The 72,089-nt window shown below is 33.8% G+C and overlaps 1 protein-coding gene across 1 annotated transcript; it reads left to right on the top strand.

Moving 5' to 3' along the window:
• Nucleotides 1-24,674: 24,674 nt before the first annotated feature.
• On the top strand, nt 24,675-51,651 carry LOC129225249 (formylglycine-generating enzyme-like). Its single transcript, XM_054859825.1, has 8 exons — nt 24,675-25,133; nt 27,724-27,798; nt 33,673-33,755; nt 36,921-37,043; nt 42,280-42,394; nt 43,884-43,997; nt 48,869-48,928; nt 50,969-51,651. Exons 1-8 carry the CDS (start codon nt 24,687-24,689, stop codon nt 51,065-51,067), a joined length of 1,116 nt encoding a protein of 371 aa, XP_054715800.1. The 5' UTR covers nt 24,675-24,686; the 3' UTR covers nt 51,068-51,651.
• The last annotated feature ends 20,438 nt before the right edge of the window (nt 51,652-72,089 follow it).

Below are 72,089 nucleotides of genomic sequence, written 5' to 3'. Positions count from 1 at the left end.
ACAAAATGTTTGAAATAACTTAAAATTTTGAGAGAGAAAAAAGAGAAAAATTCCCAATTTTTTTTTTTTTTTTTTTTTTAAATAATGTATGGGGAAAAGTTTCAGTTCTTCCGCATGCCAGCTTGAAACAATTTTAATAGCCACGAGCAAATATGTACTGTATTTCTTTTTAATGTATTTTCTAATCTCATATATCTTAAATATCGAGGAGTTGCTCCCCCCCCCCCCCCCCCCCACTGTCAATAGGGAAGTTGCAACCTATTAAATGTTCATATTTTGGCTATTGGATATTGTTAATTGACCCTCAAAACTAAAAAATTCACCATCGCCGAATTTTAAAACACCGTGGTTGATTTTTAATGAATTTTTAAAAATCCACGCGCAAAAGTGCGTGTTTCTGAAACATCACGAGCCTACGTCACAGGGCGCGAATGGGCAGCCTTCCGCCGAAGATCCCTTGTTATCGCTAGGAACATTTTGAGCGCGCTGATATTTTTATTTTTTAGAAATTCAATAATCTTTTTTGGAACACACTATGGAGACCGGATTCGTTAAAGCATAATCTAAATAATCTTCCTCATGTAACATCAATGAGGATATTCGAATATTTCCGAGAGGATGAGAGGTTTAGGCTTTTCTCCTGTGCCTAGGGGCTAGGGGTTGATGTTGTCTGCGTCTGCCCTTACTTCAAATTTATCCCGCATTCACTACCCAGTCCCCCACATGCTGACTCGCTGTGCTGACTTCTCGCTGGAAGCTGGCACATCAAATCTTGGGACAGTATCGTTGGTAGCTGTCCCTAGAGTTTTGTAAGCGGAATTCTAATTATCGAAGACAAAAAAATCGCAACTTTGTAATGTGTTTTTCATAACTTTTTTCCAAAATATTATTGATGTTTTTTTTTTCTTTTCAAAAAAAAATGATCGACCAATAATTTTTCTTTTTTAACTTAAGAAATGAATTAATTGATTTAAATCGACAATTTTAGTCATGCTAAGTAGCTAAGACACTTCTAAATTTCACTACTTCAGCCTTTTTAAAGTCTGTACTGCCTTCATCCTTATTTTTGATTCTGTTAATATAGGGTTTGTCTCCAGGCCCGTAATTTCAAATTTTATAGGGCGGGGGGGGGGGGCAGAAGGTATGTGCTTAGTGTAAATTATCCCAAAAACAGCAAAAACCACGCCGACTTACAAAAAACAGGGAAGTAAATTTATTTTTGTATTACTCAACCTGAAACTTCAAATGGTTAGTAGCCAGTGGCCAGCAGACACTTTTTCTATCACTAGAAGCCACATTTTTCAGAACCTAACTTTTTTAACTGAAAAAAAAAACAGGCAATCTTCAAGTGTTGCGCTTAAAGGTGGATCTGAAAAAAAAATGTATTGGGAAAGTATCCTTGTCGCTACATTATATGCATATTTGTAAAAGTGGAGAAAAGGAAACGTAAAAATTAATCTTGCTTCAATCATTATTTCCAGTTGAAAATTTAAACAGTGTATGAATAAAAATGCAAGAGTTATTTTGAAAACATTTATTATAGATGAAAAAGAAGTTTTAAAATGGAAACTTCAAGTGCAAGTATAAACAATAAATAAATATTTATATACTTTTGCCAGAAATGGGGGAAAATAAAAATGGACTGACGTCTAAAAGATACCAGCTCTCGACATAAAGAGTACTTATTATTATTATTTTTTTATTAATACAAATTTTTAATCTGGCACGAAAAAGTCGAATTAAAATGCAATATACATGGGTCGTTCCATGTCAAGTGACCTAGGGGTTCCCAATCGACCCTCTCCAATTGTTATGAAAATTTTAACGGATGTTCATAGAAGACGAATATGAAGCTATGCCAAATATCCATAAATCGTATGGATCTGCCGATATCCATAGTTTGGCCTTTTTTTCCGCGTTAAGATTAAAACGACAAAATCATCAAGTTTGTGCTTTCCTTGCTCACGGCCTGAGATGGTTACAATACTGGTATTGGTGATCCTGAACAACTTTTGCGGTAGAAGAGCCTAGTTATATAGCAAAAGATCGATGCACGATAGATTTTTCACAATTTGCTGCGAAAGCAGGATAAAAATCGCATTTTTACAAATTCCAACCCTACACATCGGCTTGTACCTGCTGAGAGATTAGTTTTCTGAAGCTAATTATTTTCTCGGTTGTAGCTTGTTTTTATGCAAGTGGCATCTTGATAGCCCAAATAATTGCTGAATTTTTTTCCAGTTCAGTCAAAAAAGTTTTCGTCAATATTGTCTCAATTAAAAAGAGCAATCTCAAAATGGTCCTCTTTAATTTGATTTTTCTTTATATCATTAAAAGGAGCACACTTTTAATTATGTAACATTAATTACTTACTTACAACATAAATTACTTTTTCAATTACTTACAAATTCCTGTCAAGCAATTCTAATAAAAATTACAGGATCTACTGCACCTGTGTTTTGAAAGGAAAAAAAAAATCAGATATTTTAGGCCGTTTGTTTTTGTGGGAGAGCGCTCCCCCAGGAAAACTCGAAAAATGTAAAAAGTTTCGGTGCTTTTTTCTCAGCTCCTATGAGGGCGAGAGTGTCCGACTAGGTTTTTTTTTTAAAGCTCTCGGGAGAGGGGGGGGGGGAATATGATTTAAAATTATATGTCACTTCGCAAGATTATGCGACACTAATATTTCAAAGTCATAAAAAACATTGCTTGATATTTTCAAAAAAAGAGAAAAAAAGAATTTGAATTCTGAAATTTTTAATTCAAATTATGTTTTTCGCAATCACGAGTTGTGACAGGACCCTATTCATTGGAGTTATTGTTTCTAGAAACGGCTCCTGTCCCCTAAGCCTGTCCCTCCTCCTGGGTGGTTACGTGTGTATAGTTGTGTGTGTGTGCGTAGGCGCGCGTGCGTGCATGTGTAGACTAGTGTGTGTGCGTTGACCTGTGTGTATGCACGTAGGCGTGTGTGTATGTGCGTAAGGGCGTGTATGTGTGTGTATGAGCGTACGTGTGTAGGACATGGACGCCACCGCCCAAGAGAAGCGGATTCCGGAAAACTGCTCAGGACCAGAGGAGCCGTGCCTGCAGAGGACGGTGGGGCGGCATAGGCCCCTGGTCCAAGCTGAAAAATCAAAGGATCTCAACAGCGGTTAAATAAGGACAATAAGGAACTCGGATTGCTCAATAAATGTGGTGCATAAGTGGTAAAAAATTTCAGAATGATACTGTAAAGGGTTCTTTCCAAAAAGTAATAATGAAACTGTGAGAAAGAGATTTACAAATGTTTTTAGATGTTGCAATTTCTTCGCCATGTAATTGTTAATTGAAAATATGAAAAGCGGTAACTGAAAATCATGTGTTTTGGTGTTTTGACTGCCGTAGTTGTGAATAAAAATTCTGACTGGGATTGTAATGGGAAAAAAAAAATGGCTTTTCAACCGTTGCACCATTTAATTTACTGAAGTGAAGTAGTGAGCCATAGACATTGGTGATTTATGAAGATATTTACAAAAAAAAAAAAAAAAGGGCCGTGGTAGCCTGATCGGTAGGGCATTGGACTCGGGGCCGGAAGGCCTCGGGTTCGATCCCCGCTGGTCGAAGACCCACCGTCGTCATTAAAGGGGACTGGGCGACGTTAAATATGCTCGTGGTCTCAATGTCCTCCAAGTGAAACGATACCTCTGGGGGTGCTAGCACCAGGTAGCTATTAGCTCTTGGACTAGTTCTAAATTCTCATTAACTGTTCGATCCGGTGATGGTGCTGCCATCTATCGGTATATAAAATAATGGAGGCAAGGCACTTAGTATGCAGTCCTCGACATAAATACAGTTGTAGTCAGTTGTGACTCTTGAATAGAATAGAATAGAATTTACAAAAAAAACTTCTACCCTCCCCCTCCTCCTTCCTCAATGAGGTCTGAACTTACACTACATAAAAATGAAGTTTCCGAGATTTTTAGTACTGCAATAATTTTTCGAATTTAAATGGGCCTATAAATCTGTAAACTATATATGTAGTAACGTATTAATGGAGATGAGGGGGAGGGGGTAGAAGACTGTAATTCCTGTTCCAACCTTGGCAAAATTTAATAGCAGATCAAATTGTGATCTGCAATGGTATGGAAAGGCTTGGAAGAAATAGTTTTGTTCTGCAATCGGGGTTTTTATTCTGAAAATTTATTACTTTCCTATTAAACCAGTTATATGTATTTAACTCATTTCTAAGATGAGAGGGCTGTGGCCATGCTCCCAGGGCCGATCCTAGGGTGTCGGCCGCCCATGTGCAAAGACCTAATGTGCCGCCCCTCAAGAGTAATTTGCATATTTTGACTAATCTTTGACGTCCATATAATATTTCTTCAAATTTCTATATCATGTTCTAATTTAAAAAAGAAAAAAAAAAGAGTGGTGAACTTATAAAAAGGAAGAAAAGTTTCATAGTAAGAAATTCCTTAGGTACAATTTATACTTTGAAGAAAGTAATAGTTACCAAAATTCACTAGTCGTAAAAACGCATTTTATAGTCTGTCTTCGGTGACATCAGAGAAAGGACGGAGGAGGGGGGAATCAGGGGAGGGGGGATAGCTCCCAGAAAATTATCGAAATTAGCGTACGAAAAATAGTTTTAGTAATCTTTGGATGTGTTTGGTTGCAAGGAGAAAGGAGAGTCGGGTATATTCAAGGTGCATGGAGAAATTTTCGAAACTGACGTCAAATATCGCTATTTTAGGAACTTTTTCGAGACTTCAGGGGAAATGTAATGTTGGAGTTCTCTCCTAAAATTCTTTCAAAATTGAAATCAAGTCGAAGCTATTTGTTGTGACCGTAGCATAGGAAAGATCGGCGCTCTTCCCGAAAATTTTTCGAAACTGAAGTTTTAAACAAACAGTTTTGGGTTATCTTTGTTGACATTGCTAGAGGGAGGGAGATTCAATTATCTCCCATTGAAAGTTTTCAAAATTGAAGTTTAAAACGAAAATTTAGGCTGTCTTTGGTGAGGGTAGGGGTCCTGGCGGCTTTCCTCCGGTAATTTCTCGGCACTATTATTTCAAAAACCCATTTTTGGCTATATTTGAAAACGATAGGGGAAACGTGAAAATATTCCGAACCGAAATATTTTTCGGAACTAAAATTCATTTTAGGCTATTTTTGGGAAGGAAGGATTTTGGGGCTCCCATGCGGATATTTCTAAAAGCGCAATTTCATGCCATCTTTGGTGACGTTAACAAAACTGGGAGACTTCGGCGGATCTTTCGGATATTTTGAGGGATATTTTTCGATACCTCACTTCGACGATTCATGGGTATATGCCCTAGCGCCGTAAAAAGTTATGTAAGACAGGCAGTTCTCCTCCAGAGTTTTTTAGAAATTGAAGTCCCAAAATCGTATTTTAGGCTTTGTTTGATAATGATGGGACAAAGAGCGGACGGAGGTTCAGTGTGTCCTCACGAACATTTTTTTGAAACTGAAGTCAATTTTAAACTGAAGGTGTGAGATTAGGGGCCTCTCTAAAGACGCTAATTGAGACTATCTTCTGTAGTAATGTCTGGGAATGGATTTCGGGGTCCTCCATCGCAAAAATTTCGAAAAATAAATATGAACAAGAAGTTCCGTCTAGAACTAGACGAGCCTACTTTCCCGTATACCCATACTACTTTCTAGTACCTGATCAATATTCTCAAAAATAGCTAAAATCGCAAATTTTTTCAAACATATTTTTTTAAATATTTTAAGCTGATTTCTAGGAATAAAATATTCCTTACTTTTCTTCAAAAAAAACGAACAAATAAAATAGCAGCACCTTTTAAACAAAGCAGCTAATACACTTCTTTCCATTAAAAAATTTTTTTAACAGCTTTCAAAACGAAAAAATAATAATAAGTTCATTAAAATAAATACATCATATAAAAAAAAATCGTTTCTTTTTCCCCTGTTGCCGAAAATAATTTTTTAAACGAATTAATGCACTTACCAAAATAAAAAAAAAACAATAAAATGTCAACTTAAAGAAATAATTTTCATTGTCAAAAAAAAAAAAAAATCGTCTGCGCATATTTTTCGAGTTTGTTCACCGAAAACTAAATACCTAAATTAAAACTTTAGCGTGAAAATAAAAACAAATCATATCAACAATAATTATTTCACAGTTAAAACCACAGCAGCGGAGTCAGAGTCGGAGTCAATCTCATTTTGGGATAAAAGAGTCGGAGTCGAATATCCACGAATCGGAGTCAGTCATTTGTCCTCCGTGTATAAATGTTTGCCAAAGCTACGAAGTCAGAGTCGAAGTCGGGGAGTCGGAGTCCGATTAATTGTCGGGAACAGGAGTCAGAGTCGGTGTCAGGTCCCCCTAAATTCTCGGAGTCGGAGTCGGGAGTAGGTCGTTAAGAGCTATTTCCAACAAAGTTTGTTTGAAGTAAATCCGCCTTCAAGTACGGAATCTACATTGACTTTCAGTTTCCCCGTAGGCGCTAATGTTAAGGGATTTGAACTGTTCAAAATTGAACGGAAAATTGTTCAAATCAAAAAGATATCTTACATACAAGTTTTTTATCAAAAGCTTTTTCCTACAAAGTTTGTTTGAAGCAAATTCGCCTCACAGGAATTGCTTTGAATTTCCCCGTAGGCGCTAATGTTAAGTTTTTTTGAACTGTTCAAAATTGAACAAAAAATAGTTCAAATCAAAAAGTGAAATATGGGAATGAGGTGTCCTCGCCGAGATCTTTCGAACAAAAAAAAGTTTGTTCGAATCGGACTATTCATTCAAAAGTTATTAGGGGGGGACAGACAGACAGACCGACAGACAGACAGACCGACAGACAGACCGACAGACATTTTTCCCCATCTCAATACCCTACTTTCCAATTTTTAATTTTTCAATATTTATTTAATTATTTTATTTATTTTTGACTTTTTTTTGTTTTTCACGATATTTTTAAGATGCATTAAGCCTTCTTTCATGCTTTTTTCTTCTTTTTCTGACTTTTACTGGGAAAGTAGGCTAAAAATGTCATTAAGCAATTTTTGATGACATTAAGAAGGGCTGTCCTCTGAAAACACGTTTTGGAATTTAAAACCAACATTTTCAGGCTATGTTTGATTAAGTTCAGTTGGAAGGGGTGAATCAGAGATTTAATTGGGTCCTTAAGATCGGTGGTTCAAACAGCAAAATTTTCCGAAATTAAAGTCCTAAAAACGCCATTTCAAGCCTTCTTTAGTCTCGTCAAGGAGGTCATGGCATTCTTTTGAAACTTGGTTTTGGAGCCACGTTTAAATTTACCACCCGAGGCAAGAGCCCTGATCTGAAATCGGGCAGTTCATTCGTGATTTTAATTCGAAAAAAATGCTGTAAATGGGGAAAATTACAAGATTTTATTTTGTCATTCATATATATTTAACTCTCAGGGGAGTCGCAATTTTCCACTGTGTCTCCACGCATCCGCGCCGCGATTGTTGAAAATAGAATTTGTTGCTTGAAATGCTTGCGAGAGTATCTAATCAGCATAACTTTTTTTAAATATAATATGTAAAATATGTCTTCACTGTTTAGGTCTATAAAAGCTTCGGGGGTAAACATTAGTGGCCACTCTGGGCCCTGAGTGCTCCTTTTAGAAGGCACCCTTTTATGCTTCAGGAGGGGGTCATTTTCTTCATCTCCCCTCCCCTGTATCCATGCCTGATTACCGGTTCTGTCATAAATTTTGCAACCAAAGGAAGCATGTGTGTAAAGAGTAGATATTAATGGACAATGAACCAACACAATGTTCCCTAGCAATCTATTTTTCTTAAACTATGCTATGCTGTCGGAAAATCGGCACTTACTTTAATAATTGAACATTTAAAATTCAGCACATTTATTTGACTTATTATAAGTCATCTTTTGAGAAATTCTTGAGGAACTTTGCTTGATTAAAAGAACTATATGATGCGGTCTGCGGCCGCCCCTTGCTTTGGCCGCTCTTGTGCGGTGCACACTCTGCACACCTGCTACACTGTTAAAAAAAACCTGAAAGTTCAGGTAGTTTTCTGACTGATTTTAACAGAATATTTCTGTAATGCTTCAAAACGTATTTTTTCCTTACAACAACGTATAAACATCCCGACGAAAACGGATTTTCTTCATTTCTAGGGTTGCCGCTCTGCTGTACTTCGCTTTGATTAGTCTTCAAGTCATGATAAACATCCCTTATTGATAGTGTTTATTAATCGCACTGTTACATTTTGCTAATTAAAAGCATATTTAGAATAACAACTCGGATGCTGTAGACAAAATAGATAGCTTGCTATTTCATGTCTGGAGAGTAATATACTCGTTATGTCGAAATTGTTTATACGCCTTTTATCTTTGTAGGTTTGGAAAAATGTCGGCGCCATTTTTAGACTGGCAGATGTGTTTTGATCGTCTTGGTGATTTGATGTGGGTTTTACTGAGTCAGTATTAAATATTATTGCGGTGTATTATTTTGCTCAATACTTCGAACAATTCTGTTCGTTAGTCATATTGTGTGTTCTAGCGGTGAGAATAGTTTTAGAATCTCGTGTTATCCATTTAAAATAAAGGCTATTGGATTACTTGTGTACAGACGCAATGGAGACACTTAAACTTAGCACCGCTGGTCACATGTAAGTATTGTAGAATATCTTTGAACATGTTAATATACAAATGTATTTTTCTTGTTAATATGCATTTGATAGAATTCCGATGGTAGCTGATTTAGAATTTATAGAACTATTATAAAGTTTTTTTTTTTTTTTGACAGATTGAAAGTAAACATTTTGAATCTCCAAATAAAAGTATTTCTTGCTGTTATATTTTTTGCGAAAAGGCATAGCAGATTGTTAATCTTTGAAAATATAATTTTGACAAGAGTAAGTTTTCTTGATTACTTAGAAATCTGGAAACATTCATTACTCCTTTCGGGATTTCATTTATAATAAAAAATATAAATTATTTATTTCCTTAGGATCTCATCCAACAACTTATTTGAGATTATTGCAAGTTTCTTGTAAAAACAATTCGGGTAAAACGAACTGATTGATATGTTTAGCCTAAGTATAATGCTTATGCACTAAAAATCTATGTTGCTATTCCAATGAGAGAAAAATGCGGAAATCACCGGGGGGGGGGGGGGGGGGGGGTATTCATCATTTGAGCAAAAAATTCTTCACGTGTATGTCAATGATTCTGTTTTTAAACACAGTGAATTGGTATGCGGTACTCTCCATCAGGTATATTATTCCATGATAAAGTCAACCGGTTTTTAATGGTATTTTATTTGACTCATTCTGCAAATAAAAATATTCTATTTTTCATGTATGCTTTTCCATGCCACGTCAGAATATGTACGAGAAGAAGTCGAAGGAAATATCGAGCAGTATCAGCATCAAAAATTGGTGTTATATTTAAATCCACTAATTTCCTTGTTGGTACTTTTCGATTATTTTCAATCATCTGAAGGTGCGAATTTCGAGATGCTTGAAAGGTAAGTTATCAAGCAAAAATTTCACTAAAAATATATTTTAGTAATAAATACAAATTTAAAAAAAAATAATAGTTTTTCAATAGTTAAACTATTTTTCTATTATATATCATTTTAAACATAGGATAGAAAAACGAAAATGAAATTTTAGTAAAATATGTGACAATGAGAAACGAAAAAATAGCGCAACGAAAAATCAAGAACCGAAAGTTCTGTAAAAACACAGAAAGTTTTAAAACGGAAAAATAGATGAACGGAAAATTTAAAAACGGAAAAATAGATCAACGGAAAGAAGAGAAATGAAATTTTCGTTAAATCACGGAAAATTTATAAATGGAAGAACAGAACTAAACGGAGAAATGAGAAATGGAACTTCTGTTAAGTCACGGAAAATAATTTAACGGAAACGTAATATTTACGGCAACTTTGCTGCCGGTACTTTATCCGTTATTTTCAGGAAATTTTTTTAACAGTGTACACTGTTAAAAAAAACCTGAAATTTCAGGTAGTTTTCTGACTGATTTTAACAGAATATTTCCGTAATGCTTCAAAACATATGTTTTCCTTCCAAAAACAGAAATATCACGAAAGGAAGTAACGAAAACAGAATTTTTCCTTTTCTAGGGTTGCCGCTGTGCTGTACTTTGTTAGTATCCTGATTAGTTTTCAAGTTATGATAAACATCGCATTTTGATAGTGCTTATTAAATCGCACTGTTACATTTTTTAATTAAAAGCTTATTTAGAATAACAACTCAGATGTCGAAGACAAAATAGATAGCTTGCTATTTCATGTCTGGAAAGTAATATACTCGTATGTCGAAATTGTTTTTACGCCTTTGGACTTTGTAAGTTTGGAAAAATGTTTGCGCCATTTTCAGACAGGCAGCTGTGTTTTGATCGCTCTGGTGATTTGATGTGAGTTTTACTGAGTCAGTATTAGAATATTATTGCGGTGTATTATTTTGCTCAATACTTCGAACAATTCTGTTCGTTAGTCATATTGTGTGTTCTAGCGGTGAGAATAGTTTTAGAATCTCGTGTTATCCATTTAAAATAAAGGCTATTGGATTACTTGTGTACAGACGCAATGGAGACACTTAAACTTAGCACCGCTGGTCACATGTAAGTATTGTAGAATATCTTTGTACATGTTAATATACAAATGTATTTTTCTTGTTAATATGCATTTGATAGAATTCCGATGGTAGCTGATTTAGAATTTATAGAACTATTATAAAGTTACTGTTTTTGCTCTAACGCGTTGTATTCTTGAAAGTCATTAAAACGTTAAATGCCAACATTCCGTATCAACCGGAGATGATCGTGGTGTGCGAGCAAGACAGAAAAAAGTCACTCAGTTTTTTTTTTTTTTTTTTGACAGATTGAAAGTAAACATTTTGAATCTCTAAATAAAAGTATGTCTTGCTGTTATATTTTTTGCGAAAAGGCATAGCAGATTGTTAATCTTTGAAAATACAATTACAATTTTGACAAGAATAAGTTTTCTTGACTACTTAGAAATCTAGAAACATTCATTACTCCTTTCGGGATTTCATTTATAATGAAAAATATAAATTATTTAATTTATTTCTTTAGGATCTCATCCAACAGCTTATTTGAGATTATTGCAAGTTTCTTGTTAAAACATTTCGGGTAAAACGAACTGATTGATATGTTTAGCCTAAGAATAATGCTTATGCACTAAAAATCTATGTTGCTATTCCAATGAGTGAAAAATGCGGTAATCACCGCGGGGGGGGGGGGGCATACATCATCTGAGCAAAAAATTCTTCACGTGTATGTCAATGATTCTGTTTTTAAACACAGTAAATTGGTATGCGGTACCCTCCATCAGGTATATTACTCCAAGAGAAAGTCAACCGGTTTTTAATGGTATTTTATTTGACTCATTCTGCAAAAAAAAAAAAAATTCTATTTTTCATGTATGCTTTTCCATGCCACGCCAGAATATGTACGAGGAGATGTGGAAGGAAATATCGAGCAGTATCAGCATCAAAAATTGGTGTTATATTCAAATCCACTAATTTCCTTGCTGGTACTTTTCGATTATTTTTATTCATCTGAAGATGCAAATTTCAAGATAGATGCTTGAAAGGTAAGTAATCAAGCAAAAATTTCACTTAATATGTGTTTAAGTAATAAATACAAATTAAAAAAATAATAGTTTTTGAATGGTTAACTATTTTTATAATATATATTATTTTAAACATAGGATAGAAAAACGAGAATGAAATTTCAGTAAAATATGTAAAAATGAGAAACGAAAAAATAGCGCAACGAAAAATCAAGAACCGAAAGTTCTGTAAAGATACAGAATATTTAAAAACGGAAAAATAGATGAACGAAAAATTTAAAAACGGAAAAATAGATCAACGGAAAGAAGAGAAATGGAATTTTCGTTAAATCACGGAAAATTTATAAATGGAAGAACAGAACTAAACGGAGAAATGAGAAATGGAACTTCTGTTAAGTCACGGAAAATAATTTAACGGAAACGTAATATTTACGGCAACTTTGCTGCCGGTACTTTATCCGTTATTTTCAGGAAATTTTTTTAACAGTGTAGGATCGGCCCTGCATGCTCCCGTCCCCTCATGTGATTTGTAATACCTTGGAAAATATTTGAGGAAATGGCTTCGTCCTGTTATCGAGTTTTTTTTACCTGAAGTTACTACTTTCAAATTAACACATATATTTTACTTCGTTTCCAGGAACCGGAATGTCACTTTTTACCATTTCTCGGGCTGTTGGAGGGACGCTCACACAAAAACTAACGGTCTAAAATATTTAAAACAGATTTTATTTCCTGTCAAAACTCAGCTACAGTAGATCCCGTTTTTTTTTTTTTCTTTTCTTTTTCAGTAGATCCAGTATTATATACAGGGTGTCCCAAAAGGTCGTTTACAAACTTAACATGCTGGTCTGTCATATCATGATTAACAAGATTTACATAGTAACATACGTTCGCAAACACAATGCTGGTCACTACATACACACAAAGTCAGACACTAACGGATGCACACATGTCACATATTTATTACACAAAAATGATTTTACGCAACATTTTAGTACACTGTTAAAAAAATTTCCTGAAAATAACGGATAAAGTACCGGCAGCAAAGTTGCCGTAAATATTACGTTTCCGTTAAATTATTTTCCGTGACTTAACAGAAGTTCCATTTCTCATTTCTCCGTTTAGTTCTGTTCTTCCATTTATAAATTTTCCGTGATTTAACGAAAATTCCATTTCTCTTCTTTCCGTTGATCTATTTTTCCGTTTTTAAATTTTCCGTTGATCTATTTTTCCGTTTTTAAATTTTCCGTTCATCTATTTTTCCGTTTTAAAACTTTCTGTGTCTTTACAGAACTTTCGGTTCTTGATTTTTCGTTGCGCTATTTTTTCGTTTCTCATTTTCACATATTTTACTAAAATTTCATTTTCGATTTTCTATCCTATGTTTAAAATGATATATAATGGAAAAATAGTTTAACTATTCAAAAACTATTATTTCTTTTAATTTGTATTTATTACTAAAATATATTTTTAGTGAAATTTTTGCTTGATAACTTACCTTTCAAGCATCTCGAAATTCGCACCTTCAGATGAACGAAAATAATCGAAAAGTACCAACAAGGAAATTAGTGGATTTAAATATAACACCAATTTTTGATGCTGATACTGCTCGATATTTCCATCGACTTCTTCTCGTACATATTCTGGCGTGGCATGGAAAAGCATACATGAAAAATAGAATATTTTTATTTGCAGAATGAGTCAAATAAAATACCATTAAAAACCGGTTGACTTTATCATGGAATAATATACCTGATGGAGAGTACCGCATACTAATTTACTGTGTTTAAAAACAGAATCATTGACATACACGTGAAGAATTTTTTGCTCAGATGATGTATACCCCCCCCCCCCCCGGTGATTTCCGCATTTTTCTCTCATTGGAATAGCAACATAGATTTTTAGTGCATAAGCATTATACTTAGGCTAAACATATCAATCAGTTCGTTTTACCCGAAATGTTTTTACAAGAAACTTGCAATAATCTCAAATAAGTTGTTGGATGAGATCCTAAGGAAATAAATAATTTATATTTTTTATTATAAATGAAATCCCGAAAGGAGTAATGAATGTTTCCAGCTTTCTAAGTAATCAAGAAAACTTACTTTTGTCAAAATTATATTTTCAAAGATTAACAATCTGCTATGCCTTTTCGCAAAAAATATAACAGCAAGAAATACTTTTATTTGGAGATTCAAAATGTTTACTTTCAATATGTCAAAAGGAAAAAAAAAACTGAGTGATTTTTTTCTGTCTTGCTCGCACACTACGATAATCTTCGGTTGATACGAAATGTTGGCATTTAACGTTTTAATGATTTTCAAGAATACAACGCGTTAGAGCAAAAACAGTAACTTTATAATAGTTCTATAAATTCTAAATCAGCTACCATCGGAATTTTATCAAATGCATATTAACAAGAAAAATACATTTGTATTTTAACATGTACAAAGATATTCAACAATACTTACATGTGACCAGCGGTGCTAAATTTAAGTGTCTCCATTGCATCTGGATACAAGTAATCCAATAGCCTTTATTTTAAATGGATAACACGGGATCCTAAAACTATTCTCACGGCTAGAACGCACAATATGACTAATGAATAGAATTGTTCGAAGTATTGAGCAAAATAATACACCGCAATAATATTCTAATACTGACTCAGTAAAACCCACATCAAATCATCAGGGCGATCAAAACACATCTGCCAGTCTAAAAATGGCGCGAACATTTTTCCAAACCTACAAAACTAAAAGGCGTATAAACAATTTCGACATAACGAGTATATTACTCTCCAGACATGAAATAACAAGCTATCTATTTTGTCTACAGCATCCGAGTTATTATTCTAAATATGCTTTTAATTAGCAAAATGTAACAGTGCGATTAATAAGCACTATCAATAAGGGATGTTTATCATGACTTGAAGACTAATCAAAGCAAAGTACAGCAGAGCGGCAACCCTAGAAATGGAAAAACTCCGTTTTCGTCGGGATGTTTACGTTGTTGTAAGGAAAAAATATGTTTTGAAGCATTACGGAAATATTCTGTTAAATTCAGTCAGAAAACTACCTGAACTTTCAGGTTTTTTTTAACAGTGTAGTCAAGGAAGGCTAATAGCTGTTGTTGAAATTTGTTGCCTTTAACTGCCATACACGCGTCGCAACGACAAAGTACCGACCGTCGTAATAACGATCTATTCCGACAAGATTTCACCGATAGCTGCGTTGTCGTTGGAACGTGATTATGAGAGCTGGCGGGTCGCAAATTTTAGCAATTGCTTCAAGCTTTCCATAAAAACTAAAATTTTGTGTAAAATCGTCTTTGTGTAAGAGATATGCGACATGTCGTGTATCCGTTAGTGTCTGACTTTAGTGCATGTAGTGCGCCAACATTGCGTTTGCAAGCACATGTTCCTATGTAAATCTTGTTCATCATGATATGACAGACTTGCATGTTGAGTTTGTAAACGACCTTTTGGGACACCCTGTATATATATATATATATATATATATATATATATTTAGAATTGTTTGACACGAATTTGTAAGATCTAATATTTTTTGTTGATTTCACATGAAATGACGCACATGTTTTTTAATTACGTACATTATTCTTTTTTATTGGGTGCGTCTCGAAAATGAAACTAACGTTTCTTAGTTAATAAAAGTAGTGCTCTTTTTAATGATGTGAAGGAAAAACCAAAATAAGAGGACCCTTTTGAGATACTGCTTTTTGAAATTGAGACAAAATTGACGAAATCAATTTTTGGCTGGTTTTTCAGCTAAGATAATTCAGCAATTATTTGAGCTATCGAAATGCCACTTGCATACCTTTTGGACAAAGCAACAGGCTACAAACGAGGAAAAATTAACTTCAGAAAACTATTCTCTCAGCAGATAACAAGTCGGTGATGTACGGTTGGAATTTGTAAAAATGCGATTTGTATACTTTGGCAGCAAATTGTGAAAAACCTACCATGCATAGAGCTTTTGGTATACAAGTAGGTTCTTCTACCCCGAAAGTTGATCAGGATCACCAAATGGATGTCTCAATCGCCAAATCGATTCTCTCCACCTTCTAAAAAAAAAATACTCATTTCTGTTTTACTATTGCTTCATAGTGCTTCATCAATGCTTATCATGTGAAATTATATTCAAGTTTTGGTTCAGTACGTTTCTGACCATGTGATGGCAGAAAATGTACCATGAGGACCTATTTACTCATATGGATATAGCACCATCTTCTTCATAACTAGTCTCTACCTTTTGTTTTATGGAGTTAGTCGATTTGGCAAAAGTGAGGCATCCAAATATCAGTATTGCAAACATCTCAGGTCGCGAGCAATGAAAATACTAACTTGGTGATTTTGTCATTTTAATTGCGACGCAGAAAAAAAAAGAAAAGCTTTTACAAAACTGGATATTGACAGAACCGTACGGCTTATGGAGCAAAGCTTTATGCAAGAAATCACATGCTCTCCTAGAAATTTTTCTTGCCTTGGACTTCTTGCTGATTCCTAGTGCACTGCAAATAATCAAACTCTTTTTGAACACTTTTTGCGCATAGACACTTGTCCCCTGTTTGAGAACACATTTTTTGAAATAGGTATTTCAACCCTCCTGCGAACACTTTTCAAAATACTTTTTAAGTATGGACACTTGTCCCCCTAACGTTTTTGAATAATTTTGAGAACACTTCGGATAACGCTTTTTGAAAAACATGTATTTTGTTTAGCATTCATTTTAAAGCACTTTTTTAACACTTCGTGGAGCACGTATTGTTACAGTTTTTAGGACATATTTTAAAATAATTACAGAGCACTAAAATATCCCCCCGGCATACCTGCTACATAAGTTATACAAAAAGATTTTAGAAAAAGAAAAAAAAGTTACATTGACCTATGTTGAAACTGCAGGCTTCATGATGGGTTTAGGCTTTGTCTATATCTGATTATTAATCAGATTAAATCGTTCAAATGTAGATTCATTCGTCATTCAGATCATAGGTTCATTCAAAATGAATGAATCTATGAAAGTTTTAAATTTAAAACGCAATAGGTACCTCGAAAACAATTGAATAGCTTACAGCAAAATTACAAACAAACAATATGTATTAAAAAGATGGAGCAGGAACATTGTACACAATCATTCTTACTATGAAAACTACATTTAAATTAAAAATATTAATTTCCTCAAATGGGGTCGTTTCCAAAATGTTAAAAGTATTTTTTCCCAAAAGAGTATGCTTAAAAACATGGGATCTGACCATTTTTTAAAGGATTTGACTAAGTTTATATTTTTTAAAAGATATTTTAATCGGCGCGCTTTCATTGTTTACGCTTCTGCCGATAATATCACAAATGATGAAATGCCATTCACTGTTGCCATTCACAGAGCGAAATATTTAATTCGCATCTCTACTCACGTGTGCTGGCAACGATATGGTTGAGAGCAAACGTAGAGCGCAATATTTAATTCGCTTCTTGATTATCATAACGTGGAAACGCGGTAGACAGATGCGCCAAAGTACATCATTTATGACGCCATAAAGACCACGCCTTATTTTCAAAATCGGACATTTAAAATAATTAATTAAAAATTAAACGTTGGGTAATGAAAGTTTTTTTTTTTTCTTGCTCCATGTTATTTTTTTTTTTTTGCTTATTCTATCAATTTCAGTAACTAAAAGTAGTACATACTTTTGACTGAAGGAAACAACCCTATTATGTTTTTAAAACCAATAAATTATGTAAAAAGTTTTTTTTTAAATATTTTAAAAGCAAATTATTTATAATTAAAAAAAAAATAGTTTTTCAAGCACAAACAGTTTTTTGGTTCACTATCAAAAAGTCTTATTTCGTGTTCAAGCTGGTTACTGGTAACAACACTGAAAAGGTATGGCCAACGATGGAATAATTTCTCGACAATGAAGATTTGATTGTCTTACATTCTATAATTCCCATTTTCTTATCATCTAATGTCTTATTGGATGTTTTATTTTATTTTTTTTTTTTCAATTTGTGATGCATCAAACGTTATTTTATAAAAAAATTATCGTTATAACTAGCTTTTAGTCTTGTAATGTTTTGTGTAACATTTACTATATATTAACCTGTATTCAATATTTATAATATAGTGTCATAATATAACTGATTATGAGCCTTCTCAATGTCTTATTGTACCTCACTTCAAATCGCTCTGTGCTCCCACGCGGGGCACCTCAGTTTCCTAATTGCTGTCTCCTCCCCCCTAGCCATATTTCAGTAGTGAGAGACCCAAACTAGAGAAAAAAGTATGACTATAAGCACTTAGTGGTGCATTAATTCCCGAAAAGAACTTTTTAAATAGCATAAGACTCCTTTCGAACCATGAAGTTAGATTTTCAGCACGTGAAAATTAGTTCATTACAGATCAAGAGTGATTCTGGATAACGCATTTATGTGATGACTTTGAGTACTCTTCTGATAGCACTTATTTTCGCGAGGCTTTCATTTTCGCAATTTTCCAGAGCTCGACGTAATCACGAAAATTTAAACCTCGCGAAATAATTTTTTTTATAGAATTATTCTGTTTATATAAAATTCGAAAAATTTGCAACTCACAAATTCATAGAGTTTTTTAATTTCGCTAAAATGTAGGCTCGTAAGAATAAGTGCTTGCACAGTATTTCATCCTAGTTAATGCAACTGTTTATTTGTATAAACGATTGTTGATGCTTTTCTTAAAAGGGGGTTCATTGTAATCACTTTCACTGGACACAGAATTATGACATGTTTTATTTTATCTGCATATTACACTTTTGATACCCTTTTTCTGAAAGGAAGCTTTTGTTTTGTATTAAAAAATTAAAATATAGTTGATAATATGGCAATTACGCAAAGTTAAAATGCAAACATATTGCTACATAGTGTAATATTTTCGCTAAAAAAAAGTTTCAAATTTATTTGAATTACTTGGGAGCTTCCCCCTGGTAGGAAATGTATTTCCAAATTTGTATGTAAGCAAGGAAAAAGTTGCGTAGCGAAGCTCAAAAAATTGTCTACTCCAAGTTTAGACCCGAAGGAAATAAATGCTCTCGCTCACTCAACCCTTAATTGCTGTCACCCCCCTCCCCTAAACACATGTTTTTTATTACCCTGAAGACTGCCTGAAGACGATCTCCATGCCCCACCCCAACAGGGGATAAAGAAGCTGTCCCCTCTTTCTCTATTGTCACCGGCGGGAGGCGTGGTTAACACGGAAATTCGTCAATTTTTGCAAAATTTTCCAGTTTTCCCCTCCCAATTACTCTTATCCTAATTTAAGTATGATTAAAAGAAAGGTATCCCTGAAAAGCCCAAACTTTCAAGAATAACGCGTAGTTTTTCAATTTGAGCAAATGTTAGATCTTGAGTATTTATGAAGCGTTTAAACAGAAAGCACCTCTTATTTTGTCAACTCATAAATTTAACAGCCATTTAATATTAAATTTTAACGGAAAATGAAAAATTAAAAAAGGCGCGTCATTTGTACTGCTGTAAAGAATGTTATGCAGAAAAAAATATCTCAAAATATTTAAATGCGAATTAGCAATCGGGAGGAAACTTCCCCGTAGACTTAACATTAACTTCGAAACTTCGGAGGCTCTCTCCAGCGGCACCTTAACTTGCTCTTGGCTTTAAATTTCTTGTCATGCGCTTTATTTTTAGACTTGGCGACAACAAGAGCTTCTGCAGCTTTTTCACTTCTTTCATTGTTGTCGGCGAAATTTCGCTCAAACATACTTAACTGAGCAGCCAAATCTTCAAAAGGCTTTTCTTCATCTTTTGCAAGATGCATCCAACTTGATTTGAATAATTTGAAGTTACTTGGCAAAATATGTAGAATTTTGCATACCAGCAACATTTCTGGAAGTTTATTTTCTCCTATTGCTATGAGCCCGCTGTTCAACTCATTCCACAAACTACTTAATTGTGCAACATGGGTTGAAATGTCATTTCCAGAAAGAAATCCAACCAAATTTAAAAAATTCATTGCAGATTTTGAACAGTTGATCCTTTGATGAAGCTTCAAACAACGTTTTCAAAGCTTCCCAAGCTTCAAAAGCAGTATCTTTGTCCATAATCTTTTGATAAACGGAGTCTGTTACTGTACTTGCGATTATACTCTTGGCATAACTGTTGGCTTTTCGGTATAAATTGGCGCATATTTCAAACTTCTGGACTTCTGTAGCATCTGCTGTACTAGGTAATTCTGGTTTCTTTAACTTACCATCAATTACGTCCAATGCCCCTTCGTGATAATATATCTCTTATCTTCCGTTTCCACATTGGAAAATCTGCTTCTCCAGATAACGGCTTTACAGTTCTTGATAAATCCATCTTGAACTATTTTCTTTTCGGATTTAACTTAGTCTCCGTTTTTAATCTTTTAAAAACGCAATGAGCTTGCTGGCGCCCATAACCTGATAAATTTTACATAAACTAATGAATTTAAGTAACATATTAAGGTTATGTATCTACTTAGCAGAGTAAAGTGTGAACGGAACTACTTTGATATACCCCCCCAAATCGGAAATTTGGCAACTTTTTTTTTCTCGCCAAGCAAAATACCTGTTTTATGGCTCAAAATTCCCTGAAACTTTTCAACAACACTACATACTGTAGGCATATTGAAAGCTAAAAGATAAAAAAAATTAATAGAAAAAAAGTATAATTGGAAAATACAACCAGATTAGCAGCAAAATACGGCAAGTCAGAAATCTGCTTGATAACTTCACAAAGAAATGGCGAATGAATGAAATGGCGCTAAAACATATATGAAATCCAAAAATTGTTGCCACAAAACTTTTTAAAAAAATACTGTTTACATAGAGATTTATGTTAACAGTAGCTGTTTAAGCCTCTTTTTCTCAGGTGCCGGTTTCTTCGGTTTTCTCGTTTTGCGCGCATGATATCTCAGAAAGTTTTTTATATATGTCCGTAAAACTTTTAATGTATGTTTATCTGGTTTATATTTATGACTTGAACCTAAAATTTATTTATTTTTTTAAAATTATTTATTTATTTTTTTTAAATTTCGTAAGTTAATATCGAAAATTTCCAAAATTTTGGGTAAAAAAATATTTATTTTTAAACATTAACTTAATTTTTTAGTTGAAATTTAGGTTCAAATCGTTAGGATGTATCAGACAAACATGCATGAAAAGTTTTACGGAAATATATAAGAAACTTTCTAAAATATCATGCGCGCAAAACGAGAAAACCGAAGAAATCGGCACCTGAGAAAAAGAGGCTTAAACAGCTGCTGTTAACATAAATCTCTACGGGGAAAGTTTACGCATTTTTACAATAACTCGAAAAGTTTTTGGCGTATGGTAATAAATAAGGTATCAAATCGTTCAGAATAAAATTATGCATAACATATATTTTTTTCCAGAAAATCGAAAATTCTGAAGATTAAAGGTCCTTAGACCCCTTAAACCATTTTCCAATTCCATGAGACCTTAAAACTCAGCTGGTGAGGCTATTGTTTCGTGTGAATTGTTTCGAGCTGATGTGTGCATCACATGACTTCCTTTTACTCCAATTTAATGTCATTTCCCCATTAATCGCTATTTTAATGTGATTCAATATTTATTCTCTAAATATCACCAACAATGGCCAAATTGAAACTAAAAAAAAAAAAAAACTCCGCCAAATTTGTCGCCAAGTTGGCGACAAAACTTGGCGACCAAAAGACTGGCGATATATCGCCAAGTGTCCGACAAATTATAACGCCACTTGAGTTTACATCGAAATTAACAATGATTTCCCCCCAAAAAGGTGCAAAAGACCCCCTTAGGAACATCCGAAAGCAACCAAAAGGGGAGGTGCACAGCTAGACCCCACTACGAGTCTATGTACCAAATTTCAACTTTCTAGGACATACCATTTTTGAGTTATGCGAGATACATACGCACATACGCACATACACACATACGCACATACATACAGACGTCACGAGAAAAGTCGTTGTAATTACCTCGGTGATGGTCAAAATGGATATTTCGCGTGTCTATACATTCTTAGGCACTTTTCCGCATGTGGTCGAATCGAAAAAAAAACTCAACATTCATTTGGGGGTGAGCAAAATGGAAATTAAGGGCGATTTTTGAGTGAAAATTTTTTCGCGAATACAATACTTCCTTTTTTGCAAAAGGAAGTAAAACTCAAAAAATGGTTCAAAATACAAGACAATACTAAATTTGGAAACAACAAAAACCTAAAAGCTGAAAAAAACCTAAATTGGCCACACCAAAATAAGAAACAGCAACTCTAAAAAGTCCGTAGTGCGTGCCAGATTTGGCGCGTAATTTTTTTTTTTTTTGGGGGGGGGGGGGTATATCAAAGGGTATAACTTTGATATACACCCCCAAAAATTACGCGCCAAATCTGGCATTTCCTACGGACTTTTTAGGGTTGCTGTTTCTTATTTTGGTGTTGCCAATTTAGGTTTTTTCAGCTTTTAGGTTTTTGCTGTTGCCAAATTTAGTATTTTCTTGCATTTTGTACCATTTTTTGAGTTTTTTTTTAAAGTTTTGTGTCAACAATTTTTGTGGCAACAAAGTTTTGTGTCAACAAAAACAAAAAAAGTCGCCAAAGTTCCGATTTGGGGGGTATATCAAAGTAGTTCCTATCAAAGTTATACCGTGTGAACTATAAAGATGAAAAGACGAAGACATTATTTGCGAAACTTTATTCCAACTTACTAGATGATCGCCATTGTAAAACTTCAAAAAATACTCAGTGTTGCCAAACAATAATAAAGAAATATATATAAACAATAATACAACTTTAACATGAAATTATAGCGATTGCTAGTATAATGAAAACTGTGAAAGTTGACCACTTGCGGTGCACTACTTAAGTGGTCAACTTACAGAGGTTGATTTATATGGTAATGGCTAATTCCATGCCTGACAAAAGTGGTCAATTTACAAGGGTGGTCAACTTCGCAGGTTTTACTGTAATTCCTTCAATTCTATATTATTGGTTTTAGAAAATAACGGTCACGAGAGTACAGTAAAACATGTGAGGTTGACCACCTGTCTAAGTTGACCACTTTTATCAGGCACGGAATTAGCCATTACCATATAAATCAACCTCTGTAAGTTGACCACTTAAGTAGTGCACTGTAAGTGGTCAACTTACACACAGATTTCACTGCATGTTTGTGTACGTAGGTGTGTGTGTTTGTGTCCAGGCATGAGTGTGTGGGTATGTGTGTGTATAGGTATGTGTATCTATGCGTGTGTCTGTGTGCAGGCATGAGTGTGTGTGTATGTGTGCAGGCATGAGTGTGTGTGTGTATGTATGTATGTATGCGTGCGTGTGTGTAGGATATGGGCGCAACCTGGAGACTGTTCTCGCTAGAGGAGCAGCTTCGGGAGGGGCCGGTCGACGGTGGTGCTGCAGGGGGAGCCGGGGGGGGGGGAATAAAATTAGCGTAACGTCAAGGACAGTCAAATGAGAATAAGCAATCGTGATTGCTCAAAAAAATAATTCGCAACTCCAGCGCTGGAATACGCTGCCTTGCGGAGATTTACAAAACTGCCGACAAAACTAAAACATTGCGTTCCATGTGTTCATTTTGGGCAAAACAAATAGTTTTTTATGTCTATTTTTTTATTTGCGTAATTCATCATTTGGAATCGTCATCCACAACAGTGTAACATCAAAAATATCTGATATAAACTGTGAGTACACATTTTATTTATCTTGTTCTGAGTGAATTTGAATAAATATCAGTTTTTCAATCGGATGAAAAAAAAACGAACTTAACAACATTGACTGGACACTTTTCCTTAACCTAATTCCACATAAATTATTTAAATAACCTTTGTTACTACAGTATCCTACTGAAATAGACAGTATGCAAATAAATTTTCTTGAAAATATTTATTGCAGAACAGATTGAAAAAGCCAGAAAGAACGTTAAGAATTTGAACAATAAAAAATAAAAGTTCGCCAAAAATCAGTTTATAGGGTTATGGTTTTAAAATTGTGTGAAAGAATAATATATCTTGACAAGATTTCGCATATCAGTTAAATCATTTCCATGGCGAATGAATTAAATGCATGATGATTTCTTTTGATATCCAATCATATAGTCATAGAAATAAATTATCTAGTGTTAAACGTTACACTTGACAGTCTGTCACGTATGTGCACTATGTGACAAAAATGTCAACAAATGCCGGAAATGTCACGAAACTGAACTTAATATGTACTAATGTATAGAAAAAACGGTACAAAATGAAAATGCCGTTCGAAGCGAACCAAAAATTTATGAATTCCGAATTCAACATCGTGAAAATGGCTGCTTCAGAACAACTTACTGCGTGTTCTGCATAATTATTTACTTTCGTAATACTTTTTGATTTCTAATCTCTTTCTACATGGGTCAGAATAACCAAAAGACTTTGAAAAATCTTTTTAAATGAATAAAGAACAAAAAATCATACATGCGAACAAAAATATCTATCATTTCCTAAGTTTAGAAGCAATTTATTTGTTACAGCGTGCGTTTGTTTTAGTTTTTTCATCGGCCATTAGACAGTGGCTGCAGCGCCCCCTATAGTTTGTTGGAGTTGCGAATTTATAAAAATCTCATTTCTTTTTTCCTTAACAACTAAAAAAGAATCTTTTGCTTTTGGTGCTGGAACATGATGAAAAGTTTTCTAAAAATTAAGCTGTCATTACCTCGTTTAAGCACGAAAAAAAACATTCACTACAACAGGGAAATACAAAATGCAGTGAAAAAACACCTAAGATGAAACACAATAAAATTACAGGGGCATCCATGGACATCTAAATGCAGATTTCAGGAAATGAGACCACCGTACTATTTTCAAACGTGGGGCCAAATTGTTAAAAATGCAAAAATGGGGACATTTTCTAGTCACCTTATTTACGGGGGGGGGGGGGGACATCGTGAAGTCACGTGATAGTATGAGTAGAGTCGACTGTTTCATGCTTATTATTTAGCTTAATAGGACGTGACTGTGACCGTCACCTGCTTTATGTCAATGTCAACAAAGTTGCAACATGTTAGTTTGATATTCTCTGCCTCATTTTGTTAACTCATGTTAAAAAAGAGAATTCAGTTCTCTTTAAAAAATATGCACATCATATCAGCAGCATTGTGTTTTTGGATTGTTTTTTCAGTGCATTCCGCAGAATCATTGGATGGTTCATGTGGTTGCTCTAAACTTTCTCGCAGTTCAAAACTTTCTGATTCTCATTGCAGCTCAGAAAACGTTTTGAAAGAGGATGTTGTTGATAAATATTTAGAAGAAAATAATCAGAATGCTTTAAACGGAAAAACTGGTGATATAGAGGAGGAGGAGTCTCGAAGTTATGTATTAATTGAAGGGGGCAGTTTCCAAATGGGTACCGACGAGCCTGTTTTCGTTGCTGATGGCGAAGGCCCGGCAAGAAAAGTTACAGTCGATAGTTTTTATCTGGACGTACATGAAGTCAGCAATAGTGATTTTGAAAAATTTACGAAAGCAACTGGGTATGTCACTGAGGTAATATAATTCATTTTAAAACTTTTTTGCTCATCTGTTGTTTGTTAGCCTCATTGTACATGCTTGCTTATTTGGTTTCCACTGGGGGAGGGGGAGCTTGAAAAAAACGTTTTAATTCCAACTTTTCCCTATTAGTATTGAATCTAAAAACGTGTTTCTTCAAATACCAATCTTAAAAACTCATTCCTGCTGATACAGCCCACGGCAGTATTGTGGATGGTCCTTTGAAAATATAGAAAACTTACATGTGAGTATGTTATACTAAGTTTCAAAAAATCAAAATATATTTTGAAAGCATTACTAATTTCCAACTTGAAAAAGTGCTTTTCCAGTTGTATCTTAAAGTATGTGGTATGAAAATACTATAATATGCTAATTATTAGCGCTGCAGTAATGTCAGAGCAAGATCTATGATTTTTCTGAGCTGGGGTAAATCTTGAAACTGCTGCACCATCCCATTTTCCTTCAAGTTTTTCTTAAGTTTCAATGAAAAAGGTATAAAACTAGGGTACATTTACCACCTAGTGCGAGGATACCAGCTTGTTCTCCACTAGATCCAGAACTGAGTAATGTAATCAACCAGATTTTTTTTTCATTCTACATTTAACAAATCGGTTTTTCTGGCAGAAAACCAATTTTGGTTAAATTTGAATTCCCACCAAACTTGGATGACACAACGGCATGCACTGGCGAAGAGAGGTTAAACCCCTCTTTGAGGAAAAGGTAATCAAAGTCAAAATGAAAATAATATACATTTAGCTTGAATTTGCTGCTAATGTTTGTGCATGAATGTCTTTTTTTTGGAACATTTTCTTTTCCTTTTGCTGCAGTCTACAATTGCCCTTTCTTTAACAGCTGAAATCATATTTTAGAAAAAAATAGCAGATCCACTGAATGAGCTGAATACAAAACATGCACTGCGGAAATATTGCTTATTATAAGGGAGGTTATGATGAATCTGGCATTTGTGACAAAAGAAGAAGAATGTTGTTGCAGTCAAAATGCGTAATGTTTGGTAACATAACTTACCTACATCTTCAATAAACTCCTTTCTGTTTAGTTTATTGAGCGTTATGTCATAGTATAAAAACTGATGCACATATCATGTTATGAAAGAATTTTGTGTACAATTTTGCACACTTTTTGCATTGTCTATCTCATAGTGAATATATGAAAAGGAGTGATTCAAATGAGGTTGTAAAATAAATGATCTCTGTTGTTGCATGCAGGCACTGAACCAAAAAGAACTGTTTGACAACTGTGTTGTATTTTCTTGACAATAATAGTAATAAAAAAAATTTAAACTTCTCCTTTTTATGAAATTCTGCAATATACAATATGACAATACTACAGGAAAATACCAATCAACCGACCTACTGCATCCAATAACAGCAACTTCTCATTGATTTGTGAGCATCACTATGGAATAATCCTAAACCAGAGAGACCTACTCTCAATAGAGCTGAGATTACCTTCACATGGATAGCCAATTGTCATTAGTGGGTTAAATTGATTTCAGCTGCTATTGTGAAGGCAATCTCAGCTTTATTGGGCTGGAGAAGCCCATCTTGCTTTTGCTATTCCAAACTAATTATCTCAAATAAGCGTGAAACGACAACATCTAGATCCTTTTGGACCTGCTGATTGATGTTTGCTTGTAGTTCTGCCTAGTCCCACAATAACTTATTGCTTATTAGATGATCATAAGCTAAAAGAAGCAGGCTGCTCTCTGGAAATTCTTCAGCATATTTTTTGGTTCTGAGGAAAAAAAGCTGACCCTGCAGTGCACTCCACGTTCTTAATGGGCTCAACGACCCAAAATATTGAAAAAAAAAAAAATGAATATACACTGTTGACTTCTTGTGTGGGTGTTCACACAGAGTTTTTGCATGGGGGCCCAAAATTTATAGATCCAAGCCTGAAAAAAAAACTTACAAATAATATCAGTTTTGGTTGTATTTTCTCATAAGTTTTTATGCTTCTTTCTTCCTTATAATTGCATTTTTAAAATTTTTGAAAAATAGGCCTGAATTAAAACTTTTGTTTTCCATGGCTAAATGCAATTTTGAATTACTGTCAATTAAGTACAATGTGTGTATATATTTTGCTTATTATCTATAAATTTTCTAGCAAAATAGAACTATCGTAAAAACAACGTTTAGAGGAACATTTTAAATCGAAAAATCCATGCCAATAAGGGGAACCAGGGCCGTACACAGGGGGGAGGGGCTTAGGGTTCACCCCCCCCCCAAAGTTTAGTTTGATATTCAAATGTTCGTTTATATTTAAAAATTTCCAAAACACAAATTGTCTTTCATATGTATATTAATTGCATAAAACACTTTCATAATAGATAACTTGATGACTTGAACATTAGCACAAAGAGTGCAAAGCTCCACATGAAAGTTTTAAAACCCTCCCCTAAATTATTTTTTAGTTACGGCCCTGAGGAGAACCATATTTATTGAGCAGAAAGTGCTTAATTTTAACACATGAGAGATGTTAATGATTTTTGTGATATATTTTATTAATTTCTTATTGGTGGGGGGAGGGGTGTAGATGTAAATAATTTGGTTTTGATATGTTTTAGGCAGAGAAGTTTGGAGATGCCTTTGTTCTCGAAAGTTTTTTGAGTAATGAAGTGAAAGCTACCATAACACAAGCAGTAAGTTTAAGTTTTATGGATTTTAAAACTAGAGAAATAGGAAATATTATTCAAACCCACTTTTATTTTCAGATTTTTTCTGAATTTATTTTTACTCAAGAGTTTTTTTTTTTAAATATACATTTTTCTGTCACAAATCAGAGCTGTAATTATTATTTTCTTTTTATATTCCAAATCTTGCTTTGAATTCAGTATTTCAATCACTTTGCAGCTCATGTCAAGATTGTCCATGCAGGATGTAATTCTTAACTCTCTAGTTGCAGATGGATGAAAGCACAACATTTTTGACAGATTGCAATGTATCAAAAAAGATCTCTCAAAAAAGTTTCAATCAGCTCCAAAACAGGATTAGAAATTAACAGTCAGTTTTGAAACCAAAGATTTTTTTTATTTTGATGCCCATGTTTTCCAACCTAAAATACCAAGCTTGGCACCTCAAGTTGTAGACTAAAAAAAACCTTTGCTTTTCGGACTCATTGCAGTTGAGACCTATGGGATTGTTATAATCAGTGATGTAGTTGAAAAAAAAACATTCAGGAAACTCACCTTGGGGTTTGGGGGGGGGGGGGGCGCTAAACAATAACAAAAGAATAGGTGATTTGATTAAGTAATGAAATATAGTTATGGCAGTCAGATAAAATTGTAAGAAAATGGGTTACAATAGTAAAATAAGTATGTTTTGTGTCTTCTGCGGGGGGGGGGGGGGGGTCCAGAAATTTTTTTTTTTAGAACATGGAATTTTTGATTTTTGGAAGGAAAGAATATTTAAACTTATTCAACAAGAGATACATGTATAAATAATATATTTTTGACGTACTCATTCCAAAATTTATTTGCCATGTCTCTTTTTCAATAAAGGGATCATCAAAGACAGGATGGAGTCCATGTCTGTTGCAAATCAGGATCAGACAATTTGATTTCTTTTTAACACCTGACACACAAAGGAAGGGGGTTATAAGTTTGACGTATCTGTGTGTCTGTCTGTGGCACTCAAGTGCCTAACCTGATGGACCGATTTTGAAAAAAAAAAAAAAAAATTGTTCGAAAGGAGAGTTGATCAAGAGTGTTCTTAGCTAGGTTGCATCTTTGGATGACATTAATTAATGAAGATATTTATTAAAAACCTCTAAAAAGTTTTCCGCAATTTGTGCAGTGAACACATAGTTAAAAATTTTAAAATTTAATAACAAAATAAAGAGAATTTTATCCCATGTCTGATAGAATGTGTTTGGAACTTCCATGTTTCATAGAATTCGAATTATAACTTTTTTAAAGCAGATTTTAATAATGGCTAATTTTTTATTCACGTGAGTGATAAACAAATGCATTGTTGGCCGACAAGGAAATAAAACGCAGTGATTTAAAATTTTTATCTGTTGCCATTTTCTATTTAATAGCAAATAAAATACTCAACATTGATTTTTAATTATATAAGACTTTTACAGGATTTTCAATTTTCCCTCTTAATTCTACAGTTGCGACTCAGTCGGTTTTTTTTTTAATTTTTAATTTTATCGTTGCTTGTTAATTTATTATAAACTAGTTGCGTTGCCTGGCTTTCCAAGATTTACCTCAAAAATAAAAGTTATGCCAAGTGATGTGTGTTTAACAATCAGGCTTCAACAAAAAAATTTATATATCTGTAAAAGTTCCTGACAGATCGCGGAAAAACAACTAGAAAGGAAAAATTTTAAATCCTCGCATTACAGGAAAAGCCTCAAAACAAAAGCAAGAATTTTATTTGTTCACAGTCGAGAAAAAAATGGCAACAAATCTTTCCTCTCAGTGATTCTATTGACAATAATTAAAACTGAGCTCGCAGTAGACGATAAATTTCCGATTTGATTTTGGTGTTCCTTTACTTAAAAATGCGTACAACTTTTCTCCTGTTGATTTTACAGCCTTGTTGATGGTTTCGATACTCAAGGGAACTAAATCTACTTCAGGGGTATTTTGCAGGCTTTTAAATGAAAATCGAACCCATCCAATAATTATTTCGGGTAGAAAAAGTCTTTTAAGGTCCTAAAACTAAAATTCGAACGGTTCAGTACCTTCTTTGCCACTTGAAAATCTATCAACATTCCTTCTCGAGTGCCCACTCCCTGTCAAATTTGGTCGAGATCCAGCATAAACTGGATTTGTATAGGGAACATGCATAGATATATGCACATATTCTTTGTTTTATTTATATAGATTTTCTGGAAGTAACACAATTCTGTATGAGGAATATGTGTAACAGTGATGAGAGGGAAGTCAAAAATGGCTAAAATAAAAAGTTTAATTGTTTTTTTCCCCCTGTTATTTATTTATTGTTTGTAAGAATTTTGACCACTATGCTCTAACCTTCCATGGATTCATTTGCACCAAAACAATCGTTTAAAACTAATTTTGAAGTTTTCAAATATAGTAAAACCTGTTAAGTTGACCACTATTTTCGGGTACAGAATCAGATCTATATCATATAATTCAACCTTTATAAGTTGACCACCTGTTTAAGTTGACCATTAAAGTAATGCACTGCAAGTTGTCAACTTATACAGGTTTTACTGTAACATATTTTTTAGCCCACCACTTGAAAATTAATACATTTTCTTTATAAATTAGCTTAAGTTCATGTAGAATTTTTCATTTCACTTGACTCTCGTTTTTTCTACCATTTTCAAATTGACTGTTCTTTCAATTTATCATTAGATGATTTTTATAAAACTTTCAATGATGTTAGGTTTCATTGTTGGAAGTAGAAGAGTTTGTTCCTGATATGTTATAGCAGGAAGTAGTAGATTCGTGAAAATTTTCGAGTTCTGAATTTTGATGGGTGCTGAATAGCTGAATCAATTTTGAGGATTTCCAAAAAATATCTGTCATAGTGAATTTGTTTCTGACACATCTTTTTTGGATATACAACTTCAATTTCGGTAAACTTCTAGGAGAACTCCTCCCCTGTAACGCCCAAAAAATGCCCTCTTTGCGATTAAGAGTCATCTAGAACTGAGTTTCAGAACTGCAATTTCGAAAAATTTATCCGGAGAGCCCCTGAACCTTCCCTCTTCGTAACACAATCGAAGACAATCTGCAATGGCCTTTTTGGAGTTTCAATTTCGAAAAATTGCCAGGGGAATGCCTCTCCTACCACTAACATTACCAAAGATCTATCAAAATTGCATTTCTTAATCAACAGGTTCGAACATTTAAGTGGAGCCCCCCCTCCCCCCAACTCCCTTCAACCACTCTCAGATTGGAGCGTTGACAGGGTGATGTTTTGGGAGGTGAGACGTGTTAACAATCCAACAATATTTCGGTTCAGATTGCAGTAGTTAGCATTACCCCTCCCCACCCCCCGTTTGCCTGGGAATTAGAAACTCGAAAAAGTGTTTCCTTTAACCTTATTTGAAAGTGAGAAAATTTGGGGGGGGGGGGGGGGGGGGAATTAGCGCCATTGAGCTTGGGGGGGATGGGCACCCCTGCTGTATATGGAACAGAATTTTTAAAAGATATGTTATCTTGTTCTATCTTGCACATATATTTCTGATTAGGAGAATTTTTATTACTTAATATACCACTCAAATTATTTGTTGAATATAGTACTGTCGATCCCACTTAACCGAACATCGTTGGTTCCAAGAAATATTATTCCATAAAGCAGGGTATTTGATTAAACGGGGAAATTTTATTTACCTTTTTAAATTGACAACATTTGTCTTAAAACGTAATAATAATAAATCAATAGCTACATAAAGGAAATAATGTTATTTCTAAGATTTCGAAATAAGCTAAATAAACAACAAAATAGTTCAATAATTAGTATACAATTACAAGTATGTATGAAAATTATAAAAAGTAACCTACAACTTGAGTTATGAATCTTTGTTTTGGCACCTTTTTTCAATTTACATTATTTTTTGATTTTGTAATGACAAAGACAGAAGAAATTTGATAGAATAGTGGAAACATTTTGATGGAAGATGATAGCGAGAAATTTTACTTTATATTTTAACATGAAAAATTGTTCCTACTTAATTTCTTTATAATTTATCCTAAAAATTTCTCCACAAAAATATTCGCGAAATCTGATTGTTATTCTATTATCCGGGGAAATTATTCGATTAAGCAGGGATCTTTAACATTGCGTCTATGGGGAAATATTCTGTTCTGGAAGTTTTTATTTGTATACGCGGGGTATTTGTTTATCCTTTACCCAATTAAGCGGAGCTGACAGTACCTAAGTTTTTTTCCATTTTGATGCCTGGAAAATCAGCCCGGCTATGTCCATCAAAATGCCTAGACTTGAATTCTTGTTTCTAACACTACACTGCTGCAATCTAGATTCATGCAATTTTAATCTTCCTGTGATATAGTATAACAGGGTTCATTAAGTCAGCTTGATTTAAATCATGATTAAAACCACAATTTAATTCCAATGGTTTTTTTTTAAATCATTGATTTAAATCATGTGATTTGAAAAATAAATAAATAAAGACTTCAAAATATTTTAAAAAGTGATTTTTCAGTTTCATAATGAGTTGTTCCAAATGTAAAATATGTTGAATTTACACAACTGTAACTTCATATACATTAACTCTCTACAGTTGGGGTAAACCTAACCTGTCAGCATTTTCATAGTGTGATTAGTGTTAAATACCTACTTTTTTAGTTCCTTTGGCACAATAATTTGTTCGGTATGCGTTATTGTATATTAATCAAGAGTCGTAATCATAAAAATGTTAACTTTTATTCTAAGATCAAATTCTTCCCATTCATTTTTTATGTCTTGCTCTGATTGATACAAATTACGAGTTGAGTTGTTCATATTATAGGAATTAGGATCTGCATTGTCCTCACAATGCTGCCAGATTAGGTTTGTCCCAGCTATAGGTCCCCTCTCTGCATGCCTAAGCAGGGCGAGCTCTAGCAGTTCTGCCGCCCTAGATGATATTGACAAGTGTCACCCTCACCATTGAATATTAATAAGCTTTACTAATAATAAAGCTGAAAGTCTGTCTGGATATCTGGATTTCTGTCTGTCTGTCTGTCTGAATCCCTGTGACACGCACAGCATCTAGACCGTTTGGCCGATTTTCATGAAATTCTTCAAAGTTAGTTTGTAGCATGGCGGTGTGCACCTTGAAGTGATTTTTTAAAAATTCGATTTTGTTCTCTTTCTATTCCAATTTTAAGAAAATTTTACCGAACAAATTATCACAATGTGGAAGATTAAAATTACGAAATTATCATAACAAAGGAACCGTAATATTGGCGAGCAAATGAACATAGCAAATTGGCGAGAAATTCGTCATCCATTATTTGTAAATATACAGGTGAACCAAATAACCTTTTAATTTTCAACTACGGGCAAAGCCATGCAAATACCACTAGTAACAATACAAAATAATGATATATTAATAAAATTAATATAATAGTATGATGTTTAAAATTAAAGTGAGTTTCTAGTTAAAATTCCAAACTGGGTTTTGCATATCCAAGCACTGGTACAGGTATACACACTTTTAATTATCTCTTTTAACATTAAATTACTGCATCTTAAGGCACTGAAACATATATTAATGTTTTCAAGAGACTTTTAAATTGCACAATTTTCCACTTCTAAAATTAAATTGAATTTCTTGTTAAATTCCGAACTATATGTTTTGCATATCCAAGCACTGGTACATATTCTAAATTATTATTATTACTTTTTTTTAAGCATTGAAGCAGGGAATCTTATGGCACTGAAACAGATTTCATACCTTAAAAAAATGTTTCAATTTCGAAATTTCCTGCCCCTAAAATCTGCCGCCTTAGGCAACTGCTTATCCCAGGAGCTGGGCCTGTGTCTAAGTGTGAGTTCATATTCTGAGTTACTGCTTCTATTTCCAGGTGGCAGCAGCTCCTTGGTGGGTTCCAGTAAAGGGAGCAGACTGGAGACATCCAGAAGGAATAGACTCGAACATAAGTGAAAGGTGTGTTATTTCAAGACCCTTTTTTTTTTGAGAGTGTTTTTGTGTATGTTCATTCTAATTCTAACCTTCAAATATCTTGCAAGCAGTTTATTGCATTGAATGGCACTTCCTTTGTGATTTGTCAAAGATACCTTAATTCAAACTTGTTGCCTACAGTTAAATAATTTAAGATTAATATTGTCTTTAAACAGTGGCATTCGTAACACAAATGTCACCTGGGGTGGTAATTTGTAGTGTCCCACTTACTTCACAAATAATAAAGAATAACAACGCTGTTTTTAACCAAAAAGCTCATATTAATTTCAGAAAAAAATCATTTATATTTATGTGTGTAGAGAAAATTTGAGCTTGGTAACATATATCAAGAGATAAATATAAATTATGTACCTACTTATTCTTTTATGATCTTGCTATTAAATATGTTATATATAATGCTTGATAGATTAAATATAACTTAAAATGTACTCAGGGCCGTACATAGGCGGATTTAGGTCTGAGTTCCTGTGGGAGCAGGATTTTTTTTTTTTTTTTTTTGAGCAATATTAGTTGTAATCAAGACTGGATTTATAATATAGACTTTTCTGGCCCTAAGCTGTTTCTGATTTTTGGTATGTTTTGTAGACCCTGACAACTTTTCTGTCGGTGGCAAAAAAGGCCAAAGTGCCCCCCCCCCCCTCCCCACTATGTTTTATACATAAGGTTCATGATGGATAACGGTGTCCCTTTTAAGTAGGGAATATACCTAATTAGATATACCAAGTAGAATATACCCAATTTTAGGGGTCCGGGGGTTTCTCCCCCGTAGGAATTTTTGTAAAATAGATATAAATTTCTGCATTTTGAAGCCTTCTGCAATTCGAACCACAAAGATCTCTGAAAATAAATAGCAAAATACTCTTTTGCCAATTACGATAATACGCAATACAAATCAGTGGCAGCAGTCCTCAGAGAGAAAAAGCGAGGAAGAAGATAAGATTATGTTTTGTTATTTGCTTACATCGGGCTGTTTAAATTCAATTAGTTTTTGGTCAAGCCTTTAACCCACCCACAAATACAACAATGAATTAAACACAAAATGATCAATAGTAAAAAATGCTTTTAAAAAAATGGTGTACAGATTTAGAAAATAGATAACAGGAGAGTACCATGCTGCCCATTTGGACAATTCGTCATTTATACACATGATAAGAAATTAAATTGAAGCACCCTTTGCTTAGGAATTTCAAAGACTCATCTAATCCATTTCAAGGGCTTGAGAACAATTAAAATTATTTAATTACAAGCAGTGCAGAAAACGAAAAGGAATAGAGGTGGTGTTTTTTCCCCCGTACCGAACAGATTAACAGTATGCAGTAGAAGTAAGATAGAAGCAAGCAATACAAAAGAATTTCCAAAATACTGCACTGCATTTGGGATTAAATAAACAGCAAGATGTGAAACATGTGAGTCATAAAAATTTATCTCAAGTACTATGTCACAAAACGGGAGAACCATGCTTTTTACATTTTTGATGCAGGATGAGGGAAGAAATGAATTTAACATATTTCGGCATTTTTTCCTCTACCGTCTATCCCCTCCCATTTGTTATAAATGTTTAACTTTATGGTTTGTATTTGTACTTTTCCAAAATTTTCAAGGTTTTCAAGCATTTTAAAATGAAATTTATTTTTTCAAGTCCTCCCCCCCCCCTTTTTTTTTGGTAAGGAACAAGTCATGAAATTTTCTGGAGTTGGGGGCCTTCAACAAAGCGGGTGTCATAAGCTATATAGCTTGTTTAGTTTATAGGAAAATCCGCTCTTTTAAAATCTTTGTTTCAGTTTCTAATTTGTTGAAATAATTCTTGATTATTTTAAGTATTGCAGCTGAATACATACCTCGTTCAGTCAATATTTTCACTTATATACTTGCCCTAATTGCTTTCAGTTCAAAGTAGTCGTTTTCAACACATTTCAGCATCCCAGTGACCGCTTTACTACTTGTAATATATTGTATGGATTTCTCCCCCCCCCCCCAGAAAAGGACAGTCGCTATTCTCTTCATTTTCGCTTCTGAACTATTCAAAAAAGAAAACAAAATCATGATTTTTTTTCTTTTAAGATTTTGGAAGGTTTATTGTTACTATGTATAAAGTTCTCCCAAGACTGAGGGGGCATTGCCCCCCTCAGCCCCCCCCCCCATAAATCCGCACATGGGACCGGATTTAGAAGTGTGGAGGCCCCTAATCAGGATTCGAAAAGATCATCATATTTTTGAAAATATCCGATACTTTGGTATATATACGAATATTTAGATATATATGTATATATCCGATATTTTCGACCCGTGAAAGGATATTTTGTAAAAATTTTACTGTGGGAGCCCCTTTGTTGTGAAGGCCCCGGGGCGGTAGCCCCGCCTGCCCGCCCCTAAATCCGGCCCTGGGACACCCCTGATCAGGGTTCAAAAAGATCATCATATTTTCGAAAATAACCGATACTTTGATATATATCCGAATATTGTGATATATATGTATATATCTGATATTTTTGATTTAAAAATTTCCGTTTTAATCATTTTGTCAAAATTTTTTTTAATTTTTGAGCTCAAGAAGCGAGAAGCTGCAAGGATGACCTGCAAAGTTAACCATTTTTCAGATTTTTTTTACTTACTTTATTTTTCTTTAACTCATAGGTACAAATTACAAATTAAATGAATAAAAAAAAATATATTACCACTGAAATGCTCGATGAAATAAAAAATTGATAGTAAATAGATACTTGCAATCAGGGCTTTCTGATATATCGATAATAATATTATTTTTGTGCAAGCATTCTTTGTAGAAATACAAAAAAAAAAAAAGTCTGGGAGAAAAAAACGTAAAATTTGCTGACTCGTGAAAGTTAGCATATTTTGTAAAAATTTTATTGTGGGGACCCCTTTGTTGTGGAGGCCCCGTGGCAGTGGCCCCGCCTGCCCTCCCTTAAATCTGGCCTTGAATGTACTGGGGAAATTTTTCAGAAGAGAAGTTCTGAAATTTTCCATAAACTCTTAAAAACACTTTCAGATTTTCACCCCCTGAAAATTATTGCCTTGGGTGTCCTCCCTCCCACTGCTCCTCTAATGACATTATTGACTGAAAGCAGATTAATTCATTTCATATCTTTATTATTCTTGATTCATTTTCAGGATGGATCATCCAGTTGTTCATGTATCTTGGAATGATGCGATAGCTTTTTGCCATTGGAAAGGGATGCGTTTGCCTACAGAAGCTGAGTGGGAGTATGCATGCCGTTCTGGATTGCGAAACAGGTATATTTTCTTATCTCTTACACTTTGCTTTCAAAGTCCTATAATCACTAACATAGAGACTCATTTTTATTATAATGGTTAAATAATGTTTAAAAGGTAGTTTATAATATTGTGAAAAATGTGCATCAGTGTTTCATTTTTTAACTTGCAATTTAAGGATCTAGCAGCTTAGACCAATTTATTTTTCTGATTGGTCATAGAATAAATTTTTATAGAAATCATTTTTCTTCTCTTATAGACTACCAAAAGGCCAATCAAAACTTGATTTCTATGAACATCACCCAAGATCAGGGTTGGTTTTCTGCCGGCAGAAACTAGTTTTTGCCGTGCCAGTGGCAGAAACTGGTTATAACCGGTAAAAACCGGCAGAAACTGGCAAAAACTTAAAAGCGTCTTTAATAACTAAAGTAATTATTAAATGATATTTGTTTAAGCTAACTAAAAAATGAAACTATTTCATCATTTAAAAAAATAAAATCCTATGTTAGTGCCCTTGATTTAGTTCAGAAAGGGAACTTTTCAATTGCAGATGCTCGAAAAATTTGGATTAATATAACAAAGGACGAGAAATAATACGGTTGTTCAGGAAAAAGGAGTGACATACAGAATTAAACAGGCATCAGTGATTGTAATTTGCTAGCTTATATGCTTCATCTAAATTGCTTGTGATTGAAATTATTGTATGTTTCAAGAAAGTGCCAGAATTTTTACTTGCCAATATTAACGTAGATTTTGTCGCTATGTCACAGCTTTATAAAATAATTTGGCCCTATTTCTCAAAACTTATTTCTCCAGTCAAATTTTTACCATTGCCCCAGTTACTGCATGGTGGACCAGTTTAGAAAAAATATACAATAGACTAGCAAAAATACCCGGCGTTGCCTGGGTCAGTAATAATTATGAGAAAAAATCGTTACTTGCTTTTGTTTTCTGTTTTAAGTGAAAGAATTTAAAACACATCTTTTTGACGTGATTAAAAATCGAGTTTCTTCCTTACCCATAAAACTAAAATAGCAATAAGTAAAATGAACGAAATAGTATTGATTTAGAAACGAAAGCACTATATTTAAGCATATACAAATTTCCAAAACATGAAACTAATCTTCTCATGTTTAAAAAGATTAATCTGTTGATACTTTTTTTTTAACATGGAGTCTAAAACCTTCTCTGTATGGCTAATGATGTACGAAGTGATTAAAAAAAAGTAGCTGCGCTCGTAATCCCCTTATACTTGCTTTAGTTATTTTGGGAAATTTCAATCATTGTGGGCTTTTGGTGCGATTTTACCGAATTTGCGAAAGTCATTTTGGGGTACCTTCGATGATGCTCCCCCATTCTTTCCTTACTTTGTAAAACGATATGATATTAATTTTCGTTACAGAGATATCGTCGCCAGATGCTGAGATACTTTTGGTCACCATAAAATGGCGCTAAACAGTTTCATCCGAAATGGTTCCAAAATAAGTAGTAAAATTTGGTGATTGTTTGACATTCCGCAAAAAGGAAAATTAATGGAAGTTTTTGTACTATTGATGGATTTGCCTAATTTAGTTGCTGGATTATTTAACACAGTAAAAAAAATCTTTTGAAAATTCTTTGATTGGCGATATTTTGTTTACATGGTGAAAGCTGAGAAACATTATGACGTAGTCTTCGGCTTCAAAAACAGCGACGTTGAAAAAACTGCCAAATGCATCAGCTACGGAGATTTTTCTGCAAAAATTTTGGCGATCTGCTGGTTGATTGGATAATGAGTAAGTGTTCAATCAGCATAAATAATAATAAAAACCATTAATTACATTGAAGTTCCGTTTAAGTGGAAAATGATCAGCCAAGTCATGTATTATTTGTCAATCTTGTGCAAAAATCTTACTTCAAGATTTGACTTGAGGAAAGCCTTGAACAGTCACGAAAAGCAAAGATAGTCAACAATACAACAACTGTCGCTATCGACAGGGAGTTGAGATGATACACTAAATACTGTATTGAGTTGAGGAAAGCCTTCGAATATGGAACTAAAAAGCTCATAACTCGTTTTTTATTCTACTTAGAAATTTCGAACAGGTGCCATCTTCAGCAGAAAAATCAGAGCTTTCGATGGACATATAATGTAAATATGTGCAAGTATTTTTTCATTCCAATATTAGAGAATTTATACAAAAATGGTGTTTTATTGCCCCCTAAGGGGGTTTTGCCCCCCATAACGGGACGAAAACTACCCTATGTGTTATTCTGATGCATAAGCTATATTATTGTAAAGTTTCATCAAAATCCGTTCAGTAGTTTTTGCGTGAAAGAGTAACAAACATCTATACATCCATACAGACAAACTTTCGCATATATAATAGTAGTAAGATGAAAGTTTCACAAACATTGCTAGTTCCTTGATGCATTGCCTTCTAGCTCTTCTGTAGCAAGAATATTTTAAAATTTCTTGTTTGTGCACATTAAATTGAGAAACTGTTTAGATTTTAGAAAACACCTTTTCTAAGAGGCAACTGCAGGGTTAAAACAATGTCACATTTAAGTTTTAACTGTGAAGATATTGTAATAAGTGTGCTTTGGGGTTAACAACTAATAATGTTTTTCCATGCATTTTGCATTTTCTATTGTAAGTCAGAAATTAATTTTTTGTCATTTTGTGAGTTTTTGCCAGTTTCTGCCGCAAATGTGGCAGAAAGTGGTTTTTGCCATGCCGGTTTTAACCGGTTTCTACCAGTGGTTTTAACCGCCTCGGCAGAAACTTGCCAACCCTGCCCAAGATTAGCTCCAGCATTTCTTTTTGATTGTTTACGAATTTTCACATATTAGACAAAATTAGAACTATTTATATGTGAAAACAAATTAGAAGGTATTTAAAAGAAAGAAATAAATTAGATAAAGCTCACACACACCTTTTGTTGGAAATTAAGCCCTTGAAGTCAGTAGTATTTCTTTCCTCAAAGTGATTTTTGATTAGTCATAATTTTTTGTTCTTTGTGAAGTAGAAATTGTTCGTTTTTAATTTTTCTTCAAAATAATAATCATAAGATGAAATACAAACACAGTCGTGTCCATTTATTTTAAAAATTTGCCAATTTTCTGCATTTACCTTTTACATTCATTAGCATTAAAAGAAGCAAAAATTCAATTAATATCGCTTGTAATCCAGGATCTGCAGTGATGCAAATAAATTGAGTGATATTTCAGAAAAATTACAGTAACCCGTTGTTCTTTTCACTTTTTGCGGGACAAAGAAAAAGAGAAATATATCCAAAAGTATGATATAACGGAGGTCGTTAAAAATAGTTGTAAGTCTAATACCCCCAAAGCAGAATACTTGACGATGTTCTGCAACGTAAAATCATTTGACCACAATTGTTCTGCAAGTACTTCAAGCATTGCATACACAAGCAAATCAACGTGATTTTTTCCACAAATTGGGAGCCCTAAATCAAAATCCTTTCATACAGTTTTTTTTTTCTTCAGTTTTTATAACTTCACCGCTGCTTTGCATTTCTGTAGAACCTAAACCAATTGAAATTCTAGAAAAATATTTTACATGCTTTCTAAAATGCATAAAAAGGGCAAAGATACAAAATTTTCTAAAAATCTGAGCCCAGGTGTCAAACCATGTTCTTTTGGTTAATTTTACATGGCATAATAGATAAATTAAAATAATGTTAATAAATAAATAAATTACTGAAATAATAAGTAAAACGAGTCGAATTAGGGTAACAAATAATAAAACACTTCAAAACATTCTAAATAACTGAAATATTTTCAGGATGCAAAAGGATTGAATTCTCAAACAAGACACGCAATTTTCGTCGATGGACGTTGGCATGTATCCAAAACATACGTTTATGGAGGCAATTGCAGCGGATGAAGGTCGATTGAGAAAAGAAAGAGAGAACCAAAAACGCTAGAAAAATCAGAATCTTTTCAGATTTAAAATATGAAATTTCTGCAGAAGCTGCAGATTTTCTACAAATATTTTCCAGCTCAAGATAGAATTTTGCACAAATTCTGCAGATTTCTCTAAGCTCAAAGTAAATCTTAAGTTCTTGCAGATGACTTATAGAATTCAACATTTTTTGCGAGTTTTCCGCTGAATTGTTGTAATTTCCTAGACTTTTAGATTTTCTTCTAAATTAAAGAAATCTACAGAATTTGTGCAAAATTTTATCTTGAGTTGGAAGATATTTGCAGAAAAACTGCAGTTATTTACTGTAGAAATTTCACTGAAATCTGTAGAATTTCTGCAGAAAATTTGTCTGAGTTTTTCTCTCACATTTGAGCAGAATTGTTCTGCAGCTCAGGCATCTGTTCTGCGACGTACGTCGCAAATTTAGTAGTATTCTGCTTTGGGGTCTAATACACAAGTGAATTAGCATTCATTCTTTTTGACATGATTTTCTAATGTTTTTGATGTAGTTCACGAATGTACTATCACACCTGTTGAAATTTAAACAATATTGAAATTTAAGTAAATTTTCACCTTCAGAAAGTTAAAAACATTAAACGGTGAATGAAGACGATCTTTCTGAGCTACGACGAGATAAGAGTGAGCATTCCAATACCCTCTTATTCCCGATAGACTTTCTAATCTATTTGATTTGCTGTAGAAAGGATGTGCAAAGTAAAAGTAACCACATCGTTTACAGAAAACTCTTTTGCCCGTCGAGATCATTCTTCCTTTCTTTGATGCAAATCCCGGTTTGTGCAACCAAACACAAATTTTTTTTACTAAAAGAAGGGACTTTTAGTAATTTTTTTACTAAAAAAATTACTAAAAGAAGGGAGTATGTTCTCTTCTACATGGGCTAGCATGACACCTGCTTGATGTCTTTCACTCATTGTAAAGGCAATGTATCAATACAAAAGAAGATGTCAAGTTATTTACAGACTATCTTTTAAACTGAAATATACTGCGTGGGTATGTACATTTGGATGACAGGAATTGCTGCTGCTTTTCCAGCGAATTTAGAGGAATAACTTCCTTTAGTTCATTGACAAAATAAAGAAGAAAGAAACCTTCTCTGAGCAGTACCATATGTTTTCAGAAATGGTTTGAAACTTAAAGCAAAGGTTTTTTTTCTTATTTTAGGCTTTAATATTTCAGGAGAGAGAAAAAAAAAGCGATATGTCCGAATGACAATATAACAAGGCGCGATATAACGAGAGGCTACTGTATAATTGTAACAAAAGTTTTGTCAATTATAACTATATTTGACCAAAAAATTTCATGCTGTAGATTATTTCCCTGGGGAAACAAAGAAATGCCCAAAGAGAAGCACTACATGAACATCTGGCAAGGTACTTTCCCAAATGAGAACACAAAAGAAGATGGTTATATGGGCACTGCTCCTGTAAGTACTGAATTTTCTGCATTAAGTAATTTCCCAGACTAGTAGGCACTTCTACTTTATTATGTCATCTTCCTACATTATATTGTTCTCAAAAACATGGAAGTTTAATATGTATAATGATTACAGAAAAAAACCCTGTCAATCTTTTTTCAAGGAAGCTGAAAAATGATGCCATGTAGCGATTGCTAAAGTATTGAATCGGCAATCATCCTTCGTACAAAAATTCATAAAGTCGGCTTGAGTATTTGTTTGACAATCGGTCGTACTGGAGGAAAATCCTGTCAGTCAAATGTTCAAATGCATTTTTTAAAAATCAACTTTTTTTTGACTGATATATCCCATTGTGCCCTTCATATATTTTTCTCTTATTGGAAGTACAATCGGTTTTTGAAGCAAAGTTGCAACAGTAAATAATTTATTTAGTGTCTGGGATAGGTAAATAAATTATGATAATGATTTTGAAAGATTGAGTATAAATTTTGCCCAAGAGCTTTTTTCTTTTTCGGTCTTTGTCAAAAAAAAAGTGATCTTTTTTTCTGGATTTTAGTTTAAGTACCTGATTTGTAATATTTCACCTAATGCATCCTTTGATACCAACAAAACAAAATAACTATAAACCTACAAAGTCATTTTAAATGTCAATTGACAATTGTGCAGTAACTGAAAGAAGCAGATGTTTAGTACTAACAAAAAAAAAAAAAAGGTTTCATATAGAACTTATACTTTTTATCTAAGCACTAAAAATTTTCTTAATGAGTGTAATTTATACAGCGATAAATTTCGAGCTTAGTTTTCTCTTCCATGCTCAGAATAATATTAATCATCATGAAAGCTAATTTTAAATGCAATATAGAAGCAGAAAATTAATGTATTTACGTATAAGTGGGTATGATTCCTGTTGGTTTTTCTTTTCTTTTTTTTATTTTTTATAATTTGCATTGAATTTACAACCTTTGCCCCTCCCCAGAAAAAATCCTAGTAACAAGTCTGTATGGAAAATGAAAAAAGTTGATGTAGTTTAAAGTTATATGATCCTGTTCAAATTTGAGCTTGATTTTCTTTATCTAAAATTTTGTAGCTCTGAAATTTTTTACTTGATTTTTCTTTTTTTTTAATAAACAAATAAATATATTTGAAAATTTTTGCTGTATCCATTATGTATACTTATGCCTCATATATTTCTTATACAAAAAAAATATAAGATTTAAAATTTTACTTTATTTATTTTGCATTTGAATCATATTGATCAAAAAAATATGAAAGTTGCAATTTTAACTAAACAAATTGCATGTTATAGACACTTTCTAGTTCAAAACATCAAAACAAATACATTGTTTCATTTTTAATTATTTATGAATTTGTGTAACAGAATTTAAGCATTTTGCAGATGAAGCTATTTCCTGCATACAATCTAACTTTATTTGCTAACCTTTTCAAATTAATAGTACTATCTTTGTTCTCAATTTACTTTACTTTCATTTGCAATCAGGTTAGTGCTTTTCCTGCAACGGCTCTTGGCCTCAAGAACATTGTGGGAAATGTATGGGAGTGGACAAATGACTGGTGGACAACTCAGCACACCAATCAAGCCCTTAACAATCCAGTATGTTATTCAATGATAAAACAATCCATTCTGTTGATTGATGCTAAAGAAAACTAAACTAGATTTGAAGAAATAAAATAAGTAAAAATGGAAAAATTATTGGCATAAATGCTTTGATCTTCCCAAATGAGCAGCAGCCATCCACTAATATTTTTTGATGACTGCTGCTTTCCATTGGAGCTTCAAAACAACTTTCCTGCACTGAAAATGTTGTTCCTTGTGGCCCCAAAACACATTTCTATAATAATTTTGCAAATTTTATGCTTCAGTAATATTGATTTCATCATTTTTTTTTTTTTTTTTTTTTGCTCCAATGTAATTATATTTTAGAATGAAATAAATAGTCAAAAGGATACTTAATTCAATTCCATAAAAAATATATATGTATATATATATAGAAAGTACATATTTAGTTTTTAAATAAAATTTTGTTTACACACATCAGTTTGTATGAAGTAAGTTTAAATTATTTATCTATTTTATGAAATATTTTATTCTAAATTTTGTCTGAGTAAAATCATATCCTAATTAACTGGACATAAGTAAATACAGTAAATTAGTGAAACATGTAACAAAATGTTTCATGAGCAGCAATGCATGCTAATTTGTTTACGGTAAACTCCCGATTAACCCGCGGAATAAGGTGGTGCGGTAGCTGTGGATAATCGGAATAATAGGTAAAAAATGATACTACAGTATACAATGCAGTAGACCCTCATTTTATGCGGGAGTTACGTTTCACGAAAATGCCTTGTTAATCGAAACCGCGTAAAGTTAGACCTAATACTAGTATTTAAATATGGGTTTGGTTCCGTAGATAGCAAAATACTTCATTCTAGTGATGACTAAATGTATAATAAGTTTAATGTGTTCTTATATCAACTTTTATGCACAACATGCATAAAGAAAACATAAATTAATTTTGTGTCCTGTTTATAAAGAGGAGCTGGTTGTGATAGTCTTTTGGCAGTCATTCTGTAACTCTTTGCAGAGCATTAACGCATCCATGATCACTCGCGTCATTTCCATCATAGAATCTTCCTTCACTAACAAATCAGAAAAATCATTTCTATTATCTAGGAATGCTCAAAATTTTCAATGTGAACGTTTTTGGTTGTCCGTCACTGACGTCGGTATTCTTGTTGGTTTTGTTACTCTTAAAAGCTCTTCTCCCAGTGAGTTTTAATCTGTGTGAGTTTAAAGACTTTACTTCTGGAAAGAGCTCTGGAACCAATCACATATAAAATGTCTCCGGTGGCCCTAGCTTGATTATTAGCATGCCAAAATGCAGTTTATTACACATAATCTGAAATCTTTACTTGTTTGAATTTTGAAAGAGGGGAAATTTTTATCTGTTTGCGTTGCTGCATCTATGTAAAACTATAGTGCCTAGAAAGAGTAGTGTGCCGACCGGCGCTTTTTTTCCCACGATTCTTGAAGACAAATTGTATGAAAACTGCTAGAGGGCAGTGCGATCGAGGTGCACGTTCAATTTTGCAGTGTTTACATTAGTAGACGCGGGATTTTGTTACAATTAAGTTCGGCGTTTCTCTTTTTTACCTTTATTTCGTGAATTTTTCATGAAACAGTGTTTAAGACTTTTAATGGAGGCATCAAAGTTGAACATTAGAAGAAATAAAGCTTCATCTTGTTTCGTACCAGGGTGCAAAAGTGGATACAAAACATTCAAGGAAAGGAAGCTGCGCTTCCTTTTAAAAGAACATTTTAAAGCTGTCATAAGCAATGTTAGACTAAGGAGAGGGACGAGGAGGTTCCCCATTTGTTTTTAGTTTTTAAGGATACATTTCTTTTGCTATTTTACATATGAGATAAAAGTTAAAAATACATAAATACTTTTTTTGACAGTGATAACGTCAGATTCCAAAACTACTTCTATTTCGATAATTATCGACAACAAAAACGTTTGCTGACAGGTTCTAAAGAACGTTGTAAAAATTAGCAAACTAGCAGTTTGACGTTGATGAGTATTACCGAAAATTCAACAAATAATCAAGCCAGCTGTTTGCCAATTGCAGTTATTTGCAAATTAGTATGTTAGTTACATATGTGATCGGAGCAAGTGGCCCTATTATTTTTTTAATGTAAGGAAAGTCCTTGAAAATTAAAAAAAACAGGTCGGAGTTGGTAGGTTTTTAATTAACTCCGATTCTTGGACACAGACTGAGAAGCCCTGATAATTTTAATTAGCTTCAAGAATTTAGGAGCAGTTTTATTTTGAAACTAGCGGTACCCGCAAGACTTTGCCCGGAGGAGAAAATTAAAAGGTCATTTGATTAGCCTGCATATTTACAAATAATGGATGATGAATTTCTTGCCAATTGGCTATGTTCATTCACTCTTCCCATGTTGCGATTCCGCGTCATGATAATTTCGTAATTTACTCGTCCATCTTATGATAATTATGCTTCAGGAACTGTTCTTAAAATAGAAATAAAAAAAAGAACAAAATCGAATTTTCGAAAAATCGCTTCGAGGTGCTCACCCCCATGCTACAAACTAACTTTGTACTAAATTTCATGAAAATCGGCCGAACGGTATATAGGCGCTGTGCGCGTCACAGAGATCCAGACAGAAATCCAGACAGAGAGACTTTCAGCTTTATTAATAGTAGAGAAATAAGAGACGCACAGTTATTGAATATTAGGGGCCATTCATTAATTACGTAAGGATGATTTTGGCAATTTTTGACCCCTCCCCCCCATGTAAGGGTACGTAAGATTTTTCACTCCCCCCCCCACTCTTACGTAAGATTCCATTTCGTTTTTCAAAATGATAAAATAACAAATCTTGAAATCGTTACATCACTGGAATCGTTATTGAATTCACATTATTAAATTAAACCTTTTGCGTAAAGAAATAGTTACTGAAAAGTTAGAATCTAAACTGAATGTTTTTTCGACCTTTTTTTTTTGTTTTGATGTAATATTAATTACAAATAAAACATGCCATACACAATGCGACTCTTTTATTATATTTTACACTATAAATTCTTTGTAAAACAAATAGAAAGCATCTTATCCAAACACGTTTCTTACCTTCCAGACGCAAATGGAACATAATCTCTGCCAAATCACTTGACCGCGCAATTTCTAATGTGAAATACAGACTTGGAAAATATTACGTAAGAATGAGTTTGACCCCCCCCCCCAGGTAGGGGTACGTAGAGGCTTTTCCAACCCCCCCCTATCCCTCGGGACCCTTGCGTATTTAATAAATGGTCCCTTATAGTCTACTATTTTCATTGAAGATAAATTAGCATAAGGTAATTTTATATGCTTCAAAAAATAAATGAACACCCATGTAACAATTAGCACTTATTACAGAATTTGTCTTTTGCGCAGAAATAAGTTCATGTTGGCTATTGAAAAAGTTATTGATCCCCATGCAAATTTGTTCTTGCACCTCGGCTGGGTGTGGGCTGACGCGATTGACGTCATCGCCAATCGGCGATCGCACGTGCCGAGTCGACGTGCATATGACACGTGCATTGAGAGGGAATGAAGTGGTGTTTGGAATGAATGAGTGAGTGAGGGTGACTATCAAGTTGATAGATGGAGATCGCTTTTGTTTTTAAGCGATTCTGTTTTTATTTTATTATTCTGTAAATAGTTATGATTAAGTGTTCAAATAAACGTCGAGTTTTTAAAATTAGTTTTTCTTTCAAAAACAACTGCTACATGGTTTTAGAACGTTGGGAAAGCTCAGGAAAGGAATTATTTTTCCAACAGTTCAAACCGAAAAACGGGGCTTTTAAACTACAAAATCAGCTTGCAATCGCTGATTTAATACGAGTCTGATTGAGGAGCATAACGTACTCTCGAGCGCAGTGCCATCGCCATCTGGATTTTCCTCAGATCTGACCTCACTTTTTCCCTGCCGATCGGCACACTACTCTTTCTAGGCACTATAGTAAAACCGAAATACATCCGCGTAGAACAAAATAAAGGTGTCAAATCTTAAACCGCATATAATCGAAACCGCGTAAAATAAACCCACTTAAAACGAGGGTCTACTGTAGCTAAAAAATGTGAATAACACTCACACATACATTTAAATTACAGCTAAAAACATTGCTACATTGCATCTACTGACACTAAATATAAAACATATATGTAAAAGATAAAAACGAACAATAATGCAATTATAAGTTTTTAAACCATTTAATGACAGTTTAAATGGTGAAAAGATCCATCGAACCACAGATTATCCGACTGCTGATAATCAGTAGTTTATTATAGATGAAATTTTATTTTAATAAATTTATTCTTACAAAAACATCCTCACTGAATCTGAAGACTGATAAATATTTGAGAGGTTTCGAGATTATGACCTTTTGTAACTCTCTGCTTTTAAACGTAGTCATTACTTAGATTTTTAAGAATATTGCAATGTAAAATGGCTTCATGAAGCAAAAGATTTCACTGCGCTCCTGTCTTCAGCATACATAATTTGAGCATCTGTTTTTTTTTATGGCTCAAAACCAGCTTATTTCTTTTTCAAAATCATTTATGAAAGTAATCTCTTTTGTTAACACACAGTAGTTTAAGTAATGCCTTTTCTTAAAAATATCCATAAATTCTGATATCTAATAATGACAACCTTTTTTTATGCTGGCAATTTAAAAGTATCATTTTAGTGCCATTGATTGCCAAAAATAGATTCGTAACAGTTTTTTAACTTAATTTCCCAAAGAGAATCAGTTGTGACATTTAAGATATTGATTTATTTCTTTGACTTGAAAATTGAAAAAACGCTTCACAAAATTATTCCAAATGCTTAATAAATCTTGTATTCACACACACAAAATTGCTATAATTTGTTTAAAACATATTTTTTTATTTACTTTTCAGCAAGGGCCTCAATCTGGTAGTGACAAAGTCAAAAAGGGAGGCTCCTACATGTGCCAAAAAGTAAGTTTTTTTCCCCTTCCTTATTGTTGATAGAAATCCATTGTTGCAATTTTGTTTGGCATGTACTATCTTTTATTGAAGTAAGGTTCCATTTTTGAAAATGCTTTCATAGTATTTAGCAAGGACAAATTTCTTGACACTTATTATTACTATTATTGTTTTTTTATCGTTGTATTTTCATTTCATTTTCAATAATTTATGGAAAAGGAAAATCTTAATTTCCATAAGTTATAGTGTTAAACATTAAGTCTTTCTAGTGCAGTGTTATCGCTACATTAATTGTTCAAATAGCAATAAGAATAGCAGACATGTTTCAGGGCTACATTGAACTCTTTTTCCAATATAGAAAAAAAAAGTTAGTGCATGATAAGACATCTGTAGTTGGATGTGTCTTCCTTTAGCTCCTTTCTTACATTGCAAAAAGTGGTATTTTACACTGAAATGTGTATAGGCAAATCTAATTAAAAACCAAGTCAGTTTTGCATTTTGAGCTTGATGCAATGTTGCTACCTGATGTAAATGTTCAATTTCTAAAGTATGCTTAATTTGCAGCAAAAAAGCAAGATCTGTAATTATAGTCTTGAAAGCTTGTTTCTGTACATAAACATCTTAAACTCCATCGAATGTGTAGAAATTCATATTATCCGGAAAGGAAGTACCGCCCCCTCTTAAGAAAAGTTTTTTGGCTTAGCAAAAAGTTTGTTTTTTCTCTCAAGTTACTGCTTTCAAAAATTGAAAGCACAGGATTTGATCAGCATCTATTTGTTGAACAGTAAAGGGGAGCAAATTAATCCTTATTATTATTATTATTATTATTTTTTTTTTTTTTGAAATGAGATTTTAAAGTAATCTCATTTTAAAAATATCAAATATTGAATAATTTGAATTTCTAAGGTTGTATGCCTCTTAGGTTTACAATAAACTACCATGAGAAAATTTCATAAATATAAATTAATATTTCAAATTCTATTTAAGTTTTTTTCCCCTTCCCATGTGGAGATATTTGAAAAAAAAAATTAAATTTTTAAAGAAAGCTGGAGTCAGAGTCGGACATTTCAAAATCCAGAAGTCGGAGTCGAGCCCTTTTTCGTCCGACTCCGCAGCCCTGATAGTTACACCAAGAAATGTAAAATTTATTGAGCAAAGGAATTGAAAATGAAAATTGAAACAATGTTAAAACAGTTCCTAATTGTAAGTAATGTAATGAATCTTGCACATTTATATTGACAGTAATAATGTTTATAAGAACAGAAACATAATTATTATGATTACTCTGCAAACTGTTTAACGCATTGCACTATAGCCATCACCAGCTAGAAAAAGCAATTTTACAATGCTGTTTGTGTCTATGGTTTAAGCAATATTTAGGCGGGAGGATGAAAGCGATGCGCTATGGCTACAGTCTTTTTATGTACCAGAGTGCAGAAGTCCAGTACAGATTCAGTTTGTAACTCCTTAACTTTCCCAAGAAAGTAAATAGAGGTATCAAAAATTTTGATGCAGATCAATGACCTATTTTAAGAGGGGAGCCAAAGATGTTTGTGTCCCTCCTGAAATAAACTTAAAACTATTCATTGTGAGTTTTTTTAGGGATTTTGATATTTTTAAGCCTAAATTTGGAAAGGCTGGCTTAGGTCTTCAGGTTTTAGAACTTCAATTTTGTAAAATTACAGAGAGTTTCCATTCTCTCCCCCTTGCATAATCAAATATTGTTTAAAACTGCATTTCTGTAACTGCAGTTTTGAAAAATTAGCAGAGGAAAAAGCTTGAACCTCATTTTTTCCACCAACAGTACCAAAAATGGTGTAAAAGCGCCTATTTAAGAGCTTAAGGTTGAAATAATTTCCAATTGAGGGTTCTCTTAAATTCTCCCAAGATTATTTCGAAAATACTTTTGGAACTTCAATGTTGAAAAATTGCTGGTAGAGTCTCTCAAGGCAGGAGCGATTGCCTCAGTTGCCCCTCCCTTGTATCTGTCCATAGTCCTTCTTGAATATTCCCATGTATGTTCTTGAATGCATGCCTCTTCTTGTCTTGCAGAACTACTGTTATCGCTATCGATGTGCAGCCAGGAGTCAAAACACACCAGATACCTCTGCAGCCAATCTTGGATTTCGGTGTGCTAAGGAACAGTCCTAGTACTGCTTTTGTGACAGGAAACTTTTATAACTGCCTACATATTAATACAATTTGTTAAGTAACCTAACCTTTTCCCAGAATAGTTCAATCGTAATATATATGTTACAGAAAATGTGATAAATGCGTTGATTTTACACAATCCCTCGTGATTATTTATAATCACCACTTAAATTAGTAAATGTGATAAATTATTGAATATTCAGCTGTATATAGCAAATTTATAGGTTTATTTATAGAATCACCTACTCATAATGGGGAATTTAATAAAGTCAGTTACTTTGCCATAATTCATTCAGTTTGCGCAGCTACTTGGCTTTTCCTGTGACGTACATTTCCTTTATGCGGCGTGCTACTGTGATACTCTTTTAATTGTTTACAATTTTTTTTCATATTGAAAATATGAATTTTTTTTGAACTAAGTCCTCATTACTCTACAGAATGATTCAAATTTAGTACGTTCCAGATCATGAGTTGGGGATTGTATAAGTAACCCTTGATAAATATTGAATAATTTGTCACATGTAACAACTTTTTTGGTGATATGAATCATCATCAGTAATCATATACAATCAACAATTTATTGCATTTACAGTAACATATATACATATATATATATATATATATATATATATATATATATATATATATATATAAAATTAAGCAAACAGAATTACAAATATTAAACAAATTATAAATAACAAATGATGATAAAAAGGAAAAATGCAAACAGCTATTAAGTAGGAATAGAAAAAGAGTGAATCCAGAGCTCATCAGCCGTGGAGGATTCATTAATTATGGTCAAAAGACCAAAATTTTAACTATAAACTAGAAGAGAATGTTTAAGCTCCAGTACATGTAATATAGAGTAACAATGGGCAAACGCACCACTTGCTAAGCTAAAAACAATAAACTAGACTTTCCTTTTTATCATCATTTGTTATTTATAATTTGTTTAATATTTGTAATTCTGTTTGCTTAATTTTATATTTACTTAGCTTTTTAGTTTTGCTGCGTTGCGCATCTATAGGCTCTTGGTGTGGTCTTTTCAATATTTTTCACTTTTATTATATATATATATATATATATATATATTCTTATTAAAAAAAGACAATTAAAAAAATGTTCAAACAACATTTGAACTATTTAAATTCTTTTGAATGCAGGCATTTCATATAAAAGTAACTTATTGCCCCTAAGTCACAGCTAAGAACTACATGCAATGTACCAGGCAGCCTGGTTATTACATCCAAAGACTGCAGTTTTGTTCTTATTACAATGCATCAGTCTGGAATAGTGAATAACCAAGCTGGGGGTAGATGCCATCTCATTGATGCTGAGAGTGGCAACAAACTGGTAGATAAATAAAATTTATCTTGCCAGCAAGTCACTTCGAATTTGCCAGGGAGGGGGAGGTGTAGATTTAATGCAAATTCCATTGAAAAACTGAAAAAACATGTCATGTTATGCAAAATGAATCAATTTCTCAAAGCCAGAAGGTCGGTTGCCCCCTCCCAGGGCTCGAAAATTATATTGCCCGACATGCTTGGGGCATGTAAAAATTTCTATTGGGCATGAATCTTTTACCCTTACATACCCGGCAGGGCATGTAATTATTATAAGTTTTTAATTGAGGATTGGTAATTTTAATTGTGACGTATTATGTACTATTTATTTGAACTTCTATTTTTGTTTCATATTGAAAATTTTTTGATTCAGATATAAAGCTGTTAAATTTTTTTCTCTGATTAATGCTATACGACAAATTCAAATATTTTTGTTATTACGCAATAAAAAAACCGAGCATGTAAAATTTTTATTCAGGCATGTATCTTCTAGACAAATATGCCCGGCAGGGCATGTAAAATTTTAAAGATTTTTCTAGCCCTTCCCCTCCTGACGAAAACGAAAGGCCTTCTAGCACAATAAATCATTTCTTGAATAATTGTTGCATACTCACAAATATAGATACTTGTACAGAAAATGACAGAAAGTTATTTAATTTTGATAAATATTGTTAACACTATTCCTTTTGTATAGAAACAAAGGATAACCATTCAAAAATAAGTCTTAAATTGCTTGTAGTAAGTATTATCTTGTATTACCTACTGCAGTAAAACCCGTCTACAACGATACTGTTGGGACCTAAAAAAAATATCATAATAGACAGGTTATCATTATAGACAGTTTGATTATTCATGCTGACATTTTGCTGGGGCCAAAAGAAAAAAAAAGTATTTTTATAGTCGGTATCGTTATGCACAGGTTTCACTGTACCTACTCAGAATTTTGTGAGTTCTCAAAGTTGGACTAAACAGTTGTTTCCGCATTCAGTATTCAAGAATTTTTTCATTGATTTGCAATACAAGTCTTAGTCTATAAGTTACTTAAAATTATATTAAAAAAAAAAACAGTGGTGCAATAGTTCAAGGGCTACTGTTTCCATCTCAGTTTTCCTGACCAAGGACTCTGGTGTGCAATGCAGAGATATATGCTCCAGTTTGGTGGTCAGCCAAATGCAGAACCCCCAGGGTTTCGTTCTTAAACACGGTTGGTACTCATTTTGTTGACCCACTGAGGCCATGAACGGCTGAGTCGACCATGCCCAACCTGGGAGTCGAACCAGGGTCTGTGTCGTGGAAGTGTGAATTACTACCACCAATTTACTGGGCGTCACATAAAATTATGTCCTTTATATATTTTTCTACTTAAATTGGAAAAAAAAAACGGAATCTTTTGTGAGGGTGAATAAAGAAATTATTTTTTAAAAACATTTTTACTTGGATACTCAATAAGTATTTCACATTAGCTCGCTTAAGCTTTTCTTTCAAAAGAATTTTTAGTTGAATGTATGAAAATCAAAAAGAAAATAATTTAAACGTCATGTTAGTGCCGGCACATTCTCAAGTTGTCTCCTTTATGTTCCAAGTCAACACGAGTATTTTCTTTTTATAAACATATATTCAGATGTGTGGTTTGACAGGGTAAAGGCTAAATACTAATTTGGGTTTCACTATTTTATTTATTATTACTTGTGACAGTGATTTTGAACTTGTACACATGTATATTTGTAAGCATTAAACAAGGAAAAAATTTTGACCCGGAAAGCATTCTTTTTAGTGACTCATTGTTTTGTAATTGTAACTCCTTCTGTGTGGTTTAAATATGTTGAGTTGTTCAAAGTTTATTTTTGTACAATTTGTGTATCCTTTTTGGACATTTACTCTTAAGAAAGAATATAACTTGTGATATTGTAGGACATACTTTTTTTTCATATTTTACTCAAGTTAATAAAAATCTTTCACTAAAAGGTTTTCTTTGTATTTTTTACCATTTAATTTGTTTTTATATTAACAGTCACACATGATATATGTGTATCTACCCCTACTTTTTTTTTTTTTTTTTTGAAGACTTTTAAATTTTTGGCTGCATTCTTTGCTATTTCATTTTTTAAGCATTTGTGAATTCAGTAATAAACTAACTAAATCAATATTAATTGATAAATTTCACATGTTGGTTGTGAAAACTGGAAATTGTATGTGTGTGGTTTTTTTTTTTTTTTTTTTAAATTTTATAAAATACATGCTACATTTTTTTTCCTACTATAAAACTTGGTTTTTTCCCTAGTTACAAAAGGGCATTTTCTGCTACAAAACTTGATTTTTATTTTCCCTGCTCCAATTTTACTACAAATCTGCCTGACTAAATAAATCCAGTTTGTTTCTCAAAATCAGGAAAGGGCCAGTTGCTCCCTGAATGTTGCTACCTTGACACAAGGCACAGAATATACCTGGAAAACGGATGAAATGTAGGGAATTTAAAAATAATCTAAAAACAGGGAGAGCTCATGGAATTTCAATACTTTGCTTTTAAAAAACCTGAAAATGCTGCAAATTTTTTTATTTTTAGTTTTTTTTTCACCCAAAACCTGCCAATCACCTTTCATCAATATACAGTGTCAGCCTCTTATATGAATCACGTTGTCTGCCTTTTATATGAATCACGTTTGTTCTAAACAATTTTGATTTCACAAAACGACTGATTCAGTAAAGCGGCTGATTCAATAAAGCTGGGTTTTGTTTGGTTTTTGACAATTCGAATCATTAAAGCGGTTGGTTCAATTAACCACTGATTCAATTAACCGGCGTCCACTGTATTACGGAAAGGGATCCTGAATATGAGTGGGCGATGGGGGATTGACTAGTATTACAGAGCCAACCATGAAGACTGCTCTCGCTGATGAAGCTGGTTTAAACATCACTGGTCTATTGAAAGTTAGTGATCAACATAAAAAATGCTGTACATGACATTCATGACATCTTTGTAGAAACTTTTGTCATTTCAACAAATTGCAGAACATGAGGTAATTCCAGCAGTAGAAGAGACAGAATTTTCTAACAAACTACATATGTCGTCATTCATATGCCCAGGATGGGCTCTAGTTGTTCTGCCGCCCTAGGTGATATCGACAAGTGCCCCCCCCCCCCCACACTCAATAATAAAAATAATAATATAAAATAATAATTTATAGAAATACAAGTAAAGTGATTAACATTTTTTTGAGTTTCTAGTTAAATTTCATATCCAAGCACTGGTACACGCTTTAAATTATATTTTTTACCATTAAAGTAGTGCATCTTATTGCACTGAAACAGATATTAATATTTTAAAAAGACTTTTAAATCACTCAATTTGCCACCTCTAAAATTAAATTGAATTTCTAGTTAAATTCCGAAATCCGAACTATGCTTTGCATGTCAAAGCACTGGTACACTCTATAAGTCTAAATTATTATTGTTACTATTTTTTTTTAAGCGCTGAAAGAGATATTTATACTTAAAAGAAAAATCAACTTCGAAATTTACCGCTCCTAAATCTGCGGTCCGAGGCGACTGCCTAGGTCGCCTACCCCAGGAGCCGGGCCTGCATATGCCGCACTAGATGTGAAGACGTCGATGTTGAAAATGTGGAGCAATAAGTTGGCGGGCCGCTGAACTGGGATCTGATCTTCTGCAAGAAACTTTATCATCTGACCTTCCAAAAATTTTCTTATTCGACAAATGTTTTTAATTTGGTGTTCTATTTGGCGAAATTGTCATAATTCGACAACATTTGGAGTTCCATTAGTCAAATTGAGAATTTTCACCCTACCAAAGGTAAATTTGGGGTGCCCCTACGCAGTGACGGATCTAGACGATCATTTTGGGCGGGGCCATTCGAAATTTTTTAACAAACTTTCTTTGGGTGTTTGTCTTAATGGTCACCTCTCAAACAGTGCTGGATCATTGATTTTTTCGAAAAATCACCGCCCCTACTCATCTTCAAGTTTTTATACCAAGTTTGAATTTAAAAATAACAACAGAAACAGTGTGAATTAAAAGAATTTAAGATAAGGTTAATACTAAAAAATTATTTATGTGTCACTTACTGTTTTGAAGAAATATCTATCAATTTTTTAGTTACCTTTCGTTGTATTTGTGGAGGAGCATGGGAGTAAGGGGTTCTCCTCCTGAAACGTTTCGAAAATAAAGCCATAAAACCTAAATTTAGGCTCTCTGTGGCCTCGTGAGCAGTAGGTGCAGCATTTCTAGATCGACCAAGTGTCTAAAGTTGGCATCAAGAAATGATGCAAACAATGGAGAAAAAATTTAAAAATAAAATAGTTTTTTCGAGGAGAGAGATATAATTTCGCTCCCAATTAAAACCTAAATTTCTTTCGAAGTAAAACTCGTGTGTTAAATTTCGTTATTTTCTCATAACACTTTCTTTTTTCTTCTTCTTAAAAAATTCCTACACTCAGAAGCTTTTGGGAGGAGCCATGGCCCCCATCGCTCCCCTCTAGATTCGCTCCTGCCCCTACTTTGACATCGATAGTGACCCCTTGCAAAAGGAGCAAATGTATTGAAATTGAAAAATTAAATATTCCATATAGAGCAACAGGCATCGGCTTCTTCCATTCATGTAATATTACAACCCAAATTCAAAAAATAGAGTATCAGAACTGTTTGAACAAAACTTGTCCCTGGGTCGAGAAAAATGAACGCATGAAATTAAAAAGACTAAACTCGTTATTCATGAATGGGCAAATCGATTTAAACAACTTTTCAGATATTACTTTAACAATTATGAATCAGTAACACATTGGAAAAATAGATAATTTTTTTACATGAGTCAAAAAATTAGAATAATCTATTCATTCATTGTGAATTTTAAAAAGTAGAGAAAATATTTGCTTACCTGATACCCTATAGTTTGTCACAAGTATAGAGCTTGGCGCCTGGATAATTTTACGCTCTTTTAAAAAGCTTTTCTTGCTCAAAATGGGTCGTCAAGGTGATAATTCTGAAAAAAAAAACAAAGTTACATATTGCATCATTTCTTAAAGTTAGAAAAAAACTATCCAACTCAATTCAAATGAACGTTTTACAATCTATGGTATGTAAGATTTTAAAGGAATATAGAAGGACTGACCGACTAAAAAGTAATCGAAGTAAACGAGGTAGAAAAATTGTAACACCTGGCAGAGATGAATTCAAATTAAAGTAAATTGTCCAAAATAATCGTTTGAAAATGCTTCTTATGTCCATAAGTGTTGGACAGAATGTATAGTTATCGTATCCACGCCAACCACTTGGACGGTTGCATAAACTGCAGTTTTATTTGCAGATCTAAGAAGCAAGACTTTAGATAAACATGAAGCAGAAACGTGCACGACTATCCTGGGGAGCAAAGAGAAACTCTTAACAGGGGCAGAGCTCAGTCAATGAAGGTAAAAAAAATAGGCTTTGTCGCAACTAATTTAGGGAAAGCTGAATTTTTGCAGGATGTTAGCAAATAAAGTGTACACTAAAAAAAATGCAAAGTCCCGACCCCCCCTCTTGCTCCCCCCCCCCCACCCCCTCCGAAACACTGCAAGAGCAGTACTATGATTTACGCTTTTCGTGTCACAACTAATTAGGGGAAAGCTGAATTTTGGCAGGATGTTAGTACATGAAGTATACACTAAAAAACCACAAAGTCCCGACCCCCACCTCTCTTGCTTCCCCCCCCTACCCCCTCCAAAACATTACAAGAGCATTACTATGATTATACGCTTTTCGTGTCACAACTAATTAGGGGAAAGCTGAATTTTGGCAGGATGTTAGTACATGAAGTATACACTAAAAAACCACAAAGTCCCGACCCCCACCTCTCTTGCTTCCCCCCTACCCCCTCCAAAACATTACAAGAGTAGTACTATGATTATACGCTTTTCGTGTCGCAACTAATTAGGGGAAAGCTGAATTTTGGCAGGATGTTAGTACATAAAGTATACACTAAAAAACCACCAAGTCCCGACCCCTACCCCTCTTGCTTCCCCCTCCCTCTCCAAAACACTTAGACCATCAAGAGCAGTACTATGATTATACGCTTTTCTTTTCGCAACTAATTAAAATAAAGATGAATTTTTGCACGATGTTAGTACATAAAGTGTACACTAAAACCTTGACAGTCCCGACCCCAACCATTTTTACTGCTCCCTCCCCCCCCCCCCTCTCCTTCCGAAAGATTGCACACTGATCAGTTCAGTAATGATTATACGCGTACGTATGTTACCGGAAGGTTCCTTTTTTTATTTCACTCCTAACAATATTGTAAACTAGTGGTGCCCAACCTAAGGTCCAAGTGCCGTATCCGGCCCGCGAAGCTGATCGTGTTGCCCGTTGTTTTGTGAAATGTTACAACTCGAAGAGCACGATTAATGACACTGCTACAAATTGTTAGCCAAATATTTAGAAATTGGTTTCTGAAAACATTGCTGGGGACCACTGTTATACACAAATTCTGAAACATACATTTTTTATATAGATAGCTCAGTTTCACCATTTTTCCAACTTAATCATATGCAGAAAACTCACAACAAAAACCAAAAAATAACTTCAACAAATTAATAGCTTTTTATCATTACGTCTTCGGTAGAAATGTTTGAACAAAATTTATAGATAGTAATATGATAATAATCATTTTCTTGAAATGGATCAACAATGCAATGACGTTCACTTAAAGTTTTTACTACCATAATGCAATTATTTGTTACAAAAGTTTATAATTCGTTTGTGTCAGCGATAGTCTACATGATAATGTTAATGCTTGGCTAACTATTTAAGCTTGAAATAAATAAAAAACAATATATTTTAACAGAGAGTATTTTCTAGCAGCGGATATTATTAACGTTTAATATTACTTCTGGTTATACTTTCAAGTCTTATATAAGGGGCCATCTTCTAATATTTCGTTGGTTTCGTCCGAAATATTGTTACAGTGCATTCCACTACAGTGTCCACACATAGACGTGCAATCGAACCTAACTTTACGATAGATACAGTTTGAAACACATAATGTTTTCAATTGCAAGATATTAATCGGAGAAGTTCACTTGAAGCAGAGGTAATCTTCATGAACTTAGGAATCAGTCTGTTGCATGAAGTATAATGCCAACACTGTCAAAAATGAAACGCTCAATTTTGACGATTCGGCAATCCTCGAGCACTATTTCGTTATTTTCTACGATCCTTTCGTCACCGAATCACGTGATATTTGACGATACCAGAAATCTCAAATTTTTCACGAAATAATTTCGTCCCGATTTCGTCACATTGCAGTGCATTCTGGGAGTTTTCGTTTCAGTCTTGTACTTGCTCGTTAAAATATTTTACGGCAGTTATTCTAAAGGATTCATAAAGAAGGTTAGTATTTATTAAAATTTGTATGTGCAATGTGCCTTCTTTTATGTATTGTTACATTTTTGTTTAGTGTTGTGTTTATTGTTGGATTTAAAACACATTAAAATTGAAAACGACCTGTTCGATTTGGTTTGGAATTCTGTATAAACTAACTTTGAGTCACCTCCACGTTAGGCTTAACTAGCGTTATTTTTTATTTGCAAATGAAAATGTGTGTTTGTTGACATTTGTTTTCGAAAACGTACTTCCTTTATTTCCCCCCGTTAGACAATTGACAAAGATGATCAAAGCATTTTTACGAATTTAAACTTACATAAAAAATTCCACCGTCGCTACAGCAACACAGATAATAAATACAGCGCCTTGATAAATAGCATAGAGCTTTGAAGCTTTTAATTTCAACGTTGAATATGTTTCATGGTTATGTGTTTTCATTCTTCTTCATGAATTTGACTAATACAATTCTGGTGAACGAAGTGTTTTTGTTTAATAATTCAAAATTGTTTTACTCTGCATTTTTATTTTCTTAAACAAATATTCCGCCCCCACCCCCTCTCTAAGTATTGGTATTTTTTTCTTCTACTCTACATGTAATATTTTAGTCAATACAATAATAATTTATACAGTAGCTCTCTCACAAAAGTGTACGTAACACTTATCATTTTCAATGAAATATTGCTCTACCCATTAGGTAAGATTAATATTTTGAAATGGGTAAACAATAGATCTTCTATAGTTAATTCTTAACAAAACTACATGAAATATTTTAATAGCAAAATGAAATATGATTTTGAAGAAATTAATAATCAGAAAGTATTAAGAACTTTATGTCACAAAAGTGTTCGTAAAAATATTTTTTAATAATTGCTTAGCAACCTTTTAAACAAGCCCACTAAAATCGAGGAAAAAAAAGCGCTTAATGCAATTAAAAATAAATGCAAACTGGCTATCAGCTTACGGTTCGGAAATGATACCCCCTCCCTTTTTTTTTTTTTTTTGTTAGGCTCGTTGACCGGACTTATTAAAGTCGCACCCCATGTTGTTTATGTAATGTCATCCCCTTCTGCAGCTGTCTCTTGTTTATGTTGTATCAATACTTCACTATTTGTTGAGTCTGTTTCTTTCTTTTTTTCTTTTGAATGGTTTTACTTGCAAAATGAAACATGAATAATTGCATTTTAAGTTACAAAGAAAATATTAATTTCTATAAAGAACTATATCTTGGTGCTTTGCAGCTAAATATTTTCAATATTTTTTCAATTTTTCCCAAATTTAAAATAAGTTATTGAAGGTAACCTTGATTTAAAAAAAAAAAAGGTAAGTTAGCAGCATGTTTGAAAATAATAACAATTATAAAGCGTTCTTTGTTCATTTTCACATTTAGTACGCTAAATTCTATGTTAATTTGTGTTACCTGATTTGTGATAATTATGAATTTTTCCATTATACATAGTTTCTACAGCTGAAATAAATACAGCATTAATTTTATTGCCATATTTGCTGCCTCAAGGAATTATCAGCAAAATAAAGGGAATTCTCTTCAGAAGCATTTCATAGATGAACTACTAGTAAGTCCAAATTTAAGTTAGAGTAATGGTTTTTGCTGCAGACAAAGTAAAATGTCTATGTAAAATTTCAATTGAAAAATTGAAAGGAAAATAAAAAGTATATTATAAAAACTAGTAAACTTTTCTACGCTAGTCACTATTTTCATTACATACCTTTGAATCTCTTACTTGCAATTCTGTCTTAGCGTTGGCCATGGTTGCATTAATGCTTATGGAGCTATCTTAGTAAATCAGTAAAGTTCTAATCAATTATGTTATATAAAGGTACCTAATTTCCCTTGAAGTTCCAGACAGGTAAATATGAAGTATGTACCAAAGTACTTCAAAGTATAAAGTATGTACTGCATGCAATAATACACTTCCTGTATTAAACATAAATTTCGCCAAACAAGCATTCTACATAGAAGCAAAATTAATAAGACAAATAATCGATTGAAAAAAGAAAAAGGTAAGCTTTTTTTCAAGATTATCTAATTTCATTTTCTGTATCTAATTTTCGAACAAAGATATACAAACTTAAAGCTGTACATTTTATTACACTATTTCTTTAAAATTTATGGTATTAGTTTTAAAAAAATCTTTTTTTTTTCCGGAATTTTTTTATTCGATGCAATGAAGAAGTAAATCCCCAGCAATTTTCTCTTGAGCAAATATTGATGTAACTCTGCATAAAAGTAACCTATGTCTTATTCTTCCAGAACCCAATGTCTGCTGAGGAAGTAGCACTTCTATATTCCCAGTAGGACTGGACGATGTAGGAATTTTTACATCGTGATGCATCGCCAAACTTACATCGCGAGTAGTTGAAGCAGTTTGAATTATTCTTCCTGCTATAGGTGGCAACCCCCCCGATTATTGGAGTTTTCCTTGCAAAAATCGAAGCTTTTGTCAGAATTTTCCCAAATTTGGCACGAAAACTACCCTATGGGAATTCACAAACATCAAACGACAAATGTACCAAACTTGGAATAGATCCGACAAAAACCCACGCGGGGGATTCCCCATGCATAGCGGGACTAAAATGGGGGAACTCTCGAGCATCAAAGGAATTCTGTGCCAAATTGTTAAAAGATCTTATAAAAACTGGTTTTTGAAAAAAAAAAAAATAGACCCCAATAGCTGGACGAAAACTCCCCAATGAGAATTCTTGAGCATCAAAGAAGTTCTGTGCCAAATTCAGAAAAGATCCCACAAAAACTTGCTTTTTATAAGGAGAACCCCAATGGGGTTGCCCCCCCCCCCCCCATAGAGGAAGGAAAACTAATCTGCTTGAATTCCCGAGCTTCAAACGACCTCTGTGCCAAATTTAGAAGAAATCCGACAGAAATTGGTTTTTATAAGAATAACCCCAATGAGGGGTTGCCCCCCCCCCTCCCATAGAAGAAGGAAAATTATCCTGCTTGAATTCCCGAGCATTAAAAGACCTCTGTGTAAAATTTGGAAAAGATTCGACAAAAACGTGGTTTTTATAAGAAACACCCCCAATGGGGTTCCTTCCCCCCCCCCCCCCACAATAGAGGGACGATAACTACTTTTTGAATTCCCGAGCATCAAACGACCTCTGTGCCAAATTTAGAAGAAATCCGACAGAACTTGGTTTTTGTAAGGAGAAACCCCATGGGCGTTGCCCCCCCCCCATGGAGGGACTAAAACGATTGTGTGTGCAATCCCGAGCATCAAAGGACCTCTGTGCCAAATTTGGAAAAATCAGATAAAAACTTGGCTTTTATAAGGAGATCCCCTATGAGGGTTGTTCCCCCCCCCCCCCCCATAGCGGGAAGGAAACTGCTCAATGAGTATTCCTGAGCATCAAGAATAAACCTCTGTGCCAAATATGGAAAAGATCCAGCAAAAAATAGATTTTTGCAGGAAAATCCCCCCTTATGGGGTTTTAGTTAGATACCATGGGGAGTTTATGGGACCGGACTAACATGCGGGTTTCCGTTTTTTTTTTTTTTTTTTGCTTGGATGTAAGCAAACTTCTGGAGCACACCGATCTATTGTTTTAGAGGTTTTTATTCTAAATCGGTGTAATGATGTAGTGTGTACTGTACATCGGCATTTTACGATGCATCGATGCATCGTAAAGCCCTAATTCCCAGATATCATTTCACATTGTTCTTTAACTTGAATTTGCAATAATTATTTTTACATTTTAAAGAAATTGTCTGCTTGTATTTTTACATTAATAAAAAATTTTTTAACATCTTTTATTTGTCTCTTTTTTCAACAAATACTTGCCTTTTGCTTTAGGCGGAGGGGGGGAGTGCAGGCCAGTCATTTCGTTTTTTTTTTTCCAATTGTGGAAAAAGGTGTACACTCTTCAAAATTTTTATAGAGAACCAACTAAAACCACGGCCTTTCGTACGTAAAGAATAAAAGTTCAAAAATCAAGGGGGGGGGGGGAATGTCAACCCCCATAAATGACCCCCCCCCCCCGTAAATGACGGGCCTGTGAGTGTGACTATGCGCATCAAAGTGGGAAATTATGGTGGTAAGATTCTGAAGTAAAGATTTGACTAAATCTTATAAGATACAGTCGAACCTCGTTAAAACGAACTTTAATGGATCATTAAAATCGATTACTCTTAACAGAATTCGTCTTATCCGAAAAACAAATAACAATGGGACAGAGAATACAAAAAAGTCCGTTATAGAAGTAATTCTTTTTAAGCGTGTTCGAATTAACGAGGTTCGTCAGTATCGTCAAAAAAAAAGAAAGAAAACTAATCAGCTCAAAAAAGAAAAAATAAAAGAAATAAACTCAAAAAATTACGAAATTAACATGCTCAAATATGACGAAATTAATTTGACGAAACTAATGCTCTCAAAACTACGAAAATGATTGTCGATTTGACGAAATTAGAATGAAGAAATATTTCGTTACATTTGACGAAATTCGCATCTTCAAACCAGAGACGAAAGCAGTTTCCTCAATTTGACGAAATGTTCGCTCGGAGCATATCCCTGGAAGCGATTTCGTCAGAAACGAAGAAAATTTCGTCGAATATGAAAGTCCATTTCTGAGAGTGAACCCCACTCTTCTGAGGGACGCTTAAAACCTAATTTGATGAGCAAATCAAATCAATTAAATTGATGAGATTTTATCCCCTATTATACTCTCCCCCCCTCCCCTTAAAAATGATTTTCTAGTTGCGCCACTGTTGTGTGTTGTGTTGTATGTACGTGTGTGCATGTTTCGTAACAAGAAATTTTTTTTATTCAAACAAATTTCTTCCCATTGTTACACAGAAACTATTACTTGTTTTAAATTACTGCCCTGGTAGTTTCAAAGAGAATGTGACAAGCTATCAATAATTAGCAGAACACAAATTAAAGAGTTCGATGTTTTTTTGTTTTATTGTCTGCCTAAAAATTCTGAATCTGTCCCATGTGTGCCGGTAGATTCATATGCAGAGGGCGCCCTCGCATGTAAATAGCTAAGAACGTTTTTTACTAGTTTTTTTAACTAGTTTATTTATTTTTATTTTATTTATTTTAAATCGAGTACTGAGACGTATTTTCATCTTTGTTAAAGTTATTTAAGTTATAATTTTTACATATTTCTCTGATCTCAATGTTTTTGCACTTTTGTTATTTGGCCTTGCTTAAAATAGAATTAATTTTATCATTCAAAATAACTAATTATTAAATGATTAAAATTAATATTACTATTATAAATATTTGATTAATATTGTGTTTTAAAATTTATTTATTTTGAAAAGCCAGGGGCTGGAAGGGCCTTCCTTGCAGCCCCTTACCCGTGATGCAAGGGAGGCGTACGAAGGCAGAGCCGGAAATCGTACTGGATGTAAACGGGAGATTAATAATTTTCGTGATATATTTTGTAGTTTTTTCCTATTTGATTAATTAAATTTTATTTTTGAAAGTTAGGGGGTGAAAATGCACCACCCTGCCGGCAATCATGGACAATAACAAGATATTAATATCTTTCGTGATTTAATTAGTAGTTTAAGTATTTTGTAGCTTGTCCTTTGATTAAAAGGAATTTAATTTTATTTATTTAACACAAATAATTATTTTTAAAAAGTTTAAATAAAAAAAATATATTTAAAAAGAATCTTCTTTTTTCTTTTCAAAAACCGGGAGAGGAGGGTGTGAAAGCATCCATGATCTGGCCCCCTCACTTTATCAAATCACGTGCCGCCACTGCCTACGCATGAGTATTTAGGACTGCAATTTCTAAAAACCATGAGAGTGCTCCCAACGTAAAACCACAAAAATGCCCTCTCAATCTATCATCATTCACGGTCGAATAAATTCCATCTATTGGACTTAAATTTAAAAAAACTCCATGAGTTTCCCAGAGGTACTCCTCTTAACATTACCAAATTCTTAAAAATTTCATTATTAAGTATTCAATTCATAAAAATTTCCTCGGGAGATCTCCCAAACCCCCTACCCCTCTAACAGTATTGAAAAGTGCCTACGATTGCGTTAATTGAATTTCAATTTTGAAATTTTGCCAGGGGAGGACTCCAAATCCCTCCACCCAATAACCTTACCAAAAATCTTCTAAAAGTGCGTTTTATATAGATCGAAACTTTTTCGAGAGAATGCCCCCCTCTCTCTCGTCAACATCACCGAAAAACGTCTTAACTCTCGCTTTTAGTGCTTCAGTTACGAAACATTTCTGTGCGCGAGCTCCTTCAACCCCCCCCCCCCCCCCTTTTATCGAAGGTTGGCTTAAATTACGTTTTCGGAGCTTCAATTTCAAGACCTGGCGATGCACTCAATTTCAACAAAAAAAGCCTATACAAATGTGTTTTTAAGGCTTCAACTTCAAAACAATTCTGAGGGATGGCCCCCGCATCTCTCTTTCCCTTAATATCACTATAAATCGTCTTAAATCTGCATTTTTCGAACTACTATTTTTAAATTTTGCCCGGGGGAGAACCCCTGAACCCTCCTCCCCCTTTTCTTGTCACAATCAGAAATAATTCACAATTGCCAATTGCATTCTTGGGTTTTGAAATTTGAAACATAATCAGGAATGACCCCCGAATCTCTTTCTCTTTTAACATCACCATGGATCGTCTAAAACAGTGTTTTTCAAATAACAATCTTGAAAATTTCCCTGGGGAGAGCCCCCGGATCCCCGCTCTTGAATATAATCAATTATAACGTACGATTGTGTTCTGATAACCTAAATTCGGGCAAAAATTATCGAGAGAGGCTATTCTGGACCTCCTCTCCCCCTTCCTCTCCAACTTAAAATATAGTCCAAAACTGCGTTTTTATATCTTCAATTTGGAAAAAATGCCAGGAGGTAGCCCTCCGACACCCCTATTTCTGATTGAATATTATCCTAACAACTAAACTTATATTGCAAATACTAAGATCTAGTATACCTTATGGACTATCCCTGCTAAACCAGAAGCTAAATCTCTCTCTCTCTCCGCATATTGGAACATGCGTTTGAAACAAAATGCGTACCCCCCGCTCCCCCCCCCCGTTTTTTTTTACCTAGCGACGGCCCTGAAAACAGCTAATGCTAAATTAACTCCATTAAAACTGACAGAAATGTGAAACGAAATATTAGATATTAATAATGAAAGAAACCTGAATTATAAGATTACATATGAGGCAGTGAGAAGCAAAAGGATGTAAGTGGACTATTTCAAGTTTTGTGAGTGAAACGCGTTTAAAGATAAGGTCATAGGTAGGATTTCATTGATTTTTTTTTTTTATAAATCATGTTATACCGCAGCATCTACCAGGGCTACTAGTACTATATCTTGTCCCAAGACAGAAGAAAGGTTCACCTACCATTCATACTGGTTATCTCCAAATTTTAATTTTGCCACTTACATCCTTTGCTTCTCACGCCTCATATTGTAATTATAATATAAGAAAATAAAGAGTGAGTTAAGGATGCATTTACTATTTTGAAGACTTTAGTTTGTGCCAATTGAAAATATTTGATAAATATCAAAATATCCGATATATATCAAAATATCGGATATTTTCGAACCCTTGTTCTGCTGCATTTAGACGGTGAAATCTGGTATCTTCAGCAGTTCGCCAAGTCTTTAAACTTGACTTTTCTTAAAATAAATTTCGGCAGACTTGAAGGCCTTATAATCCAGAGTTGCGGAGTCAGACGGAGATTGACCGACTCCGGAAGTTCAAGGAAGGACTCCGACTCCTTTACTTCAAAATTAGTCCGACTCCGACTGCGCAAGCACTGGCAACGTCCCGCACTTTGAGGGAAAATGATAGACTCCGACCTCTTGGAACTTTAAACCTTCGACTCCCGACTCCATAGCCCTGTTATAATCCCAATAACGGGGGCACGAGGGCAAATAGTATTTGTGTAAAAAAAAGTCGCAATATTCTTTTCCGATAAATGAATAATAAAATAAATGAGTAATAAAATAAGTAAATAATAAAATTAATAAATGATGAAAAATAAATAAATAAACAAAGAAAAATATAATCTTTTTTTTTCTTCCATTTAAGTCGCAATGTAGCGAGTGGCGAACGCGATTTAACCTTTGTCACTAATTACAGTAGAAAGTTCATGGTGTGAGTAAATTATGTGAGGACCGATTTGACCCCCTACCTGCTTCGCTCTAATAGCTTTGACTTTGGGCCCGAGGAAATGAGAACTGTAATCAACTCCCTGGGCAGAAAAGAGGACAGTTCTGATGACTGGTTTAATTATCCCCCACAAAATATTAACCTCCTTCTCAAAAAAAAAAAAAAAGTTCATTTATCAAACTTAGTGTAACACTGTTTTATTTGTCTTTGAATGATTTAATAATGGTTAAAACGTTTTGAAATCACCAAGCGAAATTTTCACAATAAAAAATGAAAAAAAAAAAAAAAAAAACAGAAAATTCAAACTGTTCATTCACGTTTTAGTTTCAGTTAGTCATCATTATTTTTATTTTAATCAATTACTTATTCATATTTATTTTGTACTGTTTGACTTTTAAGCGATTTTGTGTTTCTTCTGTGAAAATACATGTTTTGAAAAAATCAAACCTGAAATATATGCATGAAAGTATTTCTATCAGAAAACTTTTCATGTTTTATTTTACTGCCTGACCACTATTTTTAACGAATAACAAATAATTCAACAAATGAAATCGTTTGAAATGTATTAGCTGGACAAATGAAAACGTTCATTAAGTTTCCGATACAAAAATTGATGTTAATTACAATTTGGAGATTTCTCTTGATTAATTAAGCAATTAAACAGTTTCATGCAAAGAAATCATTTATCAAATAATGTTGAGTGGTTTTAAATCGATTCACATTCACACTAACCCCTTTCTCTCCTAAAAAATCAACTGCTTCTGTAAATTGAGAAAAGATTGGGTGAACAGATTGGGTGCAGAAGATTGAAACAAGCAGAAATTATACTCTTTTAGAAACATTTCTTCTTATTTTTCTAAATGGCACTTAACTCTTGTCGGCGAAGTTGGTGGTCTTCATTTTCAGTGTGGTTCTTGAAAAATTCTGACTCAAAGAGATTTTACACATGCCTCATGGTCTCTTCAGGCTAATTTGGGTTTTGTATGAAGGAGAAACCGCGATTTTCAGCAAATGAATTGCCTTTTCAGTGACTTTTCTCACATACTACAGCACATTGTAACGAACAAACCAAGAAAAGATATAGTAGATAATATTTTAATACCACATAACATACCCGTAAAACTGCCGGTCCCGGTATACTCATCACGCAGAGGAAGTTCTTTTGTGTCGGCTTTTGCACATAGTACAAGACATAACTTATCTTGGCCATATCTTTTTGTGGTTTAAGGAAGATCAGCTTGTAAAACCTCAGTTGACTCCAGGCCCTGGTTGACTCTCAAGAGATATAATATATTTATTAGGCCTTTCGGCGGCGGCTGTTTATTGAGGTTTCAGTCGGTTCACCTCAAACCCAGAAGCCCAATGGCTGGATTAAGTATTTATTTGTATCAGGGGCTGTAAGCGCAGCCAGAAATTACCTTCTCGGGGCTCTGGGGTTTTCGGACTCCCCTTATATGTAAAAAAAAATGCAGTTGCAATTTATTTCAATAAACCAAGGGATCTGGGTGAGGGTTTTATACCCCCCCCCCCCCCCCGCCATCCGTTCCTGGCCATCACTGCCATTGATGAAAGAAAGTTGCAAAATTCTCAAGATGGAAATATTTTCAAGTGAAAGGGGTGGAGGGATGGTCCGAAATTGAGTTGTTTAATAAAAGGATTGAATACAACACTATTATTTTTAAGTATAAATACTTAAAAATAAAAACTTATTTTTTTATGAAAAGTATTTAGAAACAAAAGATATAACAACGCATGAAAAGATATAAAAGACTATTTTACTTTATTTAAGAATAATTTATGCTTCTCAAATATGATCACAAAATAGAAATTAAAGAAAAAAAAATAGCTTAACTTCTTGGAATTCATTAATTCGTTATTTGAACTTTTCTCTTTTCCGTCTCATACTGTTTCTTTTCTCTTTTTTTTTTTTTTTTTTTTTGACTAAAATTAAATTTTGAAACCATTTAAAATTACATTACCATACTCTGTATGAAGCTACAGGCGATAAGAATAATCTTTACATAAAATATTCTTAGTGCTATGTAGTCAAGTTTTTCGTGTCTATCCAGTGATCAGAATAGGCAATGAAATCCTTAAAATCTGACAGTGAGCCAAATTAAAAATTTGGGAAAAAATATTTTCTTAATAACTGTACACTTTAAATCGACACGGTATGGGTTCAATGCAATTGGTACATTCGTATGTATTTCATATTAAAGACACGCCCGGATTTAAATTTGAGGTCCCCTGCAAAAAAAATCAGCAGGGCCCTTAACTGCCTACTGGATTGCCCCCCACCCCCGAATAATGAATTTTTAAATGAGTGATTGTTTATTGTTTTTGGCTGCTTTAATATTTCTACCTATATTTTATTTATTTATTATTATTTTGAGGTATATAACTTGCCTCTTTAAATGCTTCTAGGTAATTTGAATTTTTTAGTCCCGATTTTTGAAAACTCATTTTATTAATAAGTTATGTCAGCAAGGAAACAAGTCTCCTATAACTCTACATTGTTCCTTTCCCCCGAGATTCAACCAATCTTATATTTCAATCTAAGTTTAAAAATTTCCAACTTTGGCGGCTCCTAGTAAGTTATTTCTATTAATTAAAACTCGCTGTTGTTCTTACATAATATCTGTTGAGTTTCTATTTTTTTTCTCAAATTAATACTAAAATATTGCAAAAATATTTTCAACTTTTAAAATTTGAGTATTGGCTCTTTTATTTATTAATTTAAAAAAAAATATTTTGGTTTCTTGCGCCGTGGGCCCACGACGGCACTGCGGGATCTGCAAGTACATAGATTCGGGCTTGAAAGAGTTTTTCTTTGAAACTAAAAAATCGCCCGTCACGGTATGACGAGTGAAAATTGCTCCTACATTTGAACGAAGCCATTGCTTGTTTGGTGCATTTTGACGGTTGAAATTGTAACCCTAACTTCAGTGGATGAACCCTAAACTCCAGCAGGTAGCGTTCATTTGTTGACCATTTTATCGTTTCTTCATTCCCCTGAAATGACACAGTCTTACCAGTAAAACAATTAAGTGACCGGTTCGAGTTCAGCCTTATCACAATAAAGCCTTCCCCTTTATGTTAAACATTACCAAAACATATTATCAAATTATCATGCCGTGGCGCTAGTTTCATTGTTGAAACTCGCTCGTCGTTACTCGATTATTGGCTATTATGTACATGAGGATATGATGCTTTAAAATATGATGTTATATTGAAAAGAACTTGTGCTACAATTGTTCAGACGTGCTCCCTTCCCCACACACATGTGAACAATTAAAGACATTTTATTTTACTTAAATACCATAAAGTAAAGAAATAAGTTTAAAAGAAATTTTTAAACACGCTATGACTCAAAGAAAAGACTATTCAATCATTGGGACACTTTTGCGCTGAGAACACTTGTGCTCCCCTTTTCCCCATTTAAAAAAATGCCCAAAGAGCAGGGCCGGACTTGGCCGTTAAAACGGCCCAGGCGTTTACACAAAACCGGCCCTTATCTCAGGGATAAATCTACCCCCTCCTCCCCCCCCATGTACACAATCTTGCAAGTTTAAGGGTTTTTTGAAAATGGTAGGAAAAAGAGCAATAAATGAATGCAGGTCGCAAGGTCAAAACTAGGGGAGTGTATGAGTTTGGTGGTAGGGGAGACCGGGGCAAGATGACGAGCCGGGCAAGATGACGAATTCCTTATTTTTTCCGTTTTTCCCCAGTTAACAGCATCTACTGGATACTATAAGGCCTCCTATCCGCTGTTCGTTCAGCAGTAGTATAGAGACGCTGAAATCGTCTTATTTGTGTTAGTTCTGAAGCTCTGATTTTTCACCGTTGCCATGATCTAACTTTTATGCATTTGTAAATAAGCTCTACTACAGATACAGATAAGTTATATCGTGTCTCTTTAGTATTTATGAGTAACTTAGTTTAAATACTACCTATTACCATGAATAAATGTCAATTAATCGCCTTCTTTTATGGCAATGGAGAAGAATCCGTTCAAACAGGCAGTCCGGGGCAAGATGATGGGCCGAAACGCGGGGCAAGATGATGAGCTCGTCATCTTGCCCCGTGTTTCGGAAATTATTAAATTAACTATGTTGTCCATTTTATTAAATACTGTAAACGCTTATTTGTCTGTGTGTTTGTTCACGCGAC

This window comes from Uloborus diversus, chromosome 6, assembly GCF_026930045.1.
Source record: "Uloborus diversus isolate 005 chromosome 6, Udiv.v.3.1, whole genome shotgun sequence".
NCBI lineage: Eukaryota > Metazoa > Arthropoda > Arachnida > Araneae > Uloboridae > Uloborus > Uloborus diversus.
This window is presented reverse-complemented; position numbering and strand designations above follow the sequence as displayed.

What these genes read in the sequence shown, in the direction of transcription:
- LOC129225249 (XM_054859825.1), top strand. Translation starts at nt 24,687, where the DNA reads ATGTTAAAAAAGAGAATTCAGTTCTCTTTAAAAAATATGCACATCATA. An exon ending in CAACTGGGTATGTCACTGAG is followed by an intron (nt 25,134 to 27,723) that starts GTAATATAATTC and finishes GATATGTTTTAG; the next exon opens with GCAGAGAAGTTTGGAGATGC. An exon ending in AAGCTACCATAACACAAGCA is followed by an intron (nt 27,799 to 33,672) that starts GTAAGTTTAAGT and finishes TTCTATTTCCAG; the next exon opens with GTGGCAGCAGCTCCTTGGTG.